General features: G+C 40.2%; 2 protein-coding genes across 4 annotated transcripts; both read left to right on the top strand.

The window, feature by feature from the left end:
* Positions 1–6440: 6440 nt before the first annotated feature.
* FBXW10B (F-box and WD repeat domain containing 10B) lies at positions 6441–46422 on the top strand. The gene is made up of 14 exons (XM_074320006.2): positions 6441–7133; positions 8947–9120; positions 10081–10281; positions 10370–10497; positions 11268–11390; positions 14334–14443; positions 17277–17477; positions 26885–27006; positions 30774–30922; positions 31875–32017; positions 39309–39467; positions 41123–41394; positions 42231–42326; positions 44628–46422. The coding sequence occupies exons 1-14, from the start codon at positions 6632–6634 to the stop codon at positions 45452–45454; spliced, it is 3207 nt and encodes a 1068-aa protein (XP_074176107.2). The 5' UTR covers positions 6441–6631; the 3' UTR covers positions 45455–46422.
* A 1702-nt stretch (positions 46423–48124) lies between these two features.
* Positions 48125–70341, top strand: TVP23C (trans-golgi network vesicle protein 23 homolog C). Of its 3 annotated transcripts, none has more exons than XM_019712526.3 (7): positions 48125–48411; positions 53502–53584; positions 55690–55834; positions 61044–61133; positions 62274–62405; positions 67705–67829; positions 69135–70341. In XM_019712526.3, exons 1-6 carry the CDS (start codon positions 48400–48402, stop codon positions 67783–67785), a joined length of 543 nt encoding a protein of 180 aa, XP_019568085.1. In that variant the 5' UTR covers positions 48125–48399; the 3' UTR covers positions 67786–67829; positions 69135–70341. The 3 variants fall into 3 exon arrangements, with proteins under 3 accessions (XP_019568085.1, XP_019568084.1, XP_088658035.1); XM_019712525.3 differs by having other exon boundaries at positions 48131–48411; positions 67701–67829; XM_088801909.1 differs by lacking the exon at positions 48125–48411 and adding an exon at positions 48871–48890 and having other exon boundaries at positions 67701–67829.
* The last annotated feature ends 1748 nt before the right edge of the window (positions 70342–72089 follow it).

Genomic DNA, 72089 nt, shown 5'->3' on the forward strand with positions numbered 1-72089 from the left:
AAATTCTTAAAGAAGTCTATCAAGCTGCAATAGCAATTTGGTGTTTGCAGCCTTTTCAAATTATAATGTACTCTCCAGAAGTTTACAAAAAACTCTTATCATTCTTTCTTCCATTCCAGCCATGCCTCTCAGATCCTTCTTCTCTTCTTCGTGCTCTTCGTTTTTTGTTTCAGTCAGTTTAAAGCTTAACTTTGAAATTAAAGTTTATTTTCCCATAGGATGCTCCAGGTTTTATGCTGTGATATTAAGGTAGTGTGATTGGATTTGTGTGTCTGGTGGCTAGCCTCTGCCCTGCCACACTGGCCCTTTCCGCAGGAAGTGCTGGTAGGGCCCTGGGAAGCCTGGGTGGGCTGGCAGGTGTGGTCATGGGGTTGCCTTAGGTGTTCAGGGTGCAGAAGTCCACTCAGGTGGGATCCTGGTCAGTTTATCCAGCACTCTCTGGGGGAAGACCGGATGCCTGGTTCTGTGCAATGAGCTTATTTGTTCGCTTAGTTGGTTAAATCAATTTAGAGTGGAACAACAATCCGAAAAATATGGGGTCTGCTTGTTGGCAAGTTTGCTTACTCTTGAATGACCAGTGTTTCCATCTGGTAATATTATTCATTTCATTGTTCTTATCTATCCTTCAATTTAGTGTCCCCTTTTCTTTTTGTCAAATAAATTCTGTGCTCACCTCCGTGGTTAATGGTTAATACTGGTCAGGGCCAGGATCCTACTCTGTATCCCAGTTGGATGGATGGGCACAAGGCTGCCAGGTAAACATTCTTCTTTTTCTTTTTTTCTCATTTTGTCTCCATCTTCTCCTTTCTTCTTCCTAATTCTTCTTCTTCTTCTTCTTCTTCTTCTTCTTCTTCTTCTTCTTCTTCTTCTTCTTCTTCTTCTTCCTCTTCCTCTTCCTCCTCCTCCTCCTCCTTCCCCTTCCCCTTCCCCTTCCCCCCTCCTCTTTCCTTTCTCATTTCTCCTGTTTATGCTGTACTTGACCTGCTCCTCAAACTGGCCACTGGAACTCTGGGGTTTCTTGGTCCCCATCTCAGGTAAGTGAACTTCCAGCTTCACTCCAGGCCGCCAAGTCCTATTTCCACTGGAATATATTATTTGTCGCTCTAGTTTCCATCATTTCAGCCTTCAACTTGGGCATTCCACCAGTGGTATTTAGATGTCTCAATCATTCTGGGTTTCAGTTTCCCCATCTATAAAATGGGGGCATTAGACTCCCCACATGTCTCAGAATCATTCAGCCCTAAAGCCTGGCTCTTTTCTTATTCACACAACATTGGTGGTCACATTTGTACCTTTAACCAGCACATCATGTTTTCATCATTGATAAACGTACAGTTAGAGCCCATATTAAGTGACTAAAGCTACTGTGACATAATTTCTAAGGCCTATATAAAAAACAAACCAGACAAGTGTCACATAGAAGCCCTCACTATCTCTTGTAACTCTTTAAGCACAAATAAGAATGTATGATAGCATATTCAGCTGGTCAGACATAGCAGAGGTTCTGCGTTCTCTTTCCTTCTTTAAATCTAGCTCTGGCTACCAAGTTCCTTTGCTGAAGTTTTGCTGAGGTCCTCAGGTATCCTTGAAAATGCTTAGACTTTTTTTTCTTTTTAAAGATTAATGAGAACTAGAAAGAGCTTTAGAATTTGGAGTAGTACCATTTTTGGGTACCATTTCCCATTTTGTATCTCTTTAATCTTTGGATTGAAGATTCAAAGCCCTGTGAGATAAATAATATTTTCTCTATTCCATGGAACAAAGGTGAAAAAGGTTGTGGCTATGAGAGGTTAAATAACTCAGTCAAGGACACTCAGTGATGATAAGTTTTGAAAGAATTAAGTATTGGGTTTATTTCTAAAATGAAGTCATGTTCACAGATTTTGAGGCACGAGCATGGCTTATGTCAGTGGTTCTCAAAGTGTGGTTTCCTGAGCATCAGCAGCAGCATCACCAGACAACTTATTAGAAATGCAAATTATTGGGCTGATTCCAAAACTGATTCCAAAACTCCTGGGGTGGGGTCCAGCATCTGTGTTCACAAGGCCTCCCGGGATTCTGATGCACACTTAGGTTTGAGAACAACTGGTTTTACAACTATTCTCTTAACCTTGTTCTGCTCTTCCACTAGCAAGTGCTGTCAGTTTTAGTACAAGCAGGAAAATGTTTTTGGCTGCCCGTTTCCTTGGGGTTTCAGTTGTTTCAACGAGGGTGAGAACTTTCTGTCCTCTCTTGGTTCTCTCTCTGGATAATAAAACATTTCTAGCCAATGCCCTCATTTCCCACCTGCTTTTTTTAAAACCAAAGGGCAAATTGGCAATCTGGAAACTCACTGATTTTTCATGAACAAAGACTACTCATTTCACATGGTCCACAAATGTAATACCATATGATGGGAAGGTGATGGCTAAAACATGACAATATTCCCATGTTCCGTAATGCTAACAATACAGTAGTCTCCCCTTATCCACAGTTTTGCTTTCTGCAGTTTCAATTACCTTCAGTCAACCATGGTCCAAAAATATGAAATGGAAAATTTCAGAAATAAACAATTCATGAGTTTTAAATCGGGCACTCAAGTAGCGTGATGAAATCTCATGCTGTCTTGCTTCTTCCCTACCGGGACATGAATTACCCTTGTTACCAACATCTCCACACTGTAAGTGTCACTTAGTAGCCATCTTGGTTATTAGAGAGCCATCTTGTTTATTGAGAAAGAGAGAGAGAGGCCACACTCACATAACTTATATTGTTATAATTGTTCTATTTTATTATTAGGTGTTGTTAATCTCTTATGGTGCCTAATTTACAAATTAAACTTTATTGCAGATATGTATGTATAGGGAAAAACACAGTATTACAAGGTTTGGTGCTATCCATGGTTTCAGGCATCCGCTGGAGGTCTTGGAATGTATCTCCCATGGATAAGGGGGTGGGGACTACTTTACTTGTATAACTCTTCATACATTATAAAGCGCTTTTTCAAATACATCTGTGCATGTGACCCTGACACCTGCCTATGAGTTAGGTTGAATTGTGGTCTCCATTTTATGGAAGGAGAGCAGGCTGAAAGCAGAAAATGAATTACCCAAGGGTCTGTAGCTGCACTGTAGCACAACCTGGCTTCACTCTACACCCTCCTACTCTGGACCCTGAGCCCTTTCCCAACTTCCTGCTGGCTGACCCAAGGCAGGTAGCTTTAGGTGGGAACCGGGAGAACCTCAGGAGCAGTGTTAGTCAGGCAGCAGAGCTAGGTAGGGGGAAGAAGCAGCTGCGCCTGCTGGGTTCTCTAAATCAAGTGAGAGGGCGGGAAAAGGAAGTGGAGATTGGGCGGTATGGGAAGAGGGTTTAGTCATAATCATGAAAAAGCGGAGTAATAGAGGGCAGAAAGGAAAGCTAGGGGACTGGACTTCAGGCTGCTGGTGGCCTGGATATTTGAGAAATTTCTAGATGTAATTCTCAGCCCCAAAGGCTTCCTTTGAGGAATGTATTCCTGTCCTGGGTCTTACTCTGAGGAGACCTATTTGCCTGCCTGCCTTTTTGGGTATCATCGGTGTTACTTCCCCACCACTGGCTTATTCCATTTGGTCATTTCATCCTGTCCTCCACCAAGGCCACTTCCTAAACTCAAACACCAGATCCCAAGTAGCTTCTACTTTTCTACTTCCCTGCCTGATACTGTGTGTGTGTGTGTGTGTGTGTGTGTGTGTGTGTGTGTGTAGTGGTGGTGAGTAGAATGGAAAGGCAGCAGAAGTAACTACCACGCTCACCTACTTTGATTAATGTAAGTAATGTATTGAAACAGTCACACTACAACACCCTTCAGGGTAGGGAGGATCCCGTACCATCTACAGATAAGGAAATGAGGGCTCAGAGAGCCTGGAGTAGCTTGTTCTATGGCACACCACTGGGAGGAAGCAGCGATGGGATTCCACCTAGTCTCTCTGACTCCCAAGCTTGTGCCCGTCCGCTGGGCCACAGTTGGCCCCTAAGCATGGAATAAAGGCTGACTTGGGTGGGTAAAACTGTTTCCTTGATGTATGTCAGCTTCACAGATTAAAATCCTAATTTATTTGGACCTTTAAAAATTTTTAGTTTGTAGCACTTCTGGGGATAAAGTGTCCTCGCCCTTACATACCCACACACTCTGCTTTGGGTCTCCTTCCTCTTGGCCACCCTCCTTTGTCTGGTATTTCTGATAGATGAGATGCTAATCTGCTCTTGCCTTTCAGATATCTCTTCGGATAGAAAAGGTTGAGTTGTTAGAACTGTTCTCCTCCCCAGCCTGATTCCTGTCCCCAACCTGACCCGTGTACAAGACTGCCATTACAAACCAACCCTGGCAGTGATTTCCAATGCCTTTCTGTAGCAATGCCAGGTCTCCAGACGTGGGCACTGGAAAAGCTCATAGTATTGCAAATCTTCTGGTTTAATCTGGGGTAACAACAACAACAACAACAACAACAACAACAATAGCAGTAGCACCGATCTCACACATTTGGTCTAATCCCAGATGGTAGCTATAATTTTTATTACCTGCCTTCAACTCTGCCACCCTCATCAATAAGGTGGAGAAACTGAGGCTCGGAGAGGCCAGGTAGCTTACTCAGATGATATAGTTGCTAAGTACCAGAATCAGTGTTTAAACCTAGTCTTGTCTGAAGCACAATGGTCTCCGTGTGCTTTTGAAACTCTCTTTTCAAAAGCCCAACATTTTAAAAGGCTACAGTGATGAGCTGGGTGGCTACTGTTAGGCAGGGAGTCTGTTATAGTAATTTTTTCTGACTTAGCAGAGTATCTTTATTAGTTATTCAGAAAAATGTCAAACCTGTAAAAAGCTGAAAGGATAGAACAATGAGGTCATATACTCCTCACCCACATCCACCAATTATTAGCATTTTGTTACACGTACTCTTTCTCTCTCTGTGTGTATATACATACACACATAAACACACCAGTATATGTGTTTTGTGTGTGTGTGTGTGTTTATATGTTTTTAGTGGAACCTTTTGAGAATTATTTGCAGACACTCATCCTGGATATGTCAGCCTTTATAGTGATTTTCAAACTGTTCTGTAGACTCTAGGTTCCCTGGAGAAGCTGCTAATCTAAATGTTGTGGATTTTGAAGCTGATATAAGACAGTATTTGTCATCTTTAACTTCAGGTTGAAAGGTTTTGTCTTTATCAGAATAGCCCCATTGTTCTCAATAATTGCTTCGCTAGCAAGTGAACTTTTGAACTTAATGACATAAATTTGTACTAACATAATATCACTTTTTTTATGTTACATATTAAGGTTTTACAGAAGATATACTTTACAAACAGGACTTCACTATTAAAAATGTTTGTAAAGTCCGGAGCCCTAGGTCTGTTTTTGGGTCCTAACTGACAGCAGAAGCTTTCTGTGGGGGAGCCCCTGGTGGCCACGTGACGCATAGGTTGGCTCTAATGGCCTAAATCATCACTCCTGAATGGATCATACGCCAGGGCTAACAGGCAAAAATCTCAGGAAGTAGGTAAGCCATTTTCATGTCACTTTTTAAAAAGACTACACACATACACACTGATTATTTTTTTACGTGCATCTCAATGTGTGGACATTGTAGTGGACATTGACTGTTTTGCTGCCCAGAGCAGTGATCTCAATGACAGTGGTCTCAATGTGATGACAATGGGACAACAGCATTTATTGAGGGCTAAACCCATACCAGACAGTCGTCTTAGTGTTTTGCATATAATAGCTCATTTAATCCTCACCAAGACTCTACTAAGTAGGAACTATTGTTGTCTCAATTTTACAGATGAGGAAACTGAAGCAGAGCGGATTAAGTAATCTACCTGTGTGCACAGAGCTACCGTAGTAAGCAGCTGGGCTGGGGTTCAAACCTAGGTGTCTGGCACAGACCCCACACTCTTCACTGCTAAGCTGTAGTGACTCCCAGACCCATGGGTGGGTGTGTGATTGAGGTTGAAAATCCCCAAATATATTTTTAAGCCCAGTGAAAATTTTCCCCCTCAGGAGTGCTTCCTTGGCATTCTGAAGCAGTTAAATAACTTATATTTGTATTAAACATTTTTGTTTTTACTTTGATGATGAGTTAAGAAAATGAAAGTAAACACATTCAGCATCATTGCATAACCACCTTATAACCAAACCAAACAGTTATAAACATGAGAAGTTATATCTAATTTTGTATTCATGAATATTTCAAAGTCATTAATAATAACAACACTTGAAGCTCAACACCAGGTTTTACAATACTTTTTTTCCTTTAGAAGTGGTCTATATATTACTCAAATTTATCTAATACTACTTTATTGTTCTAGAAATGAGATGACCAGCTCTTTCAGAATATACACCAACTGCCTCCACCTAGGTAGTGCCAGGTTTAGGAGATTTACGGTAAAGCCATGTTTCCTAGGAGGTCAGTACAAAAAGCCAGACTTCTACCGGCAGTTTCTGGGAGAGATAAGGTTTCCATCCATCCCAGTGGTATCTTTTTTTTTTTCTGGGAGATGTTTGTAATAGAAAAGGCTCAATTAGGATATTTATCAGCTTCTCCTGCTCTTCTGGTGTTTGGTGGAGTTGACCACGGGCAAGGATAAAATGAGCTGGTCGTCTCAGGATCATGGAAAACCTGGAATCAAGGCTGAAGAATGCCCCCTATTTTTGTTGTGAGAAGGGAAACAATTCTGTCTTTGTGTGCCAGAGGTGTGAAACATGTATCTTGGCTTGGAATATCTTTTCTACCAAAGAGTGGTTCCAAAGGATCAACGAGATATCGCAGAGGAGGTTTCTAGTTAGCATCCTAGAGCAGTTAGATAGCTTATACTTGTTACACTATTTTCAGAATATCCTTCAGACCACACAGGGGAAGGATTTCATCTATAAAAGGTGCCGGATCAACCTCAGCAAGGAGGAGAAAATTGTGAAGTCTTCCTTTAACCAGATGTTGGATAAAACAGTGGAACAGAAGATGAGGGAGATGTTGCACTGGTTTGGGAATAGCACCCACCGAACTAAGGTAAATTACACGCTCTTGCTGCTGCAGATGTGCAACCCCAACTTACTGCTCACTGCTGCCGATGTCATCAGAGCCCTGTTTCAGAGAGAGTGGAACAAAATTTCAGGTAAACAAGGCCACAGGTAGAGACCAGAGGGCCCCAAAGACCAGGAAGCTAGGCTTCCGGAGCCTGTAAAGGAACCAGAGCTGTGGAGAAGCTTAGGTAGATGGGGATTTTCCAGAAGGCAAGGTAGAGTTCTTTGTCCTGACACCTGATCCTGTTTACCGAAGGAGAAATTGCTGAAAGTGACTTCCCTGTAGCAAATTGTCAAATGACAAATGCAGAAGGGTGTACAGAACTTTGAACTGGCAGGCATTTAAAGTGGATTTTTGTACACCTTTGGCCTAGAAATGGCTGGTCTGTGTCTCTGTTACTTAAGGCTGATGTGGTTCCTGCATCAGTGGGCTAGGAATTGGACTGGGCTTGACAGGATGTAAGGTGGAAACTAGTGAATTGTTTTGTGCTTCACCTTGGAGTGCACAGAAACCAGAGCAACAGGTCAAAACTTAAGGCTTTTTTTTTTTTTTTCTTCTCATTCATTCTACCATATTTCTTGCTTGTGTATAAAATCCAGCGTTGAAGTGGAGTTTATCCAAAGCTGGAGATAAGACCAGTGTAGTAGTTCTCAAATTTTAGCTTGTATCAGAATTCCCAGTAGGGTTTACACACACACACACACACACACACACACACACACACACACACACACAGATGGCTGGGCTCCCTCAGAGCTCCTGATTCAGCAGGTCTGACAAGTTGCATTTCTAACAAGTTCCCCTCATGCTGCTGGTCTGTGGACCTCACTTTGAGAGCCATTGATCTAGGGGGTTGATGAGAAGATCTTGGAAATGTTTGGCTAGCTCAATCAGGGAAGCAAAAACAAAACAAAACAAAACAAAACCAGGAATGAGGCAAGAGATAGAAGATTCCAGAGGGGTCTGGAAGTGGAAGGCCCAGCATGGGGAAGTACAGGTTTAGTTGGGGTGGAAGAAGGCTGAGAGGGAACGGTCAGATGGAGGAGTTTCAGAGTTTGAGCTCTTTAAGACTAGGAATTTCCAATGTTTGTGAAGACCTGATTGATAGTTATAGTTGTAGACTAATGGAATCCAAAAGAATTTTGAAGCTAGATGACATAGAGGGCAATTAGATTTTGACGTATGCCACTTGACTTCTTTGGTGTATCAGGGAAGTAAGAGTGATAATCTGGAATGAAGAGTAGTGAAAAAAATCCAGTCCAGCTCCTTATTTTATAGGTAAGGAAGCCAAAGTTCAGGGAATCTGAGTGACATGGCCTCTGTCACCCAGCAAGGGGGTTGAAAACTGAGAGCCCCTTCTGAGCATCACCCACTGTGTAATGCTACCCCCACCACAGGGGAGGGCAGACTACAGCAGGCCTGGCATGTACATGCACTATTCAGTGGTTCTTTCTCAAAGGCTTTCATCACTCTCTATAGGAATCAGCTACTTCTATTGGAGTCAAATCCAGTTACATGTTGTGCAACTTTCCCCTTTTTCAGGGGGGTTTTATCTCTTAAAAACTTAAATGTTCTATTTTGACTAAAGGGCTGTTATTCATATCATTGAAGAATTAAGCCAGAGCTTCAGAAAAGCAGTCCCTCTTCCAGCTCCTGCCCACAGCTCTCTCATGCTCTCTCCTGGTATACAGAACTCTGATCAATTTTGCATTGTAGGTGAGCTGGCAAAACCTAATAAGGGCCTTTCCGTGATTTTTGCATAGAAACTCAGCGGCCCCAAATAAAAACAGACATAACTGTCCTGTCTATTTTGTGTAGATTTACAAGAAGCAAGTAGAAACGAAACCATTTCTGTCCACACACCTGCTTAAAGAGCAACCTTATCCTGCTTGTTTGTTTATCAGGTCCCGACGAAGACTCCAATCAGGTGTTCTTCTTCCCTGAGAAAGACTACGACCCCCAATCTGAGACCTCACATCTCTCCTGGGCAGCCAGAACCAAAGTGACATCCTTCCCTTTGTCCAAAGATTCAGGAAAAGAAAGCTTGCTTGAAAATGTGGGGACAGCATCTAATACTGGTAAGTCAGGTCGTAAGGAGGAGACCAATAGATACGAGATTGGGAGTGGAGTTGGAGGGGCAGAGAGGGCAATAGCATCTCAGGGATGACAAACTTGGGGAATTAACATTCATCCTTTACCTATGATTTGTTGGGCCCTCTGATATTTATTCCCTCATTTAATCCCACATCCGGGAAGGGGAGAAGCAAGGATTAAAATCAGTCAGGATGATTCTAAAGTCCATGTTTTCACCCCTTCAGCGTGGTGCCCCTGAGAGAAATCTGCAAATAGAGATCAGAAGGAAACTCTCAGAGCTTCTTCGGAAGTCTCTCTCCGACAAAGGCCACAGCCCCTTGTTGAGCCCCTGACCTCGGGCATGGTGGGCACCTCTAGAATTCAACCCACTCTTTTTGAAAAATTCAGTGGCTATTTTTGCAACATGGGATTCAGTTTTGAGGAGGAAATAAAAGCAGTGGGGAATTTGGGCCCTGACCTCAAGGCCCGCCTAAGTTGTTTTTCAAAGTAGATACATGAAGCAATTATAGGACATACAACACATAGGTTTTAAAACCTTTTGTATGGAAAATTTCAAATTTTCAAAGTAGATAAAATAGTATAAAAACCACTCACATAACCATCACCCAGCTTCAATAATGATCAATACCTTACCAATCTTATTTCATCCATTGACTTTTTAAAAAAATAGTTTATAATGCTTTCTGGTGCGATTTAAAGAAAATTCCAGAAACCATGCCATTTCACCCAAGCAGGGCAAACTTTGAGACTATAGACAGCTCCTTGAGCTGGGAAGGCTGAAAAGGACTTGTATGTTTGATTGGGGGGAGAGGGAGGTTCTACTTTCAGTTTTGGAGAAGAAAAGACACAAACCCAGTAGCCTGTGGGCAGACCCTGGTGAGTTTTACTGGGCTGGGGTTGCCTGAGACAACCCAATCATGAATCTTTCTCTGGTTTCGTTCTAGAGGGACAATGGAAGCCTCCACGCCAGTGTGTTCCTGAGATGAATAGGCTGTTTTCTGGAAAAGCAGAGTGGCCCAAAGCCAGCAGCGCCCCCTCCGATCTGTTGGTTGACCTGGATACCTTCAGAGACCTGTCTTCTGGACTCAGCAAATACCGGGACTTCATCCGTCACTTGCCCATCCACCTCTCCAAGTATATTCTAAGTATGCTGGGTGTCTGGGGGGATTTTTCAAGAGACCACTCATTGCAAACCCATTTGAAGGTTCCCAGGTCTATCTTTTCTGTCTTCAGGTATGCTGGATAAAAACACCCTGAACAGATGTGTCTCTGTGAGCCAGCACTGGGCCACACTGGCACAGCAAGTCAAGACAGACCTGTCGATGCATACATTTATTCAGAGCCATGTTGCCTTATTGCAGGTACTTCCTGTCTGGGAGGGAATGATCTAGAGACTGGCCTCATTTCCCTGTGGAGGTTGGCTGACTGTGAGTCTTTCAGTCTACTTGGTAGACCCTTAGCTGGCCTCCTGCTCCACGGCTGCGGCTTCATAGGCTGCAGCAGTCACTTCCTTTTTGTGTGTGGACTTCCTGTTAATCACCATTTACTGTCCCATTGTCAGTGCATCTAGCAGGGGCAATATGTATAGAAACCTCTCAGGAAGAAAGAGGCAGAGCCTTTCTGAAACCTCACAAAGCAGGAAATTTTCCCCCCTGAAAGCTGTATTTTGGTTTATGCAGTGAGAAAGCCATGAGTATGTTTCTGGGTCAGCCTCAGAAGGTTCACGGATGTTTATAAGGCCACAAGTTTATTCTTAAGTTAGAAGGCAATTTCCCCCTATAGTAACCATCTCTGGCATTTTTACTTCTGTTTCTTGCCTGAAGCCTCACCCTAAATCATGGATTCTTGGTAGCTTGAGTTTTTCCCAGCAGAGATAGATGAGAGAACATGAGAAGCAGCAACATTGGGAGGCAGGCCATACTCTGGGGATTTGGGAACTGCTAACCATCTCTTGCTGGTCTCGCGACTGACCTTTGGTATTATTATCCTCCTTAAGCCTGTCGGCACACACTCGGGACTAACTGGCCAGGCCAGGCTTACCCATCTTTCAGATATTGCCAACACTCATTTTCCCCCTCCTCTTGGAGAGTAGGAACGAAGAGCAGCCCTTTTCTGTTTTTTTTTCCCCCAGGGGTCCTACACATGGGGAATAGATCCTAATTACGCCAGCAAGCTTTTTATTCCAGTTCCTAAAATGACAGATGATGGAAAGCGCATGCGTGTGAAAAATCAGAAATGGAAACTGAGAATGAAGGTGGGTTCTGATGGCACTGGGGGCCAGTAACAGCATGTTATGTTCTTATGGGCCATTACAGGCTGAAGTGCAGGCTCAGGCCTCACATAAGGATATAGGAACTGGGAGGATATAGGATATAGCATATGGATATATGATATGGGTGCCAACATTCCCTAAGGGAGACCAGAGTTCTGTGCTATGTGTCCTTAAGCGAGTCATTTGCTTTCTTCAAGCCTTAAATTCCTCATCTGTTAAATGAGTGGATTGATTTGCGTATCCTGTCAGGGTTCTTCCTTACTTCAAGTCTCATGATTGTGTTCTAGGTCCATGGCACCAAGTCATCTGGTGGAAAGCTCAGAACCAAGAGCAATGTCAGTGATAGCTGGGATTTTCCTCAATACCTATCAGTCCATTCACCTGGAAGTTGCAAGAGTTTGTGGCTCTGGAATGAGAAGGACGTGAAGGAGGGCCAGGGCCAGTCCAGAATGTCCAGGGTCCAGAATGAATTAAGCTTTCTCACCTTTCACTTCCAGATTCATTCTGATTCTAGGATGGAAGGAGAGAGTTACTTAACAATGGACCTCCTTACCGAATCTTGGGCAATAATGAAGAAGAGTAGATGGAAGATTCTGGGCTCTATGTTCTGCCTATCCAGGCATGGTTCATTCCTAAAACCATTAGATTCCTACTCTCTCCTCTGCTCAAGGGCCCTCTATTTTGAAACATATTCCATGGGCCCCAAAAGAATACTTAATGAGAGGTGGTCGGAATGTAGCTTTCCATAAGGAAACTGTGTAGTATAAATTATAATTTGAGAAATAGAAGCATCTGGAGAGACCATCCAGTTTATGTTTCTGTAGAGGCCAGACAAGTCCCACAAATGAGGGAGGTGGGTGGTGTGAACAGCAAAGGACGGCGGGACTGTGATGAACTAGGCGATGATGAACTTCCCATCTGAAGGGGCCAGTTGCTGTTCAGCTACAGCTAGTTGTTGCCATGGCAGACTGTGGACCTCAACCTCACAGACCATCTCTGCTCTCAAGAGAAGTTAGAAATCTGAATCATCATGTGACATCTCTTTGCTTTTCATAAATGCTGGCAGCCAATTAAAAGTATTAAAAAAATATATGGGCCTGGGAAAAGGCATTTATTTACCTCACTAGACCTGCAATTTTTAAAAAATCTTTGAGTTGGCCCATTCACTCATTTTATAGGTGAAGAAACTGAGGCACAGAGAGTTTCAGGTCTCTTAGCTAGCTGAGTGACAGAGATGCAAGTTAAATGCTGACCTGTTCTTTCCAAACCTGTTGCTCTGTTAAGTATGACAAAACTAACACCCTTCTTCTTTAGGAGATATGACTAGTAATTGCCTGACAAAAAAGGACTACCTAGACAGTGTTTAATATTTTAGAAAATGTATAATTTAAGAGAGAGAAACAGATAAAATAATATGGAGACCAGAAGAGAACACGTGAAGTAGCAAGACTAAGCAATTAAGGGGTCTGCTAGGAAAAGGTGGAGGTAACTTTTTCTGAGGGGTGCTGATTGCAATGGGTACTGAGCTCAGTGTTCCAGGTACAGTGCCAAGGGCTTTGTATACATCGTGTACTTGGTCTTCACCATAGGTCGGGTAGATAGTATTGCTCTCCACTTATGGATGTGGAAATGAAGGCCGTGATGCTAGAAAACTTGCCCAGGTTCTCAGAGCTGGTCAGTGGCAAAACTAGGATTTGAATCCAAGTCTTTTTCCTCCCAGACTCTACCATGTAGCTCCTCAGGCTCTCAAAACTTAAAAGATGAGCAAGAGCCAAGGAATTCCAGCCTGGGCTGAGAAACCATGAAAGCCTTCTTTAATCCAAGGCAGGATATTAGACCTGCTTGGACATTGGAGGGGAGGCAGTTTGACAGATTCTTCTGGGGAGAGACTTCAAGGTAGATGTCATTACGGGTTAGAGATTAAGAAGGAGAGTGAGCTGAGGAAAGTGGACGCCCTGGAGAAGAGTCTACAGGCATGGAGAAGGCTAAGGTTTGGAAGGAGACTTTGGAAGTCCCCAGGAGGACTCCCAGATGCAAACATGATGGTGTGGTCTTCTTTGCTTTCATGATAAACTCACCCTGCTTTTTCATTTTCTGGTAGTGTGATTATTATTTTCTGCTGTTGGAGGGTGAAAAGTATGGGTGGGAAGAAGAGTGGAACTGGGAGTCCAGTTGAGTCATCTATGCCAGAATCTAGCATGCCTGGCCTGCCATAGCTGCTCAGAAAGTGTGTGATGAAGGAAGGGAGGGAGGGAGGGAGGGAGGGAGGGAGGGAGGGAGGGAGGGAGGGAGGGAGGGAGGAAGGAAGGAAGGAAGGAAAGATTGACAAGGGAAGGCAAGCACCACTGCTGAGCCTTGATAAAATTTATTTCTCTTGTCTGAGGCTCAGATACCCTGTCTGTAAAATGATGAGAATACTTTGTGGGGCAGCTTTAAGGAGAAATTAAGGTTGCAGGTGTATGACAACTTTGAAGCACAAATGCACAGAGTGTGTGGCAGTAATTTTATGTATGGCTTGAGTTCCCACGAGTACGCTTTGTAACTGTCAGGTATATACAATATAAATATGAAACCCCCACTTCCATGAAATGGTCGGTCAAAGGGCACCTGTGACTTTATTTGTGAGCATACCCTTTGTGAGCTCATTTATTATAAAAGTTGTGCTATCAGCAACATTGAAAGTTCATGGAATCAGAATACATAGAAAAAACAAAGAGGTGAAAGGATAATTAGGACCCTGGACTCAACATTTTCTAACTCACGGATTACTTTAATACCTGCTAATTGGCCCCACCCCATCACCACATGGCAGCAGCCACAGCCTGAAGAAGAATCCATGGGCCCTTGCGCCCTGGCCAGGGAGACTCTAGGGCTTGCATGGGTCAAGTTGTTGATGTACTTTGACTCCAGGTGTTCTCTTGTTAGAATGACTACAACCTGTGGACTGCATACTTGAACCAGGAAACCCAGCAGGTCCTGATGGAGGAGAGAAATGTCTTCTGTGGGTCTTACAACATCCGCATTCTCTCTGACACGTAGGTACTGGGGTCCAAGTCCAGGTCTTTGGGGACCCTTGAATTACCCACTCTGGCATCTTAGGATTCCTATGACCCTTGTTCACTTGGAAAGGCAATCTTTCCTCTCCTCAAACTCTAACTCCACACTAACATGAGATCCCATTTGGAGAATAGGTGCTTGATTTTTGCACCATTCTTAGCAGTGTGTGGAGGACACTTTCCCCTCATAAATTTTGGGTATAGAGACCAACAGCTTTTTGCACAATTTATATGCATGAAATCTTTCTTTTTTGAAATACCTTTATTGTTTTATTCTAATTTTAGAAGTAATATATGCTTAGTGGGAAAAAATGCACCAAATGCCAGAAAACGAACAGAGAAAAGCAAAGATCTCCTATAATCTTGTCACCTAGAGATAACCAGCGTTAATGTTGATGTCTATCCTAGAATTTTTTTCTTTGCATGCATAAATAGGTATTTTAAATAGAAATAGGGTTATGGCATATGTATTTCTTTTCTTTTCTTTTTTTTTTTGGCGTATGTATTTCTGTAACCCATTTCAGCAAGATACTGTGGATATCTTTCCATGTTAAATATAAAAATGGTATTTATGATAACTGCATAGTGTGATGACATCATTTGGATATACTATAAGAAGACCCTTTAATAATCAACTTTCTGCCATAGTTTAGGCCTAGGACTTCTGTGGGGACAGAGCCAGGAGTGCAGTTTCCAGGCTCTCGCCCTCACCTGGAAAGGTGCTCATTTGGGTAGTAAGTGGCCATCAACTGTGATTGGATGGCCATCAGCAGTAACCAGTGAGCCATTGGCCACTAATATAACTGCCATGGCTATGCTAGCAGAAAATGGGGGCTAGCAAGAAGATGGTGGCTGAGCTAGCAAGCAGCGGAGTGTGGATTGCAGATTGCAGAGAGGCAGATTACAGTAAGCAAGTGAGGTTGGTTGGCAGAGAAGTGGACGGCAGGTTGCGAACAGTGTGGCTCCTGCTTCCTGTGTCTCCAACCCAGCCGCCAGCGAGACTATAATGGTATGACTCCCCTATCTATGGCTCCGTGGGCGTTCCTTTTTGGCCTCACCATTTCCTGTGTTCTTATGTGGGGAGCGGGACCAGAGACCCCGCATTGCACCCTGCATGACAACTTCACTCTTCATTTATAAGGTTTTGTGAAGGCCATTGCTATTTTATTTTTGGCTGTGAGTAGTACTGACAAATTTCATCTTGACCAATCAGTAAGGAGAAGAGAGAGCACATAGGGGAAAGGCAGAGTTGAGCTTTTTTTTTTTTTAAAGATTGATTGGGGAAGGGGAACAGGACTTTATTGGGGAACAGTGTGTACTTCCAGGCTTTTTTTTCCAAGTCAAGTTGTTGTCCTTTCAATCTCAGTTGTGGAGGGTGCTGTTCACCTTCAAGTTGTTGTTCTTTCAGTCTTAGTTGTGGAGGGCACAGCTCAGCTCCAGGTCCAGTTGCCGTTGCTAGTTGCAGGGGGTACAGCCCACCATCCCTTGCGGGAGTTAAACCGACAACCTTGTGGTTGAGAGGACGCGCTCCAACCAACTGAGCCATCTGGGAGCTCAGCGGCAGTCGAACCGGCAGCCTTTGGAGTTAGGAGCATGGAGCTCTAACCGCCTGAGCCACTGGGCCGGCCCCGAGTTGAGTTTTTTTTCAATTGCAAATAATTTTTTTTTTATTAGTTTCAGGTGAGTAAAGTTGAGTTTTTATGAACAGTATGGTGATAAATGCGCTTGAGAAGAGATGATGACTGGTTGAACTCAGCATATAACAAATAGAATGAGGACTAAATTGCTCCTTGTGTTTAGAGTGACTACACATCTCTGTTTACTGAAACAATCCCACTTCACTCTGTGGTCTTGGAGTAATCAATAATAGTGTCCTCTTTCCCAATTAAAAACTGTTTAGACAATAAATAATTTGGCCATTCTGCTCATATTTTATCTATTTGCTAATAATTTTATGACTGGAAAATTAATTCAACTCGCTCTGTTTTATTTGACTACAAGCTCATTGAGGGCAAGGTCCATATCTTACTTATCTTTGTAGTTCTTATGGTTCCTATTAGCACAGGACTTTGAATCTCTATATGCTCATTGGATATTGGTTAAGGAAAACAACAACAACAACAACAAAATGGTGGGATATGCAGTGGATATAGGGCTTCCTAACTGTGTTCCTCTGAGGTTTTCAATGAAAAAAAAAGTTTTCTGTGGTCAAATAATTTGGGAAGTGCTGCATACTCTGTTCTCTGTCTTGGGGATTTATCATACATTAATATATATATATTAGTTTTTATTTTATTTTATTAGTTTCAGGTGCACAAGACAAAGCAAAACTTAGACGTTTATCATTTATATCCCTCACACTGTGTGAACCCCCCTCCTCCCATCCACTAGCCCTCTGTATGTTCCCCAAATTAATTTTCAAACCCCCATGACCATCTTGTGGTTACCGACTATTTTTCAAAACCTCTCACCTTCCCCTTATCCCCACCCCACCGCCCCTCTAGCAACCCTCTGTTTTTCCTCCATGTTTCCAAAACTGTCTCTGATTAGTTCATTCACTTATTCTTTTCTTTAGATTCCACATATATATATTAGTTTTGACTTTTGTCTTTAGGTTTTAAATTTACCTGAAATGTATGAGGTAGGGAACCATCAGGGCCCTTTAATACTAGGCTTTGCCTTCTGCTATTTCCCCTGTGGGAAGGCTCTGAATTTTCCATTATACCTGCAGGTGAAAGCCACCTTGCTAAGTGAGTTCCAGGCAAGACACTAACTCTTCTTTAATGGATCATCCTTTTCCCCTGCAACTCAGGCGGGACGGAAATAGAATCATACACTATTCTGGGGGAGATTTGGTAGCTGTGTCATCCAATCGGAAGATCCAGCTTCTGGACATCGTACAAGTACGTGAGGTGCCTATCAAGTTCCAAGGCCATGCTGGGAGTGTCCGCGCTCTTTTCCTGTGTGAGGACGAAAACTTTCTCCTGAGTGGGAGTTATGACCTGAGTATCAGGTGAGTGGTCCAAAGACGTTGTGGTCCCCCTGCACTGAGGGCCTAAAGTCAGCTTGTGGAAGAAGTACACATGCTTTTTCCTTTTTGTATTTATTGAAAAGTTATCCTAAATGATACTGACTTCTAGACTAAGCTACAACATTTTTCTTTTTTGGCAAGGTAAAAACCAAGAATTTGTATGTTTAAACTTTGAATGAAAGAGATTTATAACAATTACTAGATCTATTTTCTAGTTGAAGACCGTGAATCAGAAAGTATCTTTTTTTAGCAATATTAGCTGAAGGCATAATTTATATTTCTTTTTATAGATTCCTTCAGGGGAAAATAGTTTTTGTGGCTATGACATACGTTATAGAAGCAAAATAGTGTTTAAAATGTATATGAACATATATTTTTGAGCAATATAATAAAAACCCACGTACTCATTACTCAGGCCAAGAAATAGAACATCATTCTCTAAATCCCACCATGTTCCTTTCCCTTATTGCTTCTTTCTTCCTCCCAACCAGAGGTAACGTTATCCTAATTTTTATAGTAATTATTCCTTTGTATTTTTTTTATTCCTTTGTATTTTTAAATAGATTTCTTTATAGTTTTGCTACCTATTTATCTCCAAATATATTTATTACTTTCGTCCATTTTTGAACTTAACATAAATGGAATTGTGTTTTAAAAATTAATCTGTACCTGATTCTTGCATTGAAATATGATTGATTTTGAGATTCATCCATATGATCTAGATAGCAGTAATGACTTTACTTTCACTGAGATATAGTATTTTATTGAACAATTATATCATAACTCATCTATTTATTCTTCTGTTAATGGATATAAAGATTGTTTCCAGTTGTTTTTATTATTATTATTATTGTTTCAGTGAGTGCTCCTATAGATGCTCTTGAATTTGTCTCCTGATGCCTATGTACATGAGATAAAAAAAGTTTCTTTCTTTATTTTTAATTGAGACACAATTGACATATAAGGTTTTAGTTTTACTACGTGTACAACATAATGATTTGATAGATGATTACCACAATAAGTTTAGTTATATCCATCATGACACCTAGTTACATTTTTTGTGTGTGTGATGAGAACTTTTAAGATCTACTTTCTTAGCAACTTTCAAATATGTGACACAGTATGTTAACTGTAGTGCATGAGTTTTTTTTTGTTGTTTTTGTTTTAAGGTTTATTCTCCGTAGTGGAATTTCTAGGCAGGAGTACTAAATTGTTTTCCAAAGTGGTTGTATTTACTTACACTCCCATTGGCAGGGTATGTGAAGATCCCTTTTCATGAATCCTGACCAACACTTAGTATTGCCAGTGTTGAACATTTTGTCACCCTGATGGGTATTAAATAAATCCTCATTGTAGTTTCAGTTTTAACATCCTTGATTACTAGTGAGATTAAGCATCTTTTCTTACGTGTAATGGGGTTCTTCAGAGAAATAGAACCGGTAGGATATATATTGGAGGTACCAAAAAAATGTATACACATTTTAAGAGATGTTATCTATGTATTATTTTTCAAAGTTGAATTGAATTATGATGGCAATGTGTAGCACGACATTCACTCAAAAGATGGTGTTAATCAAATGAATGCTAGCATCACCATGCAACAGGCAGTCAAAGAAAATGGCAGAAGCACAGTTGTCGTTTGAGGAGCACAAGACCATTTTGAAGTGGTATTTGAAATTCAAGAATGTGAAAGTACAACAATGGAGGCATGAGTTTGCAACAGAATCTCCAACATGCCTAACAATGGCACGCAGTCATGATAAGTTTGAGGTGCATGGAACTGTGTGTGATGCGCATAAGGGAAGATCCAGGAGGCCCAGCACAGCAACAAGTCCTGCTTCTTCTGCTGTGGTGTTGGGACAGTTTACATGCTCGCCACAGAAGTCTACCCAACAATGTTCGCTATAATCAGAAGTGTCTGGATGCTGATGGTAACCAGTCTGAGCACCTCTTGTAATTGCAGAAGTCAAATGTGACTTGTATTCATCTTTCATTACCAGTATATATTGAGTATAACAATTTTAATACAGTTTTTTCCTTTCTTAAAATGTGCATACATTTTTGGCACTCTCTGTATATATATATAGTATTATATATAATATTATGATATTGTATATATTATGTAATATTATATATGTGAGGTGTGATCACAAAATACAGTGAATGTTTAAATTAAAAAAATGTATTACAGTAAAAGACACATTGCCATTAATCCCTCTCAAAATACTCCCCCTCACTTTGAACACACTTAGTTCTTGTCACTTTCTGACAGTTCTGGAAGTCCTCTTTCATGAGTGTCTTTACTTCATCATTCATCATAGCAACGCTCTGTGTCACACATCGCTTCTGATACAGCAATTTCTGTCAAGTCAAAACATTACAGTGTGTCCTCAACAGCCTTATTCACTGGATCTGGCACCGTGTGACTTCAGGCTCTTCCCCAAAGTCAAAATGACCATGAAAGGAAAATGTTTTGAATCGATTCAGGACATCAAGGCAGCCATGACAGCACAACTAAAGACACTAATGAAAGAGGACTTCCAGAGCTGCTTCAGAAAGTGGCAAGAATGATGGGTAAGTGTGTTTGAAGCAAGGGGTGTTGTCACACAGCAGCCTAGCCAACAGTCCCCCGTGTCTTTCCTTGAGGAAAGAAAAGTCTGTGAGACTGTGCCTTTTTGGGACTTTGCTTATCTCAATGTTTTACACCTTATGTCTCTCTGTCTGGTCCCCAAAAGATGGTTTGCAGACAAAGACGGGTAAGATATCTCACGTGAGATACAACCTAAGCCAGGTGGAACCGAGTGGGGACCCCCAATGAGCTGTCTTGGAAAATCCGGGAAGGTGCCTTGCCTCTGCTTCCCCCCTGCCTGGGAAAAGCCATTGCTGACTCTGGCTTTCCTCTCTCACCTGATTGTGAGAGAAGTCATGAGGGCAATAAAGATCAGCTCTCTCCACTTATCTCAATGGAACTGTTCCAACATGAGAGACTTGCCCCCCAGGGAGGTGCATACCTCACCTAAGTCATCACAAGACTTTCTGCTCCGGCTGCTTGGGGACAAAGATAATTGGTTTGATTCACTTTTGTGACCTGATGTATGAGATTCACAGACAGTGGAAAAGATAATGCTACTTCCTTGTATGATTATCCATAAAAGCCACCATTTGGCCCGATTTGGGTCTCCAGTCTCTAGTAACTGCGAGACCCCCTGGCCTTCTGAGATTTAACTGCATTAAGTCTCTGTTTCTTTCTTTCTTAAAACCTAACCCAACGCCGCCCCTTCTCGCATCCTCACTGCCCGTGTTGCGCTGGACTCGACAGAGGGGGAGTATTTTGAGGGGGATGAATGGCAGTGTCTTTTACTGTAATAATATTTTTTATTTAATTAAACATTCACCATATCTTTTGATCACACCTCATTAATAAATAAGGAAGTTAAAATTGAAACTACAATGAGGATTTATTTAATACCCAATAAACAGGCTCATGAAATTATGGAGCCTGGAAAGTATAAAAATATGCAGTTTGGGCTGGCAAGCTGGAGACCCAGGAAAGTTGAGGGTGCAGATGAAGTCTACAGGTCATCTGCTGGAGAATTCCCTCTTGCCAGGGGATGCCAGTCTTTTTGTCGTATTCAGGCCTTTAACTGATTAGATGAGACCATCCACATTGTGGAGCAAAATCTGCCTTACTCCCATTTCACCAATTTAAATGTTAATCTCATCCAAAAACACCCTCCAACTTGACACGTAAAATTAACCATCACAATACGTTTTTGAGCCATTTGTGCTTCCTCTTCTTTGAAATTCCTGTTCAGTTTTTGTTGTTGTTGTTGTTTTTTGGCCCATTTTCCTGTTGATTCATTTATTCTTTAATTATTGATTTATAGAAGTTATTTATATTTTCTGGATACCAGTTCTTTGTTTATTTTTGTGTTATAAATTTGTTCTTCCAATTTAAGACTCATCTTTTCACTGTGGTGTCTTTTGATGAACAGAAACCCTTAACTTTAATGTAGTTGACTTTGTCAATTTGATATGTTTAAGAAATCATTCCCTACCTTAAAGTCATTAGGGCTTTCTCTGTAGTGTTATTTACAAAGGTTTTTTGAAAATAATTTGCCTTTTCTCTTTAGGTCTTAAATCTACCTAAAACTAGTTTTGTTATATGAGGTAAGGGTCCAATTCCTTTATTTTTCCTTTCTTCATTTGGATATCCAGGTACCTAAGTACCATTTATGGAAAAGACTGTCCTTTCCCCAGCTGGTCTGTGCTATTTGCTTTGTGATAAGATAAGTGTCCACATGTTTCAATTTCTGTGTTCTCTATTATATTTCATTTGTCTGTTTGACAATTGTTGGTCAATACCATATTGTCTCAATCACTTTAGTTTTTAGAGTCTTTATATCTGGTGGGACAAATTTCCCCATCTCATTCTTCTTTTCAGATGTTTTGATTGTTCTTGGGCTATTGTACTTGCATTTAAATATATTTTGTGTGTTGGGGGGGGAAAGGGAGAGGTTTGTTTTCATTCTTTTTTGGACCTCAGGTACAGAAGACTGAGGAGATTACACTTCTCTGTTCATGTCTTGTTATTATTATTATTGGTTTGTACAGGCTCCATTCCTGTTTTATTTATCTATTTATTAATTCTATTTTATCTCTAGTCTTCACTCCTATTCTCTTCCCCCATGGGTTACCATCTAATCTTTTTTTAATGTGCTTTTTATTTGTGTGTGTCTTTTAAAAATGTGTATTGATATATTTTGTACAATTATAAAAATTCTCATCCACGGTGTTATTTTAAACTTCTCTTGGTTTCTAACTTTTGTGCCTCATTTTATGTTTCAAAGATTATCCATGTTACCCTCTAGTCAGTTGATTTTAACTATTGTAGATCTGCACATATACATTTTATCTGCTTGCTTCCCCATGGATGAACACTAACTTGACTCCAAATAATGCTGCATTGAGTGGTATCGTTGTCCCTTCATGGACATTGTGAGATTTCTTAGGGATATGTACCCAGGAGTGGGCTCGCTGAGACATAAGGTGGGCAGTACCTAATTTGACTAAGCAGTACCTAATAAGTTTGCTTATTAACTTTTGGGGCTTCTTCTTTTTAAAATTGCCTGATTATGTCCTTTGCCCATTTTTCTATTAGAGCTACTCAGATTTTCTTATTAATTTGCAGTTCCATATTTTGTTCTCTGTGTTAGTCCCTTGTCAATTTTAAAATTACAAATATCATCTCCTATTCTTTTATCAATCTATTAACTTTGTTCATAGTGTCCTTTGTTGAATAAAAATTCTTAATATTGATATAATAAAATTGATCACTTTATCAATATTTTTGGCCTTGTGTTTGTGATTCTTCCCAACTATAGGTCACAAAGATATTTTAAAATATTTTCTTCTATTAACTTCATAGCATTACCTTTGCATTAAGTTCTTTATTCTATTTGAAGTTCAACTTTGTATGTGATATTAGGTATAATTTCCATTTAATTAATTTAGTTTTAAATAAAATGAGCAGTTTTTCCCACAGCAACCACTAAATAACCTGCCATTTCCCCCCATTGATTTATGGTGCCATCTTTATCATATGACAATTTCCCATATATACATGAGAATGTCTCTGTGAGCTCTCTATTCTAGACCATTGGTTTATTAATTTTTTTCCATCAAAACCACCTTTAAAAATTTTTAAAGACAATTTTTATAGAGACATTTTAGGTTCACAGCAAAATTGAGAGGACTGTACCCCTAGCCCCCGTGCATACATAGCTTCTTCCATTATCAACATCCCCCAGCAGAGTAGGACAATGTTACAATTGATGAACCTGCACTGACACATCATAATCACCCAAAGTTCATAGTTTATCTTAGGGTTCACTCTTGGTGTTGTATATTTTATGAATTTGGACAAATATATAATGACACGGATCCATCATTATAGTATCATACAGAGTATTTTAACTGCCCTAAAAATCCTCTGTGTTCTGCTTATTCATCCTTCCTTCTTATCCCAACACCTGGCAACCACTGATCTTTTTCGTCTCTATAGCTTTGCCTTTTCCAGAATGTCAAACAGGTGGAATCATAAAGTACGTAAACTTTTCAGATTGGCTTCTTTCACTTAGTTATATGCATTTAAATTTTGTCTATGTCTTTTCATAGCTTGATAGATTATTTCTCTTTCACACTGAATAATATTCCATTGTCTGGATGTACCACGTTTATTTATTCATTCACCTACGGGGGAACATCTTGGTTGCTTCTGAGTTGTGGCAATTATGAATATAGAACTGCTATAAACATCTATGCGCAGGTGTTTGTGTGGACATGTTTTCACTGCCTTTGGGTAAATAACAAGGAGCATGACTGATGGATCATGTGGTAAAGGTGTGTTTAGTTTTATAAGAAACCACCACTTGTCTCCCAATGTGGCTACACCATTCTGCATCCTCATCAACAATGAACGATAGTTCCTGAGGCTCCACATCCTCACCAGCATTTGGAATTGTTAGTGTTCTGGATTTTGGCCATTCTAATAGGTGTGTATCTCATTGTTTTAATTTGCATTTCTCTGATGACCCATGATGTGAAGCATCTTTTCATGTGCTTATTTGCCATCTGTATATCTTCTTTGGTGAGGTGTCTGTTAACATATTTTGCTCATTTTTTTAATTGAGTTGTTTGTTTTCTTATTTTTGAGTTTTAAGAGATTTTTGTATATTTTGGATAACAGTCCTTTATCAGATATGTCTTTTGCAAAATTTTGCTTCCAGTCTGTGTCTTGTCTTCTCATTTCCTTGACATTGTTTTTTGCAGAGCAGATAGTTTTAATTTTAATGCAGTCCAGGCTATCAAATATCTCTTTCACAGATCAGCCTTTGGTGGTGTAGCTAAAAAGTCATTGCCATACCCAAGGTCATCTAGTTTTCTCCTGTGCTATCTTTTAGGAATTTTAGTTTGGTTTTACATTTATGTTGATGATCCATTTTGAGTTAATTTTTGTGAAGCATGTAAGATTTGTGTCTAAATGAATTTTTTCGCATGTGGATGTCCAGTTGTTCCAACATCATTTGTCAAAAAGATTATCTTTGCTTCACTGTATTACCTTTGCAATCATTTGACTATATTTATGTGGGTCTATTCCTGGGCTCTTGATTTTGTTCTATTGATCTATTTGTTTATTCTTTCACCAAAACCACACTCTCAAATTACTGTAGCTTTATAATAAATCTGGAAGTCAGGTAGTATGAGTCCTCCGACTTTGTTCCTCTCCTTCGATATTGTGTTGGCAATTTTGGGTCTTATGTCTCTCTATACAAACTTTTGAATATGTCTGTCCATATCCACAAAATAACTCACTGGGATTTTGATTGGGACCACCCTGTTTTATACATTTTTATTTGTTTTGTTTTTAGCTATGTATTTGGAGACTGTTTTAATTAATATATGATTGAGGGGCAAGTTCTACTCTTCACTTTCCATTTTTATGTAACTTAGCTATAGTATACATTTTTTTTGAGTTTTTAGAGTAAGTTTATCGACTTAAAAAACCTAACTGGACTTGATTGGGGTTGCAGTGAATTTATAGACTAATTTGTGCAACATATTTATTTCTTTGTTTTTGCTTAGAGCTTTAAAATTTTCTTTATACAAATCTTGTGTACTCTTATTTAATACCTGTAGGATTTATAATTTTATTGCTGTTGTGAATGGTGTCTTATTTTTGCTTATATTCTCAAATTGGTTAATGCTGGTATGGAGAAATGATGTCGAGTTTTGTAGGTTGGTTTTGTATTCTGCAACTTACCTAACTTCTATTATTAATTCTAAAAGTATGTGTGTTGATTTGGTTTTTCTATGTAGGTGATCTTATCAACTGAAAACAATGACAATATACTATCTTTTTTTCTAATACTTACAGTATTTTTAAAATTTTCTTTCACTCTAACTTTGCCTAGGCCTTCTAGTTAAGCAACAGCAGTGAGAGCCACCATCTGTATCTTGTTCTCCCTTTTTGAAGGGAGTATATCTATAGTTTCTTCATTAAGCATAATGCTTGCTGTTATGACTTCAGTTTATAAGTTTACTAAGCCAAGGAATTTCCTTCTATTTCTATTTTTCTAAAAATATTTATCAAATACCTTTTCTGCATAAATTAAGAAAAACAACCTGGACATATGATCGACCGTGTTGATAGAAACAGAAATTCAAAACATGCTTTTTTTTCAGACCATTGGGACATCGTTAAACACACAGTGGGTGCATGGTAGTCTCTAACAAACAGGTAAGGCCATAGGACATTTGGGAATAATTGAAGAAAAAGCTTAACAAATTGAAAGAAAAACATAAAAAACACATTTATTAATCATTTATTATGTACCAAATCTAACAACTCTATGAAGTAAGTCCCATTATCACCCCCAGTTTGCAGATGAGGAAACTGAGGTACTGAGTGGTTCACATAGCTAATAAGTGATGGACCTGAGATTAGACCTTAGGCATCCTGGCTCCAGAGCCCACTATCTTAACATTATACTTTGCCCTTTCACAAAAGCAATCTGGCTGTAGTGGAAGTCTATATTAATGATAATTGAGAGATCTCAGGCAAGTTTGCTTATTAAAAAAACAGTGTGACTCATACATGTTTCCATATATCTCTTAGATATGCTTTAGAAATATACATAAAAATATTTTGGATTTACGTGGTTGTGGTAAATTGTTTTGTTGTTGTTGTTTAAAGATCACCTCTACCATTGAATCAATGCCATGAATTCTCGGCCTGGTGGTCATTCCAGGGAGCTTTGCACCTGATATCAATGAATATTAATCAAGCATTTTCTATATGTTGGTCACGTTCTAACGTTACATTCATTAATGCAGGGTTTCTCAACATCGGCACTATTGATATTTGGGGCTGGAAAATTCGTGGTGTGGGGGGCTGTACTTTGCACTGTACGATGTTTAGCAGCGTCCTTGGATTCTGCACACTAGGTACTGTAGCACCTCTGTCCCTGCTTGTGACAACCAAAAATGTCTCCAGACATTGTCAAACGTCCTCTGGGGGTGGAAATCACCCTGAGTTCACTATCACTATAGTCGTGTATTTAATTCTTCACAAAAATCCTACGTTGTAACTATGATTATCATTTCCATTTTATCAATGAGAAAATGTAGCTTACACAAATTAATGAACTTTCCTAAAGTGACACCTAATACGTAGGTGCTGCAACTGGGATTCAAGTCCAGCTTCTGAGCTTAACTGTGAAACTTTGCCACCTTCTAACTACTTGTTGATCTAAAGGAACTCTAAACAGTATGATCCTTTGTGCCCTCAGAAAATCTCAAAAACAATGTTTTTGGTCTGATTTCTGCAGATACTGGGATCTGAAAAGCGGGGCGTGCATACGCATTTTCAATGGCCATCAGGGGACAATCACTTGCATGGATTTGTGTAAGAACAGGCTCGTGTCTGGAGCAAGAGATTGCCAGGTGAAAGGTGAGAAAGAAATGCCCTGGACTTTCTAAGAGTTTCCCCAAATCGATCGGATGCCAAAATACACGTTTTTCTCATTTTTATACCGTGTTTCCCCGAAAATAAGACCTACCCTGAAAATAAGCCCCAGTTAAGATACTCAGCCAGATGGATGCATTTAGTACATTATGACGATGTTCCAGAAGAAGATGACATTAGTGTATTTGAATAAATGTAGATTATTGTACATGAAAATATAAGACATCCCCTGAAAATATGCTCTAATGCGTCTTTTGGAGCAAAAATTAACATGAGACCCGGTCTTATTTTCAGGGAAATACGGTAGGCAGTCATTTACTCTTTTATTCATCCATCCACTCATCCACATAGCTATTGATCCATTCTTCGACAACTATTTGTTGAATACTTACACCATATAGACACTGTGCTAGGAGTTAAGGGAAAAAAATGAATATGATATGGTCCTTTTGATAAGGTTTTTTATTTTGTCAAGAGGCTCATAGTCTCCTAATGTAGATGAATATCTAAATACATAATGGGGGATATAATAAATATGTGAATAATAACAGCTGTCATTTATTGAGTACTAACTTTGTGACTGTGACAGGTGCTTTATGTATATTATCTTATTTAACCCTCACAAGAACCCTGTGAAATGGATGTAGATGAGGAATCTGAAACTCAGAGAGAAAAACAACTTGCCTCCAAATCAAGCTGCTAAGTGGTAGAGTGGGGATTTGAACTCAGAGCTGTTTGACTCTAAATTGGGCTCCTAACCAACATGCAGAGTTGTAAGGGACCCCAGAAGTAAAAGGGAGAGCACCACCAACGGGGTGCTATTTGAGTGTGGTCTTGACGATGAGGAGCTCTACAGGTGGAGGGCGAGTGGAGGACATTCCAAGGAGAAGGAACGGCAGAGGCAAATTCACAGAAGCTTGAAGAAAATGGGGAATTCAGGGAATTGCCCCTTGCTTGGTATGACTGGACAGCAGCATGTGGTGTTGGAGATAAGGAAGTTTGTGGCCAGATTATCAAGGGCCTTCTGCACCATTGTGGGAAATTAACTTTATCCTGTAGGACGTGGGAAGCTATAAATGCATTGTAAGCTGAGTGTTGACATGATCATATGTGTTTGAGAAAGGTAACTCTAGGGATAGTGTAGAAGGATTTTGAGGGGGGTGACTAAGTGGAGACAGGGGACAAGTTAAGACACTACTCAGTCTAGAGAATTGTAGTGTTTTCATACTATCGGAGAACAGGCAGGTGTGAAAAAACTGAGATGGATGTGAGTTTACATCAGATGGCACAGACTCACAGAAGGGAGACTTCTAGAGGGAGAATTGACAGGACTTCACCACCAATTGGATATCAAAAGTGAGAAAGACAGAGGGCAAGTGATGAGGCCAGACTTTTAACCTCAGGCCACTCGGTATATGGATGTGCCACTAATGGAATATAGGAGCTACAGGGGAACAGCAGGGTAGAGGGAGGAATGGAAGAGGAGGTGTGGCTTCAATTTGGGACATGTTGAGTGTGGTAGGCAGAATAATGGCCAAAAAAAGATATTCACATCTTGATCCCTAGAACCTGCGACTATACTACGTTGCATGGCAAAAGGGACTTTGCAGATGTGATTAAATTAAGGACCTTAAAATGGGGACATTATCCTGGGTTATCAATGTGAGCTCATGGGTAATCACATGGATTCCTAAAAACAGAAACTTTCTTGTCTGTGGTCAAAGGGAGACGTGATTGTGGAAGAATGGTCAGAGAGACGCAAAGTTGCTGGCTTGAAGATGGAGGAAGGGGGACATGAGCCAAGGAGTGTGGGTGATCCCTAGAAGGTGGAAAAGGCAAGGAAATGGACCCCCGCCCCCAGAGTATCCATAAAGGAACACAGTCTTGCTGACACCTTGATTTTAGCCTTGTGACGTTATGTTGGACTTCCGTAAGATAATACATTTGTGTTGTTTCCAGCCACTAAGCTTGTGGGAATTTGTCACAGAAGTAATAGAAAGCTAATACATTGAAGTACGGGATTCTCAAAGATATCCAGGTGAGGGTTGAAAGAGGAAGATACAGGCAGTGGCTATACCGGTCTGGAGCTCCAAGTATGTCGATTTGGTGGTTATCAATTATAATGAAAGGTGGAAGCCCCAGGTATGGATGAAATTTCCCTTGCAAATCTGGAGGAAAGAGTGAAAAGAGAAGAGAAGTAAGGGACCCAGGAAGCCCGAGCTTGTTAGGGGTAGGTGGAGGAAAAAGGTGTAGAAAATGGAGAAGAGAGTGGTGTTACATACGGAAACACTCAGACCTGCTTAAAATACTCCCTACCTCTTTACCCTCCTCAACCTGAACGACAGTCTCGTTGCCGTGATTGCTTTGAGGAGTAGAGCAGAAAGGATGAAAGGATGAGGGTCTGAAGATAGAAGAGCAGACAAGGCCTCCAACCTTGAGAGTCTTCTGGGGCCACAGGCAGGGCTGGAACTAGGGCAAGGGGAGTCAAAAGTGATGCGTGAAATACATGATGAAAAATATATCGAAAGACCGCTCTTATCCTAATCCTGGCCCTGGCCACCAGCCTGCCTGCTTCCCCTGGGCTCTTCCCACCTACCTGGGTTACCAAAATAGAAGGAAAAAGAGACAATTGGAGACCTGAAAGGTAACTCCCCACTTTAAATTCTTTAAACCAGTGTAACTTGCCAATGAATCTTTTAATTCATCTTTCAATTTTCATGTTGCTAATTTGATGAGAGGACCAGTATATATGTACAGATGTGGGGGGAGCATACTTAGATAGGGTTAATCTAGCGTGCATGGTTAACAGAATGGCCTCTGGATCCTGAGTCCCTGGGTTAAATTCCAACTGAATCTTTTTACCACCTGTGCAATCTTGAGCAGGTTACTGACCTTTCTATGCCTCAGTTTCCGCATCTGTATACTGTGGAATATTAATAGCACTTGTCTTGTGAAGATGAATTAATACATGTCAAGCACTTTGAATATTGCCTGGCTTATTGTTAGTGCGATATAAGTATGAGCTGCAGCTATTCTGTTTTAGGTTATATGTTCTGTTGCCTGGGAGGTAATTTGGGGGCTGAAGAAGCTGACTTTAATGTTCTCATCCTTGAATTTGTGGTGCCCATTTTCAGTTTTCGCCTTTGAGCTCCATTCTCCCAACTACCCATTTACTCTATCCACCCAACTTACAGTACACCAGGCAGTTGCTCTAGAACCATCTATGTAGAAGCAGCCCTAAACCTGCCCCTAGCTGTGATAAGCTCTCAATTGGTAAAAATCCAAGTCAGATTCAGAAATATTTAAAAATGCATATGAAGATAGACAGCTTTCTTTTGGGGATAGAAGGTGTAAGTCAGGAGAATAGCATCTGGGAAGAATGATGCCGTGAAACATGCCGTGATTTTCCTGAAATCTACTCCATAGCAAACATGTTTCATGCTTGAAGAGGAGTGTTTTTGGAGATGAGCTGTGCAGCACTTGGACCCCCAGGCTAAGTTCTGGGGTCAGAGCCAAGGTCTAGGCATTGCTGACTCTCCCAAAGGCCATGGTCAGGGAGCTCTGTGCGGCAGGTACCTGGAGCTGTTGGTGAGCCTGCAGGGCTGCTGGGCCAGGCAAAGGCCTACTGGGGTCTGACATGATGAGCTCTGCTAGTTGTAGCTTCTGTGACAAGGTGTGGAACTCCACTGTAACCTGACTTCATCCCCCTCCTCCTCCTCATCCCAACCTCTCTCTCTACCTCTGCCTTCCAGCATGGGATGTAGAGACAGGGAAGTGCCTGAAGACCTTTAAACACAAAGACCCCATCTTGGCCACCAGGATCAATGACACCTACATTGTGAGCAGCTGTGAGCGAGGGATAGTCAAAGTGTGGCACATTGTCATGGCTCAGCTTGTAAAGGTAAGGGAGGTGGGCAGTGGAGGGAATGGGGCACTGGTGGTGATGGATTGGAGGAGACTGATGATTTCCCCCCATGTAGTCCCCCAGACCACCCCAGAGCAGAAGGGGAAGCCCCCCTGCTCCCCCATAAGGTGGTCATTCTGAGTTGGTGGAGGGTCAGGGCCCATGTGACTCATGTTGTCATGGAGGTGGTAGTGGAAGACTGTACTCTGATGCGGCATGATATATATGGGCTCAGGATGTTTCAACATTGTAGAGATAAAGCACCTTTTTCTTTTCTAGAATATTCTACCCCAATTCTGGCATGGGGTAAGGGGATGAACAAAGTCACAATGGTTTTTCTCCTTACTCTCTGATGAGAACATGGACTGTCTTGAAAGTGATCAAATGTTCCCACACACAAAATGTTCTTGTTCGATTTGAAACCACTTGGCCCTAGTGGGTAATGGTGAGATAGCATTTATGCCAGGAGCACAAGATCATAGTGAGAAGCTGTTGGCCTTGCTGGTGGATTTTCTCCCTACCAATCCTGTCACTTAATCTAACCAGTTTTGTAGGCACGGGGATGCCCCAGGTGCCCACTGGATCCTGGTAAGGAGCTGGGAACGGTACACTTGACCCTTTACTTTCTGGCAGCAGAGAATGCTGAATTCTGCCCCTCTCTGGTACTCCAGGAAGATGGGGCTTGCCTCAGCCACAGAACCACCGGGAGCAAGTCCTCTCCCTGATCGCATTCTTCCTTCATTGGGAAGAGAGCTCTGGAGAGACGGAGGCCTGGACTCCACAGGCCTTCTTAGTGCAGTCACCTTAGTTAAGTACCAAGTGAGTAGTAATCATGGATTGGTGGAGTGTGGCGCTGGAATTCATCTAAAGAAGCCTCCAGCTTTGGCCCTTGAAGGAGTCACAGTCTGAGCTGAAGATGGGTTGAAATCAGAGGCATCTTTCCTTGCAGACTCTCAGTGGCCACGAGGGAGCTGTGAAGTGTCTGTGCTTTGACCGGTGGCATCTCCTCTCGGGAAGTACTGACGGCCTGGTCATGGCCTGGAGCATGGTGGGAAAGTATGAGCGATGCCTCATGGCCTTCAAGCATCCAAAGTACGTGGCAGGAAAGCCTTATCTGATGAATGGAGTGCTCTCTTCTTTATGCGTCCCAGCCTAGACTTCGATTTGGGGCAGATCATTTCCTTCTGCTGTCTACTGACCTTTTGTTCCCATTGCTCCTCACCCTTTTCTGTTTCCCTCCTCTACCTGTTACCCATTTCACCCCACCACCCTCTGTTTGGCTAGTCCCTCTCCCACCCTCACTTGTTTTTATTAAGAAATAACAATAATAGATGTGAATTTTGAGAAGTGTTTGAAATGTTATACTTATGATACATGTGATATATCTGTTACCTACCAAACCTATGAATGTTCGTGGAACCATCCCAACTAATGCCAAATCCACTAAAATTAAAATTCTTGGAATTAGTCTTTACCCCAGGGAATCCTGTGTTCACAGAAGCTTAAAATGATCCAAGAGACAAAGGTTTAAAAATAACTAAGGGGTTAAAGAAAGCGCTTACTTAAAGCCTGTGGGCTAGATTCTATTCCAGGATAGCAAATGGATTTCATTTTACAATTCCAATCCCAATTTAGTGGTGGTGGCTGCTTGGAGCCATTTGAGAAGCAGTCTGAGGTCACCTCTGGGTTATTTGGAAAGGGTATTTTGGTCAGTTAATGGTTTTACTATGGCCATAGGTTTTACAGGCTGCTCTCTGCCACTCTGTACTACATGAATAATTCTTCTTACTCTGAGTGCAGTACAAACAGTTCCAGGGAGGGAAATTGATTAAAAGAGTTAATGGATCTTCCAGGGGATCTATCAGGGGATAGTTATTTAGTAAAATATGGCCCTAGATTTCCTTATACCCTCATAAGAACCTCTTGAACAGGCACACTGGCTTTGTGGGAGGTGAAAGGGGCACTCCCACAAAGCCAGTGTGCCTGTTCAAGAGGTTCTTATGAGGGTATAAGGAAATATATTATATATTTTATATATAATATATAATATGTAATATATATAATAATTATAAAATACATATACATATATATAATCTCCAAATCGGGGTACCAAAAAATGTATACACATGACTTGTACTCATCTTTTGTTATTGGTATATATTGAGTATTACAATTTTAGTACAGTTTTTTTCCTTTCTTAGATGTGTATACACGTTTTTGGCATCCTCTGTATATGGTCTGTCTGTGGCATATGACTGCATTATGGATGAGTGGGTGCTGGGTAGGGCCTGTGTTCAGTGATTTATCCAACCCTTAAGCGACTATCAGTAAGTCCCATCGCATGTCATATGTATTATCCAAACTTTTATTCAAATTTCCTTTCTGCCCTCTTTTCTCCTCTCATTCTTGGATTCCTATTATGCATATGTTGATGTTTGATGATGTCACACAGGTTTCTGAAGTTCTATCCATTTTTCTTTATTCTTTTTCCTTTCTGTTCTTTAGACTGGATAATCTCAATTGATCTCTCTTCAAGTACTTTGTTCATCTGCCTCCTTGAATTTGCTGTTAAGCCCCTCTAGTAAATTTTCATTGTTCAACTCCAGAATTTCAATTTGGATCCTTTTATAATTTCTAACTTTATTGATATTCTCTATTTGGTGAGACACTGTTTTAATACTTTCCATTAGCGATTTGTACATATCAAAATAGATGATTTCAAGTCTTTATCTAGAAAGCTCAACCACTGGGCTTCCTTGGGGACAGTCTCTATTGATTACTTTTTCCCTGCATATGGGCCATACTCTCTAGTATCTTTTTATGCTTTATAATGTTTTGTTGAAAACTGGAATTTGAATATTTCATTTTTTATTATTAAATTTATTGGGGTAACGTTGGTTTAATAACATTATATAAAAATCATATACACAAATTTATAATACAACATATATTATGTGCTCACCACCCGAAGGTGATGGTCTCCTTCCATCACCTTGTATTTGATCCCCTTTACCCTCTTCATCCTCCCCCTCCCCCTTTCCCCTCTGGTAACCACCATTCTCTTGTCTGTATCTATGAGGTTTTTTTTTGTTTGGTTGTTTGTTTATTCACTTGTTGCTTTTTCTTTTTAAGATTTTTATTATTGAGGAAGGGGAACAGGACTTTATTGGCGAACAGTGTGTACTTCCAGGACTTTTTCCAAGTCAAGTTGTTGTCCTTTCAATCTTAGTTGTGAAGGGTGCAGTTCAGCTCCAGGTTTTTGTTATATATTCCCACATATGAGTGAAATTATGTGGTTCTTGTCCTTTTCTGCCTGACTTATTTCACTTAGCACAATACTCTTAAGATCCAATCATTTGTTGTTGCAAATCACAATATTTCATCGTTTTAATGGGTGAGTAGTATTTTATTTCATATATATACCACATCTTCTTTATGCAATCATCTGTTGAAGGACAACTGGGTTGTTTCCATGCCTTGGCTATTGTAAACAATGCTGCAGTGAACATATGGGTACATATATCTTTATGAAATAGTGTTTTCAGATTTTGGGGGTAGATACCCAGAAGAGGGATTGCTGGGTCATATGGTAGCTCCATTTCTAAATTTTTGAGAAATCTTCATACTGTTTTCCATAGTGGCTGCACCAATTTACATTCCTCCCAGCAGTGCACAAGGGATCCCTTTGCTCCACATCCTCTCCAATACTTGTTATTTCTTGTCTTATTGATAGTAGCCATTCTAATGAGTGTGAGGTGATATCTCATTGTGATTTTGATATGCATTTCCCTTATAACTAGTGATGTTGAGCATTTTTTCATGTACCTTTTGGCCATCTATATGTCTTCTGTGGAAAAGTGTCCAGTCAGATTCTCTGCCCATTTTTTAAATTGGATTGTTTATTTTTTCTCGTTGAGTTATATGAGTTCTTTATAAATTTTTGATATTAGCCCCTTATTGGAGGTATCATTTACGAATATCTTCTTCCATTTGGTTGGTTGTCTGTCTTGTTGATGGTTTCTTCAGCTGTGCAGAAGCTTTTATTTTTGCCCTTACTGCCCTTGCCTTTGGGGTCAAGTTTTCAAAGTCTCCTCTGAGACCAAGGTTCATAAGTTTAGTGCCTATGTTTTCTTCTATGATTCTTATTGTTTCAGGTCTTATATTTAAGTCTGTAATCAATTTTGAGTTAATTTTTGTGTATGGTGCCAGATAGCAGGCTAGTTTCATTCTTTTGCATGTGGTTTTCCCAACACCATTTATTGAAAAGGCTTCCTTTTCTTCATTGTATGTTTTGGCTTCTTTGTTGAAAATTAGTTGCTCATATATGTATAGGTTTATCTCTGGCCTCTCAGTTCTTTTCCAGTGGTCTATGTGTCTGTTTTTCTGACAATACCATACTGTTTTGATTATTATAGCTCTGTAGTATAGTTTGAAGTCAGGGATTGTGATACTTCTGGCGTTGTTCTTTTTTCCCCCCTAAGGATTGCTTTAGCTATGTGGGGGTCTTTTGTGGTTCCACACAAATTTGAGGATTTTTTTTGTTCTATTTCTGTGAGAAATGCTGGGATTTTGATAGAGCTTGAATTAAGTCTATATACTGCTTTAAGTAATGTGATCATTTTAACAATGTTAATTCTTCTAATTTACAAGCATGGAATATCTTTCCATTTCTTTATGTCTTCTTCAGTTCTTTCAACAATGTCTCATAGTTTTCAGCGTACATGTCCTTCACTTCTTTTGTTAAGTTTATTCCTAGGTATTTTATTCTTTTTGCTGGGATGTAAATGAGATTGTTTTCTTCATTTCTCTTTCTGATATTTCATTGTTATTATATAGGAATGCAACAGATTCTTGTATATTGATTTTGTATCCTGAAACTTTCCTATGTTTACTTATTGTTTCTAAGAGTTTTTTTGTGTGTGGAGTCTTTATGGTTTTAATCTATATATATAGAACCATGTCATTTGCAAAGAGTGGTAGTTTTACTTCTTTATTTCCAATTTGAAAGCCTTTGATTTCTTTTGCGTGCCTGATTGCTCTGGCTAGAACTTCCCATACTGTGTTGAATAACAGTGGTGAGAGTGGGCATCTTTGTCTTGTTCCTGATATTAGAAGAAAAGGTTTCAGCTTTTTATCACTAAGCATGATATTAGGTGTGGGTTTTTTATACATAGCCTTCATTATGTTGAGATATGTTCCTTCTATACCTACTTTGTTGAGAGTTTTTATTATAAATGGGTGTTGCATCTTATCAAATGCTTTTCTCCCTCTATTCATTTGATGATATGATTTTTATCTTTTATTTTGTTAATGTGGTATATCACCTTGATTGCTTTACAGATATTAAACCATCCTTGCATTCCCACTTGATTATGATGTATTATTCTTTTAATGTATTGTTTTATTCAATTTGCTAGTGTTTTGTTTAGGATTTTTGCATGTATGTTCATCAGAGATATTGTCCTGTAATTTCCTTTTTTGTGTGTTTTCCTTGCCTGGTTTTGGTATCAGGGTAATGTTGGCCTTGTAAAACAAGTTAGGAAGTATTCCCTTTTCTTCCAATTTGAATATTTTAATATGACAACTCTAGAAATCAAATCTCTCTCATCCCCAGAGTTTGTTTTTGTTGTTGCTTATTGTAGTTTTTAGTGTTTGTTTGTTTGGTGTGTCTGTATTCTTTGTGTTGTTTGGCTACTGAAGTCCCTGTTTTATTACCTTGGTGGTACACTAGTGACTGGAAAAAGATTTACTTGAATACCTGGGAATATCTCCCATTCTTTGTCAAGGGATTATGTATGCCTATTGAGGGAAGCCTTCAACACTCAGCCAGGCAGGTTACAACTCTGCCTTAGCTATTACTTCCTGTTTGTGCAGAATATCAAGGTTAGCCAAGAGTGAGAGCTTAGGGGTATTTCAGTTTTTCCCAAGCAGATGCACAGCCATATATGTGGCCATATAGAGTTCCAGGAATATGTATGAGCTTTTAAAAGTCCTGTGGACATTTTATTCCCCAGATTTTTCTTCAACGATTTTTGGTTAGTGTATTGTTTGCTTCAACAGCTATCTATTGCCTTAGGCAGCAGTGATGAAAATATTTGCCTATAAATGTTTTCAACAAATCCTACCTAGGTAACAGCTTTAGCTCTTGGTGAGTTTCTAGTAAGGTGAAATAAACACAAGTTTTTTTGAGTCACTCTCCCAGGAAACCACCAGACAGGTCAAATAATTCATTGTGAATGAGGTCTGTTCTGTTTTCTCCAGTACCAGGAATTCAGGCTGTTATTTTCACGGCCAGCACTGGGCTGGGAGTTAAGAAAGGGACTAGGCTTCTTGGTGAGACTAAGCCATTTTTCTTGTCTAAGTGCTTCCTGGGTTGCTGCGAGCCTTTGATTATTTTCCAGAGTTCCTAAAAAGTTGACAGTTTTTTGCCATTTTTTTCATTGCTTTTATGGAAGGGCAGAATTTTGGAGTTCCTGTTTCTACCATTTTCAATGGCATCACTCTCTGCAGTGTCTTTTAATAAGGAAGGAACAAAGAAGGAGACAAATAACATTTTCAGGGCAGAGATAAAACCTGAAAGGAAACTAGTCTCTGCTAGGATCATAATAACCACTACTAAGTCAGGTACTGGGCTGTTTTTGGAATATCTTCATTAATTTAATCACGACAGCAATTCCCTGAGGCAGAAATCACTATCCCTTTTTCATAGAAAAGAAGACTGAAGACTGAGAGGTTAAGTTACTTTTTCAAGGTTACACAGCCAGTAAGTGGTAGAATCAGGTTTTTATCCCAGGTTCTGATCTCACAGCCTATGCTTTTTGCCACTGGGCTATAATGATATAGGCTGAACTACAAAATGTCAGAGGAATGAACCTAAAAAAAGTGCAGACCCAGCTCAGCAAGATCAAAAGAGATAAAGATAGAGGCAAACCCTTTCATCACAAGGCATGTTTCCTAGAGTTGGATTCCCCTATAGATGGACTATGATGCACTTAGGATACCAAGAAAATTGTATTTACATCTTAGAAAAAAACTAGAACTTTGTTGGTCTTTCTTATACTTAATGTATACTTTATATCTATCTATCTGTCTATCTATCTATCAATCATCTATCAATCAATCACTCAATCAATCATCTATCTATCTATCATCTACCACATGAAGAGGGATTCAAGCCACATTGGCCTCTTCGCTGTTTTTTGAATATGCTAAGTATGCTCCCGCCTTTCAAGGACCTCGTTATTTCTTTTTTGCTAGTGGTTGGGTCCTTGAAAAATCTTAATCTGGCCCTTGGATCTGACCAAAGCTAAGGCCAAATGGTATGGGATGGGGGTGGGTGTCATTCTTTTGACACACTGTAGCAATGATCATATTTTGAAACACAAGCCAACACTCACTTTTCCAACAAATATTTATTGAGGGCCTGCTATGGGCTAGGCCCTGTGCTGGGCATGCACAGATGAATAAGACCTGGGTTGTGCCCAAGAGACTGTCAGTATACCTAAAATTTGTGTATGTGTGTGTGTATGGGGGGGGGGAGACCGAGACAAGAGATGGTTTTATGGAGAAAGTAGCACATGAGCTAGTCCATGGATGAAATTAGATGGGTAGAGATGGCAGGGATTGGTGGACTTGCTTTGCGTATAAGATCAAACGAATTGGTGAGATCAAATTCAACTTTTCAGTATCATTAACAGGAATGGGATAATTACACTTCTCAGAATTGAATACTCCACATACCTGGAGTCCCACTTGGACCCAGCTGTTGTAGGGAGGCTTTTGTTAAAGGCATCTGTCTATCTCCTGGGTCCTTTCTATTTTCTTGCTGGTCATCACAAAAGGGAAACAACACATCTTGTACCTGGGAACAATTTTGTCCTGAAAGAATGAAAGCCACCAATTTAAGACCCAGAAGAAACTATTCAAATGCCAGGTTTTTTCTTCATATAAAGATAGTCATTTTCCCTTTTGTTATGTTTCTTTTTCTTTAATAATACTATTTGAAAAGGAATCAAAACGTTAAATAATTCTCAGCATGACTTTTGTAGAAGTCAGTAGCTAGGAATCAAACTGTAACAGAAAAGCATGATTATTCGGTAGAACCCCCGCCCACCCAACCCCACAACTGTGGCATAAGCCTTTGTATTTTGCCACCTTGTGGCACTGTGACCACATTGCAGGAAAAGTACCTGCAGAATGGGAAGAGTGCAGCCATGTCTTGAGGGTTAGTGGTTTACATCCAGAATTATAAAATGATGGCAAACATCATTTCCGGGACAGTTATGACCACTGCCTCCCAACCGTGCACGAAATACCCGGAACTACAGAAAACCTAGGCAGTTTACCAGAGATGGTTACCACCTGTTCCCCTGTTCCCTTCCAGGGAGGTGCTGCACGTGGCTCTTCTCTTCCTCCGAGTCATCAGTGCCTGTGCTGATGGCAAGATCCGCATTTACAATTTCCTAAATGGCAACTGTCTGAAGGTGATGAAAATCAATGGCAGAGGTGATCCTGTGCTGTCCTTCTTTATTCAGGGCAACAGGTGGGTGGTAGGTGTGAAGGTGGGAGCTGTGAGCACTTCTGTTTGGATGACTTTTTTTCTCTGGCATACCAGCCCTGGATTTGCTGGCAGTAGGAGAGAGTGGGTAAAACTGGGCTCCCTTCCAGTTTTGGCTGGAGGAGAGTAATAGTCTTATGAGGGACTAATCGGACTTTGCACCCAACTTAGCAATCAGGGTTCACATTACTCTTCATTTGTTCTGAATGCCCGGGCAAATCATGCAGTGAGTGCACATAGCTTTGCTGCAGGGACCCCAGTTCAGCAAACCTGCAAACCTGGCCCTGCTTGCTTCCTGAGCATGCATTCTGCTGTCTAAGAGCTCCACCAGCTGTTTCTAATGCTTCACTTCTGAGGCAGAGACCTCCAGGAGGGTGGGAGATGGCAGTATCAGGGGGTCCGGTGTCCAGTGGGGGCCGTACTGAGCAGGTGAGTTTCTAGAAACCAGAACCATGATTAAGCTAATTGTGTATTTTACTACGTTTGTTATATGCTACGTTCAGGGTGATATTATGTGGAAATATCCAAATATCTTTTAAATTCTACCACAGGTTCACTTGAGGCACCAGTTAATCTCCTGAACCATATTGCCTTCCCTTTAATAAAACTTTGCTAATACTATTTCCCATCTTAAAGAGGTTGGGCTGGTAATAAGTCTCATTAAATAAACACTTTTCAGTTGCAAGGTAATAATGTTGTTAAAAAAAGAATCACCTCTGACTTTTTCTCATTCATGATATCTGAAGGGAGAAAATTTCCTTTGGATTGAGTACAAATAAGTCTAATTGCAGTGATTCCCTAAATTTTAACCAAGACAAGTCACTCTTTTAGAGATTTGCATGAACAGTTAAGGTCTTAAAATTGTAGCCCTTTGGAGCAGAAATGAACCTCCACATAGTCTTTCTGTCTTTTGTTTATGGTTATAGGAGACCTAGGCAGAGCGGGGAAAGCAGCTTACTCTGTGAATACTGTGAACAACAGAAACCAATGGGTGTGTGGGGACAGTTCTCGGGGGGCCCATGTTTGAAACTCCTTTCCTACCAGGGCATAAAAGTGGAAATTAGGGAAGATGGAAATCATCCTGCTTTATAAAGTACAAATGTTCTGTCGAAATGTAGAGCACGCACAGAGACCTTGGAGTGATGGAGTGAAGGAGAGTGGACTGGAGGGTCAGTGAGGGAGGGAAGCCCTCCCCATCCAAGAGTTTTTCACATCCCTATCACAGCAATAGAAACATGACGTTTGGATGCTGTGCTTTAAAAAAGTGAATTTCAAGACCTCTGTGTGCCGAGTACCTAAGCCTTCTGCTTTGGGCATCCTTAGGTACTTGGCACTCACTCCAAGAACAGCAGTTCATTTAAAAATATTTCAACTCGAGAAACGATGTAATCAGAACATATGTGCCCTGTTCACATGTAGTTTTTAAGAAAAACAGCCACAGAGTTGATAAGCCCAGCTGCATGGCATGCTGTCGTCACTCTAGACCCTCCAGGAACCCACACCACACCTACAGGAATCTCCTGGGGATATTCCCTTGACCTCAGGCTTGGACAGGACGGTAGTTGCAGTGCATGTTTGGAGGCTCAGCAGTGGCAGCCTCCGTGCTCCTTTACTGGGCAATCTTATCGTTTTGGTTCCAGGATGTTGATCAACACGGAGAGCAATATTCTCATGTTCCAGTTTGAGAATATAAACTGGCAGTACTCCCTGGAACGGCCCAAGCCAAAGAAGAATAAGGATAAAGAGGAGGACAGGGAAGAAAACAACCTCACAGAAGTCCTCTCCAAGTCTAGCACTCAGGTTTACAGCCTGGGGGACTCCATATCCAGTAAACAAATGGTGGCCCCAAAGTCCCTGTTAACTAAACTTCACAGGTCCCGTGTTCTCCTGAAGTCAGCCAGGTTACTGACAGGTAAGAGAGCTGACTTCTGTGTGGGATATTTTCGTCAATGGTTTCATGATGATATAAATCCCTACCTTTAAGGGAGGTATGAGCCATTCTCTTTGATTAGCCAATTTGTTAGACAGCTCAAGGGAACCTCCTGATTTTCAAGGCCTAAGTTTTCAGACTTATTAGAATCTTTGTATAGCAGCTAACATTATCCCTTAATAATTGTCACTAAAACAAAAAAGAAGTAACTAACACCCTCCGGCCATGCCCCTGAATCAAACATATAATACATAATTATTTTCTTAGGACAGAGAGGAGATATTATTATACTGCAGAAAAATGTTCTATGCAGGATGTATTATCTTTAGACCCCCAATTGATAACATGCATACCTGGAAAATATTAGCTATAAAGATACGTCTGTGTGTGTACGTGTGTATGTATGTATGTAGGTGTGTGGGGGAGTGGCATGGCTCATGCCATTTTTAAGGCATACAAAGAATAAATTATGTGGAGGCTAGAGTAGCCAGACTCCTCTCTTTTACCTGCCCTATGTTTGGCATGTGAAATTGGACCCACAGATCAATAGATCGCCTCCCAGCATATTACACTATGAATGGTCAGCTAAGAGGACCAAGAGTTTTAGATAATGCTTAGAGCTTAACAATCAGTAGGAAAAGTGGGTAGGAGGAGAGTAAGGAGGGGATCTAATCTTCTAGGTGGCTACCTGGTTTCATACAGTAAACAATAAGGTGATGGTTTGGGTGAAAACCAGTCAAATGATCAGCAATGCCCTCATTATTCAGACCTAACTGAATTATATAATTACTATGGTTTCCTCCTCGATCTTAATTTAGCAGTGTCAACAGAGGCACCGCAAAGTGAAGGAAAGTCAAGACCACCCGGAAGAGATGGCAAGAAGAGAGCGAGTCCTGTTTCTAAAGAGGCAAATGGTATGGATGATGGGCAGAAGAGTTTGGAGGCAAAATCCCTCGTAGGAGATAAGATGGTGATACTTCATTCTGAATCAGTCTCAAGATCCAACATGTGTCTCTTCTCCTCTCTCTCTCTCTCTCTCTCTCTCTCTCTCTCTCTCTCTCTCTCTCTTTGTTCAGTCTAGTTTTTCAGCAGGTCAATAACTTTATCTTTTGAGAATTCAGAAGGGATAAAATACCTGGCTTTTCCTAAGAGTGATTGGTTTTCCTTAATTGTCTCCTTACTTACTTGAGGCTACAGAATGAGAACCTTTGTAAGAACTAAGTTTCCAATTTGGGGCTCACAGCCTGCCTCCCTTCCCTGCTATTTAGCCTCCTCACTTCTTGGACTGTTCTGTCATCAATTTGAGTAATGGACACAACAGAAGAGAGAAGAGGCAGTTATGATTGATTTCAGAGGGCATTTTAGGGGATTTCATGAGGGAGGAGATAGATTTGGGGGTGGGTGCTATGTATGTGAGATAAGGAGATAAGGGAGAGCGATGGGGAAGAGGCTTTTAAGAAGAGTTACTGGACATCACAAATGGTATGTCCTTTGTTGTTTTTGAGAGACTTTGGTAAAGATTTAAAAGGTCTTTCAAATAGTTTTGGCTAATATAATAGTGTTTCTTTGAATCAAACTCCCTGCAGAGACTAGCCTCAAGGTGAGGGTAAATTTTTAGTGGGCATCCTTGTATGTACCTACTAGTATATCTGTGTACCTGTGTAGGTATACGTGTAGGGTAAAGTCCTATGGGTGGCACTGTGGAGCCAAAGGATAACTGCATTCAAAAAGTAGAAAGAGATTGCCATGGTCGTCTTTTAAAAATGATGTATCAATTTATCATCCCACCAAGAATGCATGAGAGCTCCCACTGCACTCATGCCAACACTGCGTGTTATCCATCATTTTTCACTTGCTTGTATGATACGTAAAAATGATATTTGCATTACTTTAAGGATGATAACTAACAAACTAAATGTCTATCAGTGGGCAGTGACTAAGTAGATAAGGAAAAATCCATACTGTGCAATGTTATACAACAGCTAAAAGTTGTGTTATGAGGATCGACATATATTGACTTGAAAAGAGGTCCAGAATATATTATGATACAAAAAAAAGACAAGTTAATGAACAATGAGCCATCACAATTCTTTTTTATAAAAGGAAAAAAAACACTGTGTTTTGTCACACATGTACACACACACGTGGAGAATGGTTTATTCAGGGATTGAGAGTGGGGAAGATTTTGACATCTTCATTTCATTTAGTTTTATATGTTTTAATAAAATATTATTTAATTAACAAAGTAAAAGTTGGAGAGAAATTTGAAGCTTCATTCCATCCTAGTATGTCCATACACAAACATCTTGGGATAAAACTATGTGGTTGGAGAAAATTGTATGCTTAACACATGGTTGCATTTTATAGACTGGTATAGTTTGGGGTACAGATCTTGACTTGCTAGGTCAGACTAGACAAATAATTTCTACTTTTCATGACTCAGTTATTCCTTTTGTAAAATGAGAATAATGCTTTCAGTGCATCTGTGAGGTATTGTAAAAATGGAAAGGCCCAAATGAAAGCGATGTTTACGTAACACATTTGCTCATCCATGAAGACATCCTTGTTAACTCGAGGTCTTAGGCACCTTGGAGGTCTTGACCATAATGTAATATGACAGAATGAATCTCCGGTCCTTGTCAGCAACTTTTGGACCCACTGCTGTTGTTCAGAATATTTTGGGAACTTCTGTTCAGGAACTACCTTTTGCTCATGCTACGATATTTTGCATTTCCCAGGGGTGACATATTTTCTTTTTGAAGAGAGTTTTGATTTTGGGAAATGTCCAAAGATCATCTCGAGTCAAATTTGATTAATAAGGTGGAAATCAAATTTTGAGATACAATTTTTGTTTAAAAATAGAGGTATGTTACTATAAATTTATAAGGCCTATTGTGTGTGAATCATAAATGAGGTATGTTTTCAAAAATGTGTGGAACACTGGGATTACATATGTTCCCTCCAACATATGCATATTTATAGGTTAATACACATTGCACACAAGTACTAGCATATTTGTTAAAAACTTGTGTTGAATATGTCATAATCTCTGGTATCACAGATGCTTTTTGCCCACATGATGGCATATCCATTGGGCAACAAAGACCTCAGTTTGCATAGCAGATAGAGTGGATTTCATTTTCATGTGTAAGTACTTAATGTTTTTCATGCAACACTGATTTGTTGATTTCGTTCTTTCTTTTTTGAAACACCAGATGATATGGCAAAAGTACAAAAACAAGGACAACTGGAAAATCTTGGAGACTTGACCAGTTACTACTCAAAGAAAAAGTCCTGGGAAATCCCCATGTCTCCAGACCAGTTTCTCCTTACCGTTAATGCTTTGCAGCAAGCCCATAATTCAGGGGAGTTTGCCTATCCCCATAGGCCCCAGACCCAAGTCACTGATGTCAGGGCACCTTCAATTTCACACCCAAGGAAGGTCCTGAGCTTCAAAGGACAAGCAGCAGTCCAACGTGCAGTTGATCGGTTGAGAGTCAGCAACCCTCCCATAGATGTGAAACAAATCAATATTCCCCTTGAAATCCAGAAACTGCAGCCTAACTTGAAGAACTCTTTGCAAAGTTCTCGGGTCCAGTCCACCATACCCCAGCCTATGATTATCCGCTCCAGGTTCTCTGGCAACTTCATGGGTAAAGACCCAACAACCAGTTCAATTGATGGGACAGTGCGTAACTTCAGCCCCTTAACCAGCATGCACGTCATTAAACCGAACCGCATGCTGGCTCCGCCAGTGAGCGTGACAACCCAGTCTGTCAAGAAAGAACAGCCTCGTTTCTTCAAAGCTCTCAATCCTTTTAGATTGAACACTGAGTTCATGTTGTTGACAGTGAAAGAGGAGAAAGAGTATGGCCAAGCCAAGATGAAAGAATATCAGTCCAGAATGTCCCTGGGAATGGTCAATCCAGAAAAAGCCCGCAAAGCTGCATGGATCAGGAAGATCAAAGGCCTATCTATAGATAATTTCATGAAACAAGGGAAAACAGCAGCCCCTGAACTTGGTCCAAACATATTTATCTGAACCAGCCTTGGGAAATTACAATGGCTTACAATAAACAGAAAACCAAGTGGATGTTGGTGTTTGGCCTTTTATTTTTATTTATTTATTTTTACTGTTCCCTGGCAATTAATGTAGGGATTCTTAATTATCTTCCTATAAGCCAAAGAACTGATATTATCAAAGTAAGAAAACAGAGGGAGGCTGGGAGAGATTGGCATTTGTATCTCCACTGAAAACCATTCAATGAGACTTATGGAAGCCCAACTTCATTGATGGGTGGTGGGAGATGGAGAAGTGATTATTGGAAATTAAATACCACTCATCACTACCAATTTAGTGATATTATTTTTACAGCAAATGAACTGACGGCTTTGTATCAGAATAATGCATTGGTATTTTTGCTTGGAAGCCTGATGAAGCTCAGTGAGTTCAGTTAAGAAACTAAAAGGAGAAGCCCTCAATGGGGTTGACCTATTGCATTTGAGAACACTATGAGTTCATTTCCTTATCAGGACTAATTCCTGTGGAAGAGAATTAAACATTTTTACCCTTTCTATGAAAGGGACCACTTATACTGAGTGTGGTGAGGTTTCTGCTTAAACCTTCTGTAGACGGTGTTAGGGTCCAGGCGGGTCATTTAGAAGAGTGCAGCTCACCATGAGGGATATGGCCCATTGGAGAGCTCAAGGCCTGTGCAAAGGGGAAAGTGTCTCAGCATGGCCTTGGATGCTGTGAGAGAATAGGAAATATATATTGGCCTCTGCCCCTGGTTCCTCGCACAGAGCTCCTGAAACCCTTGTAAATTACTGAGTGATAACAGCACTAGGAGCATCCCTTGTTCTAATGAGGTGACTCTGGGTGGCTCCTGGGTGGGGGCTGGTCACTAGAAGGACCACCCCATGATTAGAAGCTTGGAATTTTCAGCTCAACTCCCCACTTCGTTAGAGAGGAAAGTGGCTGGAAATGGAGTTAATGATCGATCATGCCTATATGAGGAAGCTCCATAAAAATCCCCATAAAAGGGGGTTCCAAGAGCTTCCAGGTTGGTGAACACATCCACATACTGTGAGGGTGATACACCCCAACTCTGGGGACAGAAACTCCTGTGCTCAGGACCCTCCCAGTCCTTGCCCAATGTATCTCTTTATCTGCCTGTTTATTTGTATCCTTTATCATAGCCTTCAATAAACTGGTAAATGTGTTTCCCTCAGTTCTGTAAGCTGCTCTAGCAAATTAATTAAACCCGAGGAGGGGGTAGCTGGGATCTCCAATCTATAGCCAGTTGATCAAAAGCACAGGTGATAACCTGATCTTGTGACTCGCACCTGAGTGTGTGTGTGTGTGTGTGTGCGCGCGCGTGCGCGTGTGTCTTGTAGAACTGAGCCCTTAACCTGTGTGATCTGATGCTATCTCCAGGTGGACAGTGTCAGAATTAAATTGTAGGACACTCAGCTGGTGTTGCTGTCGCAGAGAATTGCTTGGTATGGAGAAAAACCTCCACACATTTGGTGACCAGAAGTGAAGTGTTTTATGTGAGTAGTAAAGACACATAAGAAAGAAACACAGTAAGGAAAATCTGACTTTTTTTCCTATGCAGGAAGTAAACTAAATTGAGAGTTTCCTATATAGATGGTAGTGAATTCAAATAGAATGCAAAACAAAACCAACAAAAACCAAACCCCACAACCCACACACTGGATGGGCTACCAAAACATGTAGTCTAGATGCAAAGGCCACCTCTTCACAGCCTCAGCTTTTCACTTCCAAGTGCAGGAATATAATTGTTTGCCAAGCTTTCTCTTCTTTGAGATTTAAAAAAAAAAATTAGATTAGGTTAAAAGTAGCACTGGCAAATAGCATGTGAAAATAGTGATTTAAATAGAATCCCCTCAATTAAGGAAATGTGCCAATACACATTATTCTGTGAGCCTTCCATAGCAGTTTGACTAGGCTGTGCAGATAGAATGCTGTTATAACCAGTTTCTAAGATGACCCTGAATTTCAGGTCTTTCATATGGGCAAGATCACACCATTGGCGTAGTAATAATAAGTAATAAATAGTAATAAGAATACCATCTCCTAGTTACTAGGTACTTACCATGTATGATACTATCATCCCCATTTTACAACTGAGGAAAGACTGACACAAAGGTTAGTTAGATGACAGGTAAGTGGAGGAGCCAGGGCTCAAACCCAGAAGCTCAAACTCCAGGGCCCATGTTCTTCTCACCTTCTCTGTTCCTTACTGTTTCGCTGTGTCTGTTTTCCTCCCATAATTAAACCCTCTTTTGTTTACTCAAGTGCTGCTGGTTTGCTCTTAAAAACTTTTTACCCCTTCGCAGGAGCACGTTAATTTTTTTCAATTGCTTCTAAAATTTAAGGTACAAATATAACACTATACAGGAAAACATATTGTAAGACAAACAAAATGCACCATAGAATAATAAAACCCCGCCCCCAACCCCGCCTTCAGGACATGGATGCTGGTGAGAATGACACCTCTTTAGGTAGCAACAATATCTCCACGTGACAAAGCACAAAGCTCGCACCCTAAAGCCAACTGCAGAACTGGGCTCCTTTCCCAGCGGGTATTTTGCTCCTGCTTGGACCAGTCCCCGCCCCAGTCCTTGCATCCAGCTCCGCCCCCTGGTCGCCCCGCCCACTTTCTGGCTCCGCCCATCCGCCCTCCCGGGTACCTCAGACCACGCACTCGCCGGGCCCCCTGGCCGTCCCGCCCCGCCGTCGCCCCGCCCACTCTCTCGCTGTGTCCGGGATCTCGCCCCTCTGGCATACGCGTCGGCACTTGCTCCTCCCGCAAGGCGCCTGGAAGTGGAAGTGGGGACGAGCTGAGGCTCGTACTTTGGCTCTTTCTGGCTTTTGGTGACCAGGCCGCGTCATTTCCAGTCCCCGCCCGGCGGCTGCCGCGCTGACGTGATTCCCGGAAGTGGGGCTGGCGCAGGGCCGCCATGTTGCAGCAGGTAAGGGGCTGTGGCGCGGGGTGAGGGTGGGGGGTTCGGGTTGGAGGATGGGTGGGGAGAGGGTCGGGCGTCCCGGGGCTGTTGCGTGTGCGCCCCGGCTCGCTCCCCGATTCCGAGAGGAGAAGGGAGAGGGAAGGGATAGGAGACGGACGGCCCTGGACTGTCGTCCGGGGGCCCCGCTGGGCTCTGAATCCTCGGGGGGAGGGTGACCCCGACTGCGTTGAGGGGGAACAGCTTCCGGGTGTGGAGAAGCGCGTTGTCGACCGACGCGGGAGGCTGCGTGGCTCCGGTGCCGGGCTGCAGAAACGCTCGTGTGAAGTTGCCGTGGTCTTTTAAACTATTCGCGGACAGGCGAGCGTGAGGGGGAGAAGCCTGGCCCCTCGGGGTGCGCTGCGATCCTGTCGTAATAGGAGACACCACCCGGGCTTTGTGTTCAAGTTTCCGTCGCCAAACGAACAGTGAATTGGTGATGGTTAATGGTTGGTTTGTGTCGATGATACAAACATTGTGTCGATGAAACGCATCTGTGCCTATAGAGTTAATTACAGTCCACAAATTTACAACCAGAAATTAGTAAGAATAATCTCTTTCTATTAAAACTGCTGTTTATAGTGCAGTTTTACTTAAATGATCATGGGTACTTTTTTCTTATTGAGGGGTTACTATGGCCCTGGGATAGGGCTGTGAACAGTACACATTTCTTGCCCTGAATTGCTGGTGACCTGGAGGATGCTGGGGGATGGGAGCTTGTCCAGGAGTTGAGGTGGTGAGACGTAATAAGTTACATAACTAAAGATTTTCAGATAATGATAACAAAGGTAAGATGACGTAATAGTAAGTATCCGTTAATAGGACAACCTTAGGATTTATGGTCTGAAAAGACCACCCTGTGGAGGTGACTTGAGTGAACAAAGTCCAGTGATGGTTAAATTTCTGAACTTGCACCCCGCCTGAAGGAGGCTGGGAAAAAGCACACAACCCTACTGACTGTTCCCACTTTAAGTTGTGACCATGAGCCTCAAGTAAGCCCTTCATACTGGCAGGCAGTCATCACTACGTTTCCACTGTTCTCTCATTCTCCCAGCCTCCTAGGCCGCTACTAAAATGTCTCTATCTTCAAACTGCCAACGTTTCTTCCTTACCTTCTCTCAGCTTGTTTCACTGAGAAAATGGGAGCCATCAGAAGAGAATTATCATACCCCTTGCCATCTGCATCTTTGCCCTAATTCCCACATAGCCTCCCTTTTATTATAATTGAACTGTCTGTGTTCCATTCTCAGGCTGTGCCCTCTTCTTGTGCACTGGTTTCCATCCCTTCTTGCCTGCTGGAAGGAATTATTGGTCCAGCAATTCTCCCTTCTCTCTTGGATCATCCCCCCCCCCCCCCTTTTTAAAAGCGTGGTTACCACAGCATACAAACATGCTTTACTTGCTCCTATCTTAAATAAAAACTCAACTCCATATGCCCTTTCAGCTATCACTCCATTCTTTGCTTCGTAAGAGATTTATCTACACTTGAGTCTTAATTATGCTATTCTCTCTTCTATCCATTCTAGTCAGGCTTTCTCCCTCCTTCCCCTGCCATACTGAAACTGCTCTTACTGAGATCACTGATGATGACCTGTTAAAAATACAGTGGTCACTTTTCGGTTTTCCTCTTACTTGTTAGCAGCATTTGACACAGTTAATTGGATCCTCCACCTGGAAACACTTTCCTCACTTGGCTTCCAGGGTACCACCCTCTCCTGGGTCTGCTTGTACTCCTTAGCACCCCCCCATTGCTTATTCCTTCTCAACTTTCTGACCTGCAAATATTGGGGTGCCCAGCATCTGCCTTTGGCATCTTCATCCTTTTAGCTGCTAAGGGCAAGAACTTTGGAATCTTCTTTGACTCCTTTTCTCTTACCCCCACTTTTAATCTATCAGTAATTCCTGTCAGTTGTACCTTAAAATGTATTTGGAATCTGGGTACTTTTCACTCGCTCCACTGCATCCACCTTAGACCAAACCATTACTGCTTGGCTTCGTTACTGGATTAGTCTCCTGACCAGCTTTGTGCCTTTATCTTTCTCCCTTCCCCCCCTTACCTGTTCTTTACAAATTAATGCAGTAGTCAGAATTTTCCTTTTAACATGAGTCAGAATGTGTTAGTCCTATGCTCAGAACACTCTAATGGTTCCCCGTCTTACTCAAATTTTTTTTTTAAGTTCTTAATACTAGCAGCTTGAACTTTGTGTCCAAAACCAAATTCCTGATTTCACCCTGAAATGTGTTTTGCCCACAGTCTTCCCCATCTCGGTAAATGCAACTCCAGAGTGCAAAGCTATTTGTCCTTTTTCCTGTTTCTGGCTGTACCACTAAAATAAGTGAGAAGAAGCCAGTTTTTCAAAGAGCAGGGCAAGAGAAAAGTGTTCTAGATAGAATGAACCACAAGTGGGCACAAATTTGGCATGTGTAAGGAACTGAAAAGGAGGCTAGTCTGGCAGGGGCTTAGTTACTGTATAGGTTTCCTATTGCTGCTGTAGCAAATTATCATAAACTTAGTTGCTTAATACAAATTTATTATCTGAAAGTTCTGGTGATCAGAAGTCCAAAATGAGTCTTCAGGGGCTGAAATCAAGGTGTTGGCTAGGCTATGTTTCTTCTGGAGGCTCAAGGGGAGAGCCAGTGTGCTTGCCTTTTCCAGCTTCTAGTGGCTGTCTGCATTCCTTGGCTCATAGTTCCTAACTCCATCTTCAAAGCCAGCAGCGTAATGTCTTCATATTTCTCTTTCTCTGATCTCTACTTCCATTGTCTCATCACCTTCTCTGACCTCCCATGTTCTTACAAGGACCATTGTGATTACATCATTGGGGCCACCTGGATAATCCAGGATAACTACCCCATCTCAAGATCCTTAATTTAATCACTTCTGCAAAATTCTTTTTGCCAGGTAAATTTACATATTCACAAGATCCAGGGATTAGAACCTGATCTTTGGTGGAGTGAGAGGAGCCATTATTGGGCCTAACAGTTAATGGAGGGGGATGGCCTGAGACAAGGTGGGCAGGGGCCAGATTGTGGTATGTCATGATAAGGAGTCTGTTTTTCAGTCAAAGTGCTGTGGGTTTTAAGTAGGGGAATGAGATGATCTAATGTGAAAAGGTCACCTTGGCTGCTGGATGGAGATTGGAGTATTGGGACGAAGAGCGGAAGGCCTCAGCTTTTCATTCCATAGCATCATACAGTAGATCTCAGTTCTTCGCTGCCATTATTGTCATCTAGAGAGCTTTAAAAAATCCAGATGCCCAGATCTCACCCCAGACCAATTACATCTGAACCTCAGGGTGGGACCCAGGTATCAGGTTTTTTTGTTTTGTTTTGTTTTGTTTTTTAAATAGCACCGTAGGTAATTTCAGCCTGCAGTCAAGGTTGAGAAGCACTGGTCTCGGATCTGAATCCATTTTACATTTTAGCTTTAGTTTCTACTCCACTTTTATGCTTCACTTACTCAGTGGGCTCCTTGGCTGTTATACATTGTGTGTTCTCACTTCTGTTCCTCTAGTTAACGCACTAGAGTGAGCAGGAGGTTTACTTGCTCTGTCAAGGCCCAGCTGATAAACTCTCCTTCAGGAAGCTTCTCCACAGCCTCTTCCTTACCTGTTTGCACTTACATTTTTCCTGGCACTGATCACAGTCTGACACGTATTACAGGTGACTGCCTCCTTTGTGTTCTCTCATGCCTTCAACAAATGCTTTATCTCCTGGCCTGGCACTCTGCTTGACACTAGGATTTATTACAGTGTAATGATGGACCTTGCCCTCCAGTAGCTCAGAGTCTGGATGGAGTAGGGTAGACTTGCAGTAAGAATATCCTGAGATAATTGTTCAAATGGAGATTTGTTCAAGTGCTGTGGGAACAGGAAATGGTATGCCTGGGGATTTCCAGGAAAGTTGCTCAGCTATGTCAGTATTTGAGCTGAAATTTGAAAGATGATTTGGTGTTTGCCTGATGGTGAACTATGTCGGGGACAGGGAAGGGAAGAACTTTTTGGTGAGAGACAACATGAAAGGCAGATGGAGGGGAGAGAGCAGTGTTTTCAGAACATGTAGTAACAGTATTGCTGTAATATTCAGTGGGAGGAAGTGTCAGAAGGTAAGTAGGGGGTATCACATCATGAGCTCTCCCATGCTGTGTGTGACGGAGTTAGGTTTTACCCTGTGCATGTAGGGGCACCAAAGGAAGACTTGGGCAGGGGAGTGACATGGCAGGATATCCATGTTGGGAGGATTACTCAGTGGATACGAGAGGCTGGAGTAGAATTGGGGTGAGACTAGAGATGAAAGCAGGGAGGCTGGTGAGTGGCTGGCACTAGTGAGGGTATAAAGAGCAGATTCACTGTGGTTGAGCTGAAGGTGAATTGTAGTGAGTTGAGGTGTGAACCATTCTTAGAAGCCTAAAGTTATGGAAGGAAGGAACGCTCTGGGAAGAAAAGTAGAAGATAGAAGGGGAGATTCAAGATCAGGGTTTTTAAAAAATCTTTTCCGTGCTATAAAGGACACCTGAAGAAGTTTATATGCTGATTAGAAAGATCCAGTAGAAAGCTTTGAAGATACAAGAAAGTGTAAATAAAGGGAAAATTGACGGAAGAAGTCCCCAAAGAGGCAGGAAAAGAAGTGATTCTGAGCACAAATAGTTGGCTTTGCTTTGGATAAAAAGAGAAAGAATTGTGAGAAGGGATCGGGGAAACAAGGATGCAGTCAGGTGATGCTGTGAAGGCGCCAACAACATTTGGGTTTTCCCTGGTAGCCTCAGCGTTCTCTGACTTCACGTCATTTGCACACTGGTGCTTTTCTCCCACGGTGGTTTTTCTCAGCGGCTTGGGAAGGGATGGAGACAGCAGGGACTTGGATTACCAAGTGGGGGTTTTGCCAGGTGATTGGGGGTGGGGTGACGGAACTGTGCATGCCCTTTTCATAGGTGATGAATTCCAGGTGGCTGTGACCATGTCTTAATCTTGTCTTCCATTTTGGCAGCGTGCTGCCTTGCACGTAGCAGGCATACTCACTGAATGTCATTCTGCTTCATGGATATTTAATTTTCCTATTAGGACAGTAATGATGACACTGAAGATGTTGCCCTGTTTGATACAGAAGAGGAAACAGCTAATAGACCAAAAAAATCCAAAATCAGGTATGAGAATAAATTTTAACAGTTGTGTTAGTCCAGTTCTGTTCTGTCCATAGATTGGTGCCAGCTGATGGGATTCAAGGCAGAGTGGTCATGATGTACTTGTGAATATTGTGTATCACTAGTGTGACCTTTAATCTGAGACAGGTGACATTTCATATTTTCTTTGGAAATAACTGGCATATGGAATTTTACTCGACACTTGACTTTTCAAATCTACAGATCCAATTATGTGAACACTGGTGTGTTAATTCTAGCTACTGTTTATAAGAATTTACCATTTCTTTGTAATAGTTTCTATAGATACATTATACTTTGATTTATTATGCAAATTTCAGAATTGCATCTTTTTGTATAAACTAACATGAAAATATCAAGCCAAACATATTTCTATTCCAAGTTTAGTTCTCTCTAAAGAAATTCATTTAATGAAATCAAATTCTACCTAAACCTTGAAAACATACTGAGAGACACCAGTCACAAAAGACCACGTACTGTACAATTTCATTTATGCGAAATGTTCAGAATAGGCAAATTTATAGAGACAAATAGTACATTAATGGTTGCCTAGGACTGGAGAGGGGTGGGGTTGGGGTAAATGCGGAGTGACTGTCAAAGGGTACAGGGTTTCCTTTGTGGGTAATGAAAAAGTTCTAAAATTGATTGTGGTGATGGTTGCACAATTCGGAATATACCCCAAACCATTGAATTATATGCTTTAAATAGGTGAATTGTGTGGTATATGGATCACATCTCAATAAAACTCTTAAATATCAACATTGATGAGTACTTTGTCATAATGCCTAAAGTGACTTCTGAGGGCCTAGAAATTGTTTTTTAATGATTTTTAGATGTATGAAAATAGGATTCAGTCCTAAGACTGTGGTTTCCTTATTTCTCCAAGCTTGGTAAAGTTTCCTGTTATGTATGAGGTATGATAAAAAAATAAGGTGAATGTTTAAATAAAATGTATTATAGTAAAAGACACATTGACATTAATCTCTCTCAAAATACTTCCCCTAGCTTCTAACACACTTATCCCATCGTTTATTGCCACTTTCTGAAGCAGTTCTGGAAGTCCTCTTACGTGAGTGTCTTTAGTTGCGCTGTCGTGGCTGCCTCGATGTTCTGAATCGATTCAAAATGTTTTCCTTTCCTGATCATTTTGACTTTGGGGAAGAGCCAGGAGTTGCATGGTGCCAGATCTAGTGAATAAGGTGGATGAGGACACACCGTAATGTTTTTATTTGACAGAAATTGCTGTCCCAGAAGTGATGTGTGACATGGAGCCTTTTGTTGTGATCAGAAAATACAGTGAATGCTGCTGCCGAGTGCCATCCAACGGAAGGGCAGGGATCTTCAATACAGGAAGCGGTGCATCCAACTTTAGTAAAGTGTGTGACAAGTTTCAACTTGTTGGGTGCAGTCAGTCAGGTGTGAGCTATGGTTGACAGAGATGTGTTTTAAAGTGTGCTGTAAATCATCCTCCATTATGACAATGCTCTGTGTCACACATCGCTCTGGTACGGCAACTTCTGTCAAATAAAAACGTTACAGTGTCCTCATCCACCTTAATCACTGGATCTGGCACCGTGCAACTTCTGGCTTTTCCTCAAAGTCAAAATGACTATGAAAGGTAACTGTTTTGAATCGATTCAAGACTTCAAGGCAGCCATGACGGCACAACTAAAGACACTCGTGAAAGAGAACTTCCAGATCTGCTTTAGAAAGTGGCAAGAATGATGGAATAAGTGTATGCAAAGCGATGGGTATTTTGAGGGGGATTGATGGCAAATGTGCCTTTTACTGTAATAATTTTTTTTAGTTAAACATTCATCATATTGTTTGATCACACCTTGTATTTTGTGAAAGTATATTCAATGAGGTGTTAAAGTCATGTTTACATAGTGTATTTGCTGTGACAATAGGGCCCAGTCAAATAATGGCACTTATGAAAAAAGAGAGGTAGGTGGTTTGCTTCTTACTCAACTCATGTCTTTTGCTTTGACCAAACTGCATGATTACGCTATGGCTGAAGCATTTTTCATCTACATCCACAGTACCTGTGTAAAATATAATTGCATTTCTTGTTATGTTTTGGTTTTCAGACACCCAGTGGCATCATTTTTCCATTTATTCTTTCGAGTCAGTGCAATTATAGTCTACCTTCTCTGTGAATTTTTCAGCCGCAGCTTTATTGCCTGTATGGTGACAATTATCTTGTTGTTGTCATGTGACTTTTGGGCTGTCAAGGTAGGTTTGATTGTTTATATTTTGAAATCATATTTAATATGATGAGATTGAATGATGTATTAAACAATAAACAAAATGACACTTAGCATTTTGGATTGGTGCTAATACATCTTTTTGTTACCTTAGGCCTCATCTGGGTTAAAGTGCCAGGTGTATCAGATCACATATTGGTTATTATACTACTCACTTGTGTGTGCCTTATGTCAGCCTATCTCAGCTTTAAAATTAAACAAATAAAATGTGACTAGCAGCTACAGACCCTACATACTGCTTCTAATCCATACCACTGGTTTTGCTTCAGCGTCACCTCCAGCTGTGTTTTGTGTTTCTAGATAAGACCCCAAGATAGTTTGTTCACAAATAGTTAAGGAGTACCCACCATTTGTGAAGGCTCCTATGTGAGTTCTAGGGCAGTATTTCTCAACCTGGGCCAGTTTTGCCCCCTAGGAAACGTTTGTCAATGTCTGAAGACATTTTTGGTTATCATAACTGGGGTGGGGAAAGTATTCTATTGGCATGTAGTGGCTAGAGGCCAGGGATGTTGCTAAACATCTTAAGATGCACAGATAGGACAGCCCCCACAACAAAGAATAATTAGCCCAAAATGTCAGTAGTGCTGAAGTTGAGAAACCCTTTTATAGGGGATCGAAAGGAGTGTAAGAAATGTTTTCAAACTCAAAGACAATGATGAGTAGAGGGATGAATAGATAGATAGAGATAGAGATAGAGATAGAGATAGAGATAGATAGGTACATAGATAGGTGGACATGTGATGAAGTAACTGTCAGAATGTTAACTGTAGTCTCTAGGTGGTAGGTATATGGATGTTCACTCTAAAACTTGACTCTTCTGAGTGTTTTAAATTTTCATAGTATAATACAGTGATGGGAAAAAGTCAAAGGCTCCTCCCCCCAAAAAAAAGCAAAAGCTAATTTTGGAATTTCAGAGGCACATATATTAATTAAAAGAACAGTTAAGATGTTACAAGTCTGTTCACAGTCACCAACCCAGCCATTTTTAGACCTTTGATTCTTACAGATAACAGAAGTGCTTGGCTTGGTGGTAGCCAGTTTCCATAGATCACAAAATGCTGAGAGTGAAGAATACAAAGGTCTCTTATCGTTAGGCTTTTATTTTGTAGTCTTTGGCTTGTTTTTCTTTGAATTTCTTCTGTTGCTTTATGCTCTAAAGTGTTTACCATATCCTGATCACAGTTTTGTTTTGAGAAATGTTTTCTTTTTGTTAATATAATTTCTGTTTAGCCAGATAGAACACGGCCTTCGGTCAGTTCTTCTTGGTAGTTTCCAAACTCTTATAATTAAATAATGAAAGAAATCCTTCTGGGTTTAGGGTTTTAAAAAATGTGGCCAAAAAATATATCTTCTGATAAACTGGTCTTTTTTTTTTTTTTTTAAACAACAGCTTAAAAAATGTCACCCTTAAAGTCAAGATGGGGATATTATTAAATGAACTTGGGAAAGGGGGTAAGCAGTGATCCGAACCCAGTTAGAACAGAGATATGACATAATTATTATAGATCTCAATGCTGCTCTTCCATCAGTGTTTCATTTCCAGGGCCTATTTTTTTTACTTGAGCAAACCAAAAATACATGAGTTGCTTTCTTCCTACCCCATATCCAGTTAATCACCAAGTCCCATAAATCCATAGATTTTACTTTTTTCCTTAGGATTTCCATGCTTACTTTTTTCTACTTGGAATGTTTTCATTTGCACATAACCTTAACACAGGGATTCCTTTTTGTGCCATGGACTTCTTTCACAGTCTCATGAAGCTGAGTTATCAAGAGAAGAGATACAATTATTTAAAAAAGAGATAAATAAAAAGAGAAAATTATTTTTAAAAATTAAAAAATGGGGCTTTTGTTTTATCCTTACTCTGACAAATAGAGTAAAAAAAGGTTAAATAACAGTTTTAAAACTTTAATGGTAATTGTTAGTAAAATTTAAAATAAGTTGTGTGTGTTCCACCACATTGGAGAAGATAGGAGGAACTAAAACATAGTTCATACAGTCAGAGAAGGAAACAAAGCACATGTCAAGGAAGCTTAAATATCACAAGGCATAGTACAAGGTGATAGAAGTAGTAGCAAATTGGTTATAGCAGTAAATGTAATTTGATTAAAGTCTCTTTAAAGATAAGAATTGTAAGATTGGGTCAAAAATCAAAAGTCCAGTCAAAAATTTCTAACTAAAATTATGACATTAAAAAAAGTACAAGAAGGCAAAGATAGCATCAGACCAATTCACACAAAAAGAAACTTGGCATTGTAATATCATTATTAGACAAAATAGAAATGAGAGTAACAGCACTCAGAAACAAAAAAGGTCATCTTATGAATCACACAGTAAGGCTCATTCACAGACTGACATTACATCAAATTATGTGTGGTGAAAAACTGTTAGACGCTAGGAGAAGATAGAGGGAACATTATTGTGATAGGAGTTCACGTGCCACTGTCTTTGACAGATCAAAGCAACAAAAAATAAGTTAAGGTCTAAAGGATCTGATTGGAATAACAGGGTCACTTTTAGTAGCTATATTTGGAACTTTGTTGTCTAGGGATAATTTAATACCTTCTTGTTACGTTCCTGTGCAACATTTAACAAAAATTGATTAAATATCACAACAAAGAAAGTTGAAATAAATTGCTCAAAGCAGCTACATTTTCTAGTCCAGTGCAACAAAATTAGAAATTAATATAAAATGGTTGTCAAAATTGGAGTTAAAAAGAAAAAGCCAACCTGCTAAATATCTTGGCTTAAAAAGAAAACAAAAACTGTAAATATGGGATTATTTATACCTAATGCCACTGATCATCTACACACAAACTTTTGGAAAGTGTCTAAAGCTGAATTCAGAGGACAAATAATAGACTAAAGGCTTTTATTATTAGAGGTCTGGAAGTTTCAAAAACAAACAGTAAGCTTGAGAGAAATTATGAAAACAAACTAATAATTGATAAAAGCAGAAAGTAAAGAATTGGGAAATGGAGGCGTTTGAAATATTCTAAGAGCTGTTATTTAAAAATGCCAGTAAAATAGACCTCTGGCTCATCTCGGTCTTTGCCAGCTCTTTTTTTTTTTTTTTACTTAGCCTTTAAAGTGTTAGCATTTCTACAAAATTAATTTTGGTCTTTAAAGTTCTTCCTTCTGTATTCCTTTTCTAAGCAGTGCGATCTGTGCTTCTGGTTTCAGTTGCTTATCTTTAAGCCAGGCTGATTCCCAGATCTTTATCTCCAGTCCAGGTTTGTCCTCACAGCTCCAGACCTATCCATCTGTCTTCTTGACATTTTCACTTGGCTGTCTTGAAGACTTCTCAAATCAACATGTGTAAAATATCCTTATCATCTTCCGGCCCCAGAATGCTGCTCTTCCATCAGTGTTTCCTTTCCAGGGCCTATTTTTTTACTTGAGCAAACCAAAAATACATGAGTTGCTTTCTTCTTACCCCATATCCAGTTAATCACCAAGTCCCATAAATCTATAGATTTCACTTTCTTCCTTAGGGCTTCCATGCCTGCTTTTCTACCTGGAATGTTTTCATTTGCGCATAACCTTAACACGAGGATTCCTTTTTTTGCCACGGACTCCTTTCACAGTCTCATGAAGTTGAGAATAATGTTTTTAAATACATAAAAGAAAATATGTAAGATAACAAAGAAAGTCACTTATATTAAAATATGAAGACATGAAAAAGACAAATTTCTGATTTAGTGATATGTACTTTGTTAATGCATTAAATAGCAAGATCTAGCAGCAGGTCTCATTACTTTGAAAGCATTGATGAGTATAAACAATATTTTGTGATATCTGCAACAAGTATAGTTATGAAAAATATCTGGTTTTTATTGTATCACAGGTAACTGTTATTTAATAAACTGTTATTTAATAACAGTATCACAGGTACTGTTATTTCTACTGTGGTTGTCTACATTCATAATTTAAAGATATTTAGGCAGAAGTTAGTGAAAATATAGAAATGATTCTTCCTCCGCACCCAAGTTCACAGAACCACTGAATTTATTAGTGGACACCACTAATTAAAAATACCTGCATTATCAATTCCTCCTTACCCTTTAAATTTCATTCCTTATGTTGATTCCTCAGAGAGACATTTTCTGATTCCTGACTAGATCATATTTCCATATTAGACTCTTAAGATGTCCCACACCCCCCCCTCAGTACGTATCACGGTTGGTAATGGTACCCATACACATTGGTTGGCTGCCTCTCTTCCCCACAACACTTGAAGCTCCATGAGAACAGGGAATGTATATGCTATCACCATTTTATCACCAGCACATAGTAAGTGCTCAATAAATACTTGTTGAGTAAATAAACATTAGGAAAGCTATCAAAGTAATTTGTTACATTAATAAGAAAAAAGAGCTTGGTACATTTGAGGTACTAAGTCCAATACCTGTAACCATTGTCTTAGACATTTGGGCTACTATAACAATACCATAGGCTGGTGGCTTATAAACTATAGGAATTTATTTCCCAAGTTCTGGAGGCTGGAAATGTAAGATGAGGGTTCCATCATGGTTGGCTTCTGGTGAGGACCCTCTTCCAGGTTCCAGACTGCCGAACCCTCCTTGTATCCTCACGTGGTGGAAGCGGAGAGAGGTTGAAAGCTCTGTCTTGCTTCTTGTAAGGGCATTGATCCCATTTGTGAGTGCTTCAGTCTCATGACCTCGTCTAATCCTAATTACCTCCCAAAGGCCCCCTCCTAATAGCACGTGGTGGTGGGTAGAATTTCAACATATAAATTTTGGGGGAGATACAAACATTCAGTCCATAACAACCATTTAGAGATACACAGTTGTAAAATATATGTAGCTACAGTCAGGATATAGATAGGAAAAATAGGTCACAGTAGCTAAATAGCAAGGGGTTTAGGAACACATTAGGGAACTGGAGAAAGGACAAGAGTTCATGAGGGAAAAGAGAAGGGTAATGTTATGGATATGCTTACCCTGTCACCTCCACCTCTGCTGGTCCTGCCATTGCCATTTGGTTTGATCTTTTGTCCAAACCTAGTACGTAATAATAGGTCTTTAACTAGATATTATGGACATTAAGCTGATGCTGTTCTGTTTGTGAAATGTTACACTAAGATGTGACCTTATGGTAGATCTTTAAATAATGTTTTTAAAATTGTGTGTGTGTGTGTATTAATCTTTACCAGAATGTCACAGGTAGACTAATGGTTGGCCTACGTTGGTGGAATCATATTGATGAAGATGGAAACAGCCATTGGGTGTTTGAATCCAGGAAGGTAAACTGCCTCTAACCTCCGCCCCCCTTTTTTTTGAGTGTCTTCAATAAAATTATGTGTAGATTACATTTGACTATTTAAGGATGAAGTATTCAAGATTAAAAGTACTACCCCAAGTCACTGGGTGTGTCAACACTAAACCAGATGCCCTTCTAAAACTTACTACATTTTTCTGGCTACTTCAGACTAGAAACAGGTATGAACAGGAAAGAATCCTCAGAGAGTGGACTTTGGGTCAGACTTTATACAGTGTGCTAAATTGCCTCTGAGGGGCTGCCGATGAAGGATCTCTTTCTGATGACCTTCAGCCTTATGTTACCTGGCCTCATATGACAAGCTTCCAGCTTGTTCTGTCCTTCCTCCCATGGTCCTCTTCTATTCGGGGGCAGGAAAAAGAAAGAGAAGGATTGCAACTGGATAGAACATCTGAATTGATCAGAGCAGTCTATTTTTAAATTACGCCTTCAGGAGCCCTAGGGGGGCACTGGTCTAGGGTTAGCTGCTTATCTGTAGTGAACATTCAGTTTCCCTGTGGAAATCCATTTGGGAGGCAGAGCACAAAATTTTTGGAGACATTAATGATGAAATTGCTTGTCTTCTTGAAAGGGCCTTGACAGGTACTTCTTAGAAAGCAGCATTGTACTCAGTGAGCCCATATTCCTTTATTTTATAAAACCTACCTTGGAAACAGCTCATCACCCTTTTAAATTCCTGGGTTTTGCTAAGTCATTGTGTAGAATCCCTTAATTCCATTCCTTTCTCTGGTCCCTGACTTGACCTTGTAGGATGACTATAGCTTTGATTTCCTTGATCCCCACCTAGGAGGAATCATTCAGAGCTTCCTTATGAATAAGCAGTGTAAGTGCAAGAAGAATTGAATAGAAGCCTGTCAGAGATCACCCTTACACTGTCCACACTGCCCTGAAAATGCAAAATTCTTGATTTGAAACAAAGTATATTAAAACCAGTTCCTAAAATTATAATAGTGGTAGATCTACTAACTTTTTTAGGGAGGGGTGGGTTCTAACTTAGGACTTGGGTTGTCTGTATTAATTTATTTGAATTGAGGGTAAGTTGTTTTTCATTAAAAATGCTAAACTTTTTATTGATATTGGTTATTAAATTCATATTCTTTTGTAGGCGTCCTCTCAAGAGAATAATCCTATTTCAGAGGCCGAATCAAGAATCTTTTGGTTAGGACTTGTCACCTGTCCGGTGCTGTGGGTCATCTTTGCCTTCAGTGCGCTCTTCTCCTTCAGAGTGAAGTGGTTGGTGAGTATAAATGTGGAGCTACTGAGCAACCCATTAAGATGCCTAATGGGTGATCATAATAAGCAGCCATCAGTGTCAACGTTAGAGACTTATCTTGAATAGGCAGCTTCATTATGTATTTCCCAAGTTTGGTTTGGTTTCCCAACTCTACTTTTTAAGTACTGCAAGCAGAGTCCTGTTACAGACCCCGTTTCACCAGTTCCCCAAGCCCCTAGCAGAATTTTGACTTCGCCTACCTTATATAGAGATTACCTTATTTATCACATTATTGTCTTGTTGGGTGGGGATGTTCAGTAAACTCCAAACAAGTTGAGCTTAGCTTGTAACTAACAGAGTGGTCCTTTTGAAAGTATTGGTTGGTAACCTGTTCTGTCTGTCCATTGCTTATGTAGTAAATCTTCCCAAAACTTAGTGGCCTAAAACATCTACAGTCATTTTATGATCTCACAGTTTCCCTGGTTCAGGAGCTTGGAAGGGGCTTGTGTGGAGGTTCTGGCTGGGATCTTACGCAGTTGCAGCTAGAGAACTGCCACTGGGGCTGGTGTGGCTTGCTGGGGGCTGGTAAGGCATCTCCTCTCTCTTTATGAGGTTCCATGGCCTCCCACGTGGTCTCAACACATGGCTAGTTTGGGCTTCATCCTAACTGATGGCTTCATGGCAGTTAGACTGCTTACTTGGAGGGTCATAGCTCCAGGTCACAATCTGAATTACCTTTTACAACTGTATTAGTTTCCTCGGGCTACCATAACAAAGTACCACAGACTGGATGGCAGAAACAACAAACATTTATTTTTTCATAGTTCTGGAGCCTGGAAGTTTCAGATCAAGGTGTTGGCAGAGTTGGTTTCTTCTGAGACTTCACTCCTTGGCTTGTGGGTGGTCATTTTCATCCTGTGTCTTCACGTGGTCTTCCCTCTGTACATGTGGGTGTCCTCATTTCCTTTCCTTATGAGACCATCAATCATATTGGATTAAGGCCCACCCTAGTAACCTCGTTTTATTATAATTACCTCCTTAAAAACCCCATCTCTAAATGCAGTCACATTCTGGGATAGTGGGGTTAAGACTTCAACATACGAACTTTTGGGGGACACAGTTCAGCCCATAATAACAACCTAGCTTCAGAAGTCACTGTGTCCGCCTGTCCACCTTCAGGGGAATGGGAATTAGGCTCTACACCTTAATTGTGGGGGGAGGGTAAGAAAGTTCTAGAAGAGCATGTGGAACAGGATATACTGTTGCTACCATCTTTGAAAAATATAATCTGTTACTTGACCCAAACTGAGTCTTATTCTTTTAATTATTGAGTTTGTCTTACTTAACTGTTGATATCAGATATATTTTGGCCTTAATGCTTTTTATCCCTATTTTTAATACTTCCTTATCTCTGTTTTGCTATATAGGTTCTCTTTTTCTTTGTGCACACAAATAAATACTTCCCCTTTTGCAATTTGAAAGGTATATTGTTTAGTTTTTCTAGTAATCTTTATTGCATGTTTGTATCATACCCTGTTTCATGAATCAGGAAATGTATTTAATAATATCTATTGATTTCCTGCTGTGAAAGATGGTAAAGTTAATACACATGCTTTCTCCCACCTTTCCTCCCTGCATTTTCGTTGGATTTTTGTTGGTTATACAGTTGATCTTTGACCATCATGGGGGTTAGGGGTACTGACCCTCCTGCAGTCCAAAATCTGTGTAGAACTTTCAACTCTCCAAAAACTTTACTACGTAATCTTATTTTAGTTATTTTAAGCAGTGTACTTAAACCTGTTTATTGACTTCAGACTCTGCTTTGAAAGGGAATGAAATAAATACTCTTATACTCTCCTTTGTTTCTTCCCTGTTTTATCACCTGAGTTTTGTTTGTTCCAATATTATTTTTGTTGTCAAGGTTCATAACACCTTTTGAAATGCTATTTTTTACTGGTTGTTAAGTCTTTGATATACAGTATTTTAAAGTATATTGATTCAGTCTTTTTATTGAAGCTTTTTCTTTTATTTCCTGGTTGGCTGTATTTCATTGTTGGGTGATTTTTTAAAAAACCTTGTAGGTGTTATTTTCCTTTTGCTCTAAGAATATGAGCCTGTTGACTTTATTCTTGCGTGATGACTTGGCTAGGTTAATATTCTTGGGTCACAGCTTTCTCTCAGCATTTAGAAGACATTACTTCATCATTTTCTGTTTGGAATTCTGTAGAGAAATCTGATCCATGTAAGTGAGTGAATCATTTTTCTCCCTGGACAAATAATTTTATTATTCTTGAAGTTTTAAAATATAACCAGAATGTCTTTGTGTTTATCTTTTTCTATATTAATAATTTTTCTGGAAACTGTGTTCCCCTCTAATATGCAGGCACAGGTTTTGCTTTGGATCAGGAAAATTATCTTCTGTTAAGTCTTTAAATTTATTTATGTTCTTTTTTTTTTTTTTTTGGCTTCTCTAATTCTGAGGTATCATTTATCTCTGTGTTGGGTCATTTTAATCCATTCTCATCTACCATCTTTAATTGCTTTGATCGCTCATCTTTTCCTTTCTATTTATTTATTCAGAAAATAATTTTAAGAGTCTGCCATATGCAAGAGCTGCTTGACGCACTGGGGATAATGTTAGGGGCTGATATAACTGCTCCGATAGAGCTTACATTCTAGTGGATCAGAGTGTAGACATTCAGTAAATAAGATGGCGGACGGGTGGGGCAGGGGCAGGCATTCAAATTCGAAAGGTAATGGTACAAGGTAAGTGGAGAGTGCCAAGAGGAAGAACAGCGAGTTGCTTTAGATTGGGTGGTGAGCAAAGGCCTCTCTCTGTATTTTCTTAGCTCTGCCAGCTTCATTTTCATCTCCTGTTGTGTTATTTTACTTTCATTCTCTTTGAATTCTTATCTCTAGGTTCTTCCACAGGGTGAAGTATTCCCAGGAATGCTTTTATTTTGGTGGACTGTATTTCTTTCAGAATAGATTCTTCACCTATCTTTTGCATATTCTGTTCCTTTCTTATTTTCATTTTTTGCTATAGTTTTGCATAGATGCCTTTTTCCTTTTCCCCTCCATTTTCCTCCTGCTTACAGTGGCAGCTCTGTCCATACCTCTTTACGCTGGTTTACTGTGGGTGAATTCCCCTTGACTGCCTTCCCTGTTACCTTGAGATAGTCTTTGGTGGCCTGAAGGCGCAGGTGTGGGGAGGAGAATGTAGCCAAGCCTCTGGCTGCCTTGGCTGGCTTGTTGGGGTTTTGCCTTTTATGTTGTGAAGTTCCTCTTTCCTGGTTGGGTGTGTACTTCTCTGGTTCTGCCCTCCTGCATTAGGTCATTCCTGAGGACCTGGAGTTAGCAGCCATCTGGCAGAGACAGTCCAGTCTTTCTTTAGCAGTGCTTCCTCTCCCCTAAAACAGCAGGGAAGGTTGTGTGAAAGGTGGTTTGGGCTCCTGTGTTAAGACCACAGGGTGGGAAGGTGACATCACCCAGGCTCTCCATGATTCTCTTTCCACCCTCTGTTCTCCCATAGTCATCAGCTTGATGACTGGGTGTGCTTGCTGTCCTCCTCCTACCCCATCAGGAAGGCATTGCCATCAAGCTGTTGGGATTTTCCTGCTTTTGTTGGGTCTTTATTGGTGGTGTTGGTGGGCGGGAGCTTCTGCTCTCCTGTCTGTTTCTGCATTTCTCCTTAGGGCTGTCTATATCCTCTGGCCTTCTCAGTTGGTAGGGGTGGTGATTATTAGTGAAATTTCTCTTAGAGCTTCTTTGTAGAGTTAGGAGCTGTGCAGTGACACCAGCTGGCTCCTTCTCTGATGACCTGACCTTTTTAAATATTGGTATCAGCTTATTTGCCTTTTTTAAAAAAATCTGTTTGCTATTTATATATTGGAAGGGGGGTCTTGATGCACAGCTTCACTACAGCGTTGTAAACCAGAAGGCTGCTTGTTTTAACTTATAGATAAATCCATTTTACAGTTTGTTGCCATTGAATAACATTGATGCTCAGTCTGCACTCAGCTCCTCCTGGCCTGTTTGGTGCGTGAATACCCAGGAGTGCATGGGAAGTTGAAGGAAATTTATTTACGTGAAGACATAGTTCTATGTTTATTTAGCTAACCAGCAATCTTATATAATTCTAATGTATTTATTTCTGTGAAACATACATTTAGAACAGAAAGTACAACTCTACTTCCTTTACTAGGGATTTGAACCTGTTCCTTAATTAAACATTTGAATTCTCTAACTTAGAATCAGCTGTATAGCGTGTTAAGGAGAGTCTATCTGGATTGGAAAAAGATAATTCTGCTTAGCTGTCTAGCTTTTTACAGGTGTAAATGTTTCTCAGGTAATTCTTTTAATGGTACATGAGCTAATGAGTTGTTTTTTAAAGAACTGGTTGGCAAACTATGGCCTGTAGGCCAGATCCAGCCCAACACCTGTTTTTATAAATTTTTATTGGAACACAGCCTTGCCTGTTTGTTTACATATTGTCTGTGTCTGCTTTTGGGTTTGAATGGCAGAGCTGAGTATTTGCAACAGAGACCACATGGCCCACAAAGCCTAAAATGTTTATTGTCTGACCCTTTACAGAAAAACTGCCAACCCCTGTTCTAGAATATTTAACCATGGGATCCCCTCATGTTGTCCTAATTAACTTTATTTCCGTAATATTTAAAGAGTAGGCTGGAGTTTCTTATTCTCAATCCTTAATGGTCTTAGTGGGGTCCCCTATAGGATCCCTGATATGACCACAAGGAACCTCTCTGCCGGTGCATTTCCTCCTAATGCCCCATCCCCCACCAGTGCCCTGCCTGTCACAGAAGACAAACACCTGTTGATTGCTGCCTGGAGGCACTGGTTTGCTTTCTCAGAAACCTGTTGACACATTAGCATAGAGCAGAGATTCACCTCTGCATGCTCTCAGTTTATTGAACTTGATCTATTTCTTGACCATTCTTTTGTAATTCTTAAAGGAATAATTAACATTTGAGCCTCTTCTGAGTCTCTCTTTTTTTCTATCTTTACTCACCCATGGAAAATACTAGAATGATCCTCCCACTGAATCCCCAGGGGCTAGCATGGTGCCTGGCATATAGCATGTGTTTAGTAAGTATTTGTCAGGTGGCTGATGTACCTTGTGCAGAACATATGTTGCATAGGTCTATTCTGGCAAGTGAAGGAGTCTTATTGGCATAGCCTACTTTGCAGAGCGTCCTTTTCTCTTTCCCGTGGTAGTCTCCCTTGTCTCATTTATGGCATAGAGAAAGCTGAGTCGATTTTACCCCCGTGATCGCTGATGATTTTTCTCTTTCCCAGGCAGTGGTTACCATGGGTGTGGTTCTACAAGGTGCCAACCTATATGGCTACATCCGGTGCAAAGTGGGCAGCAGAAAGAATTTAACCAGCATGGCTACATCTTATCTTGGAAAGCAGTTTTTAAGACAGGTAAGTGTTTTCTGGATGTGAGAGTAATTTTGATGTGGTCAGCAACTAATGCAATGATTTCTAACTCTTGTAGAATTTCATTTTTATTAGATACTTAAAAAAAGTTTTTTAAGGCACTTGCTTACTTATGAGATGATGGTGATAAAGTTATTTTAGTTAATCTTTGGAGGCTTTTAGGACATCCTAGAAATGTATTGTCAGTGTCCTGAAATTATTTTAAAACCAGACAGATAAACTACCATTGATAATTACTTATTTTTTAAAAATTACCTTAAGTTCAGTTGCTTTCCATTAATTCTGGGACTCTGTTTTGAAGAATGATAGTATATGGTTTTAGGGTGTATAGTAAGGACAAGTAGAAACAAAATAAGACTCTCTAATTAAAGATCATTTAAAAGTACTCAGATTTTTTTTTAAAGAACATACAGGTTTTACTACATTTCACCAATATGAAGATTTAAATTAGGGTTTTCAGTGGGATAAGTAATAGTCATAGGCAAATAGTTATTGGGAAAAATTGATTAGTCTTTGTTTCTGTGTAGTAGGTTGGGCAAGTTGTACTGGACAGTGAGTGGTTCTCGAGCTTGAACATGCATCAGAATCACCTTGAAGGCGAAAACAGATTGCTGGGTCCCACTCCCACAGTTCTTGTTCACTGGGTCTAGGGTGGGGGGGTCTCATGTCTCACAAGTTCCCAGGGGGTCCTGATGCTACTGGTCCTAGTATTGTGTTTAGATAACTAAAGCTCTGGGAGATTAAGTGACTACTCAAGGATATACAGCTAATAAATGGTACAAAACTAGGGTTCAACCTAGCTCTCCTTTTGAATTCATTGTTCGTTCCATTCTACTGTACAGTTTTCCCTGTACAAAAGATAAAACATAGACAAAAGGAGTATTCTTGTGGGGACGTGATTCTGCTCCTGACTGAGGGTTTTTGCTGTGGTCCACCTTATGGTAGTTGTCACATGTGTACTTAATAGTTTTCTCCTTAGGATTCTCAGTGTTTCTCAAATGGGGATGGACACTGAATACAGGAGAAGTTGAATGTTGAGCCTGACAACATGGATGGGGTTAGTTAGGCTTATGTGGCCCCCAGTGAAGCTCTGCTAAAATGGGACTGGCTGGCTGGACATTTGGGTGGTTCCATTGATTTACTTCTCCAGCATGTTTGTAATTTTTAACATAATTGGGCAATTGAATGTAAGTTAGTGTAGTATAGAGCTGAATGTTTCCCTAATGCTTTGAAGTCTGGTATGTTAAGTAAAATAGCTTTTCATATTAAGGTGTTCTTACTCTTTTGCAGAACACTGGGGGTGATCAGACTTCCTGAAGAGAGTGAAAGCCTGTGTGTTCTGTTACATTGGGGAACAACTGAAGAGATTCTTGACTCTGAACCTTCTAGAACTCAGTACATGTTGCAGAGAGGAGTGTTGGGTTTGTTTTTCCATTTTAAAATTTACTTAAGGAATAAAAGGAAGATTTTTATTTCGTATTTTTTATTTTCTTTCTAGCGTTTGGGGTTTGAAGGTATGACATTGCTAGAAACATTGTCAGAATTTGGTTCCTGGGTATATAATGTGTATGCACAGTCATGTAGTATCCATATAGCCCAAATTAATGAAAGTGTTTGTGTTCGTGTACACACGTAATGGAGACCTTTGCATTTTGATCCATAGAACATAGAAGGGTGTTCTTAAACTATCTCAAAACTATGTGTGTTTATATATTATTTCTGTAGATTATTTTCAGAAGAAGGTTTTTACTTCCCTGGTAACAGTGAGCACTTTGGCTTATGTGTAAGTTAGAAATAATTTTTTATTTTACAACTTAATATATACTTCATGATGAAACTTCTTATCCTAGGCATTCACAGGCAGGTGAAAACCAAATTTGGGTCCGTGGGTGAACTAGTTTCTAAAATTTTGTTCATCTTTGTTTGTAACAAGTCACGTATTTAAGGTTCAATTAATATAAATGGATTTTCATAGTTTATGTTTAAGGGATACCTAGAGATTGTTGCTGTTCTATTTATTTTTTTGGAAAAGGAAGCTGGGCTTGGCTTTGGAACTTCCTAGAAGAGCATTAATGGTCGTTGGCCTAATGAAATCTATCTTTTTTCCTGGAAAGACTAGTATTCTTATGTCTTAGTGAGAATAATCATTTAAGTACTTGGCATAATAAATACCTAAAAGACATTTTATTTTATGAATCTATTTTTTTTTTCTTGCTTTAATGGGAGTATTGTAAATCATGCTTTTGTATTAATGGTATTTCCTAAAAAGCAATATATGTAATAATTACAAACTATTATAGACATCTGTAAATTCTGTTGTAGGTACACTGTAAACTTTGTTGGAGTCTTAATCAACAGATTATTTTGTGAATGTATTTATACATTGTTAAAAATTTTTTAAAGATGTTTTGTTTAATTAAATAAGTGTCTTTTTGGAGTGATAGCTTTGAAGGTGCATAACTTTATATTTGTATAAAACTCTACTGTTTACAAAGCACTTTGACGTGTGTAATCTCATTTGATCCTCACGATAAATCTGTTTTGTGTGATGCCTGTTTACAGGTGGTGAAACGGAACTTCAGGCTATTGAGTAACTTGCCCAAGGAAACATATGTTACAGGAAGACCTATCAGGATAGTTTACTGTTTTTAGAGGAAATATTTGTCTTTAATGTCTTTTCCTTTCTTAAGAATTACTAATTTATTAAGTCATTAATAAGTGCTTGTTTGCCATTTGACTTATGCTTATCTGGTGAGGAAAGTTGATGCTGCAAAAAGACATGTTATTATTTTGAAAGCTCTAACCTGAATCTTTAGAGTTGAGAGTCTTAACAGGGTGTCCCTATACACATTGGTATAGGTTTTGATGTAACTATGTTATTTGAACCCACAATCCTAAAAATCAGATATTAATTGAATTTTAGAATATGCATGTGGCAGGATTTACCACTTACCTTCCAATATCCATTTTTTTCTTCTACATGTTTCCCACTTATTAGCTGGGACACAGCAACAAAAACAGCTTTTCCCAGATTTTCTTGCTGCATCTTGGTGTGGCCATGTGACTGAGTTCTGGCGAGTGGGTACACTTCTAGGAAGTATTCCTAAAAGGAGAGGCATACCCATCCCCTCCACTTTTTACCTTCCTGCTAGCTGAAATGTAGACACCATAGAGGAGCTTGAGCCAGCCATTTTGGAATGGGGCAGAAGCTTCATTTTGTGAATCTCAGAGAGGGAAAGTAGAGATTGCGTTCCCTCTCATGGGATAGCAGCCTTGAACTGCCTATCTAAATTTTTAAGTGAGAAACAAACTTCTTTCTTGGTTAAGTGTTATTGTTTCGGCTTTTCTGTTGCTATAGCCTAACTGAATTCTTATTAGTACAGTGTATTTTTAGCATCCCCTGTAATTCTTTCCATTATATAGTATTTTAAGATATATAATAAGTCGGTAAATACATATTCAGCTGTGCTAACTTTTGCTGTAGTGCAGTGAAATTTCATACTAGTGGAACTTTCTTCTAAGTCTTGGGTCAACACTTAATATCTATAATAAATAAAGCAGAGGTGCTCTAGTGGAAACAGATTAGAGGGTCTGGAATCACCCTCTCAGCCCTATCGATCGATTTCCAAGGAGTCTCCTGAGCCACTGTTTGCAAACCACTGCTAGGAAAGGTGAAACCAAAGTCTATTCCTGGTTTTGAAGAACACAGTTTCAAATTGTATGTTAAATATACTTTTCAATTCAAAATAAAATCCAAAGAGTATCTCATTCTTGTAAGAAGCAGGAAACACTCCTTAAAACCTTTATATTGTTCTAAGGAAGAAAGGAAGAAGCGTATATCATTTCCTAAAGGAGTTTAATTTAGTGCCAAGAAAAATTATAATCTTATATACAGAGGGTACCATTAAAATGTAGACATTTTAAGAAAGGAAAACTGTATTAAAATTGTAATATTCAATATATACCGATCACAAAGATGAATACAAGTCACATTTGACTTTTGCAATTACAAGAGGTGCTCAAAGTGGTTACCATCAGTGTAATTTTAATAGTTTTTTCTTTCTTAAAATATGTATACATTTTTTTTGGCATCCTCTGTATATAGTTTGAGCAGTTTTTTGTCCAGTTCGTTGTAATATTAAAGGCTTAACATAAACCTCCATGTTTTAGTTCATCAGTTATCTGTGTAACTGTTAATTTCCTCTATTAGTAATTTGTTCAAGTACAAGTAACAAAACCCTGTAA

Source organism: Rhinolophus sinicus, chromosome 12 (genome assembly GCF_057876585.1).
Source record: "Rhinolophus sinicus isolate RSI-liver-muscle chromosome 12, RSI-T2T, whole genome shotgun sequence".
Lineage (NCBI taxonomy): Eukaryota > Metazoa > Chordata > Mammalia > Chiroptera > Rhinolophidae > Rhinolophus > Rhinolophus sinicus.

Bases quoted from the DNA above. Each gene is read 5' to 3' on its own strand.
- FBXW10B (XM_074320006.2), top strand. From the start codon at position 6,632: ATGGAAAACCTGGAATCAAGGCTGAAGAATGCCCCCTATTTTTGTTGT. The intron at 10,282-10,369 runs GTATGCTGGGTG...TTCTGTCTTCAG, and splicing joins CCTCTCCAAGTATATTCTAA to GTATGCTGGATAAAAACACC. The intron at 39,468-41,122 runs GTGGGTGGTAGG...TTTTGGTTCCAG, and splicing joins TTCTTTATTCAGGGCAACAG to GATGTTGATCAACACGGAGA.
- TVP23C (XM_019712525.3), top strand. The intron at 61,134-62,273 runs GTAAACTGCCTC...ATTCTTTTGTAG, and splicing joins GGGTGTTTGAATCCAGGAAG to GCGTCCTCTCAAGAGAATAA. The intron at 62,406-67,700 runs GTGAGTATAAAT...TCTCTTTCCCAG, and splicing joins CCTTCAGAGTGAAGTGGTTG to GCAGTGGTTACCATGGGTGT.